The 60,948-nt window shown below is 46.3% G+C and overlaps 3 protein-coding genes and 2 long non-coding RNA genes across 7 annotated transcripts; 2 read left to right on the forward strand and 3 right to left on the reverse strand.

Annotated features, from left to right (window-relative positions):
• The first annotated feature begins 4,518 nt into the window (after positions 1-4,518).
• On the forward strand, positions 4,519-15,310 carry LOC309543033 (aquaporin-7-like). The gene is made up of 6 exons (XM_082242226.1): positions 4,519-4,632; positions 8,853-8,979; positions 11,312-11,449; positions 11,705-11,823; positions 12,429-12,646; positions 14,805-15,310. The coding sequence occupies exons 1-6, from the start codon at positions 4,543-4,545 to the stop codon at positions 14,968-14,970; spliced, it is 858 nt and encodes a 285-aa protein (XP_082098352.1). The 5' UTR covers positions 4,519-4,542; the 3' UTR covers positions 14,971-15,310.
• Positions 15,311-16,084: 774 nt separating this feature from the next.
• On the reverse strand, positions 16,085-24,978 carry LOC309543022 (tubulin polyglutamylase complex subunit 2-like). Of its 2 annotated transcripts, none has more exons than XM_082242206.1 (7): positions 24,876-24,978; positions 23,970-24,049; positions 21,661-21,748; positions 20,698-20,829; positions 20,377-20,490; positions 19,727-19,887; positions 16,085-16,700 (listed from the first exon to the last, which is right to left on the reverse strand). In XM_082242206.1, exons 1-7 carry the CDS (start codon positions 24,961-24,963, stop codon positions 16,461-16,463), a joined length of 903 nt encoding a protein of 300 aa, XP_082098332.1. In that variant the 5' UTR covers positions 24,964-24,978; the 3' UTR covers positions 16,085-16,460. The 2 variants fall into 2 exon arrangements, with proteins under 2 accessions (XP_082098332.1, XP_082098331.1); XM_082242205.1 differs by lacking the exon at positions 24,876-24,978 and adding an exon at positions 24,701-24,869.
• Positions 24,979-27,634: 2,656 nt separating this feature from the next.
• Positions 27,635-43,243, forward strand: LOC309514252. 2 transcript variants are annotated; one of them, XR_014211832.1, is made up of 4 exons: positions 27,636-29,570; positions 29,725-32,430; positions 32,841-33,163; positions 41,170-43,243. It is a non-coding gene; the product is annotated as an uncharacterized lncRNA (long non-coding RNA). The 2 variants fall into 2 exon arrangements; XR_014211831.1 differs by lacking the exon at positions 41,170-43,243 and having other exon boundaries at positions 27,635-29,570; positions 32,841-33,430.
• LOC309514232 (protein hinderin-like) lies at positions 39,463-50,570 on the reverse strand. The gene is made up of 4 exons (XM_082191306.1): positions 50,520-50,570; positions 47,429-47,568; positions 44,961-45,055; positions 39,463-39,638 (listed from the first exon to the last, which is right to left on the reverse strand). Exons 1-4 carry the CDS (start codon positions 50,566-50,568, stop codon positions 39,620-39,622), a joined length of 303 nt encoding a protein of 100 aa, XP_082047432.1. The 5' UTR covers positions 50,569-50,570; the 3' UTR covers positions 39,463-39,619.
• Positions 50,571-51,183: 613 nt separating this feature from the next.
• Positions 51,184-51,723, reverse strand: LOC309514327. Its single transcript, XR_014211927.1, has 2 exons — positions 51,274-51,723; positions 51,184-51,228 (listed from the first exon to the last, which is right to left on the reverse strand). It is a non-coding gene; the product is annotated as an uncharacterized lncRNA (long non-coding RNA).
• Positions 51,724-60,948: the final 9,225 nt, after the last annotated feature.

Here is a 60,948-nt window from a genome sequence, read left to right on the forward strand (position 1 = left end):
CAGGAGGGACTCGAGGTCGCGGGGTGGCGAGAGGAGAAGGGATAGCAGGGGGCGGAAATGATCTCTTTCAGCTTCTGCCTTCTGGAAGAAGGTCCAGGGTTATAAAGACCAGGACTAGCCGCCTGAGAAACAGTTTCTAGCCAAATGCGATTTTGGTTTTAAATGCAGTGTAAGGAGTTTCTGTGGGAGTATACTGTATTTAATTATGGGGTATCAGAGTTTTTAGGGGGCTAACCAGGCTGCGATAGCTGGGATAACAGGCTTGTTGGTTTCTGAATGTCTGGTGTAGATTTCTTCAATTTCGTTGTTCTGTATGGGACAATGACAATAAAGATTATCGTATCATATTGTATCGTAATTTGACGGCGGGCCGGTGATAAAACGATGGCAAAGGCTGCCGTGTTTCCTGAGCATGTGCAGAGAGCTGCCTCCGTTGCCTCAGGAAAGACGCCCCGCCAAGTGCGGAGCCAGGCCCGGGGGTTACGGAGAAGCCCCCACTCCCAGGGCGGGGGGACCTGGGCCTGCCAGCCTCTCTCTCTCTCGCCCCTCGCCCTGGATCGTAAACGTATACATGAATCACGAGGAAGGGAGTAGTGTACTGTGTAAGGAACAGTATATGAAAGCAATTGCATAAACATGTGCTGTTTTGTTTCCCATGTAATCATTATCTGCATATGCTGTTCCTTACTGTCATCCTCATATACCATACTTTCTTCTTTCCCAAGATTCATGTATATATAATCTGCTGTTGATTTCTGTTTGGTACTAATAGGCTCACATCTTTTTTGAACTAATTTGCATACATAGGTCTTCGGCTGATGTATTTAAACTAAATCTTTCCAACTAGATTTTAGTCTCTGTTTGGTTGGCCCCCTCTGGCCATGGGAGCAGAGCAAGAGCCTTCCTTTCAGCATCTAAAAGAGATGGGGTGCAGAGAACAACTTCTTGGAACGACTTTGGAGCAACGGGTTAAAATGAGATTGAGTGTCTGTTTGTAACTTTGGGAAGAGGGCTAGAAGTAAAAGAATTCAAATGAGAACTTAGGGATACAACTGTTTCAGGTCCTTTAGGGGGGCTGGAAAAATCATGGCATGCTTTTAGGCACTACCATCTCATTTTCACAGGTTCACAGCCAGCCTTTAGGTGCTCCTCCTAGAGCTAGAGAAATGGCTTAAAGCTGCCATTTAGCGACATTTGATCTCTAGCTGCTCATATTTACATGTTTATTTGCTTACATTTAGCCTTCTCTTCCATCATGGAGCCCAAAGTAGCGTACATGCACATGCGGTTCTCAGGCAGTCTCTAACCAGCACTAGCCAGACCTAGACCTGCTCAGCTTCCAATAGGTCATGGCATCATGTTCTTTCTGGCCCTACCCTGGGAGTAGATCAAACAGTGAATAATTTCATTGTATGCACTGACTTCCTGACAAATTAGATGCGGGCTTTTGAGTTTCATTTGCCTGTCTGGCCAACTCCCAATTGACCCTTCCTTACTCAGAGGTATCAGAGAATAGAAGGCAGAGTATGTTGGCCTACTTTGACCTGATTTTATATTCTGTTTTTACTTAAAAAAAATATTGTCATGGATAATTTTAACAAGATAACACAGCTGACAGCAAGTCCAACGTGCTCTCTGCTCCCATTATATATATACTTTATTTACATTATATTTGCTGATTTATGATCCGGCAAACCTTCACTGAAGATGAACCAAGAAACTGTTAATGGATTGAATTTACTATTGGATTACAATTGTAAATGGAATGTAACAGGGACTTTACAAGAACTTTAGAATCTACCTATGGAGTTCTTCAAACGAAAGACTGTGTAAAATACTGTGAGGTTTTGTGGCGCTGTCTCCTATGGAGAGCATTAATTTGGATTTATAATTCCTTTGGTGAGACATCAGCTTGTTAAAAATGATGGGAAGATTAAAGAACAAAGAGCTGAATGTCAGCCCTACGCCATGGCCTGATGCCAGTATACTTTTGGCTCAGATAAACAAGATGGCGATGGTTCTGACGCAGTTTGGAAAAACAGCTCTTCAAGGGAGACAACCAGCAAGAAGGACCAGCAAGGAAAGGGAGTACAAAGGAAAAATAATTTACACAGAAAACTACAGGTGTTATCCCTCTTGCAAGTTAACAGAGAAGGATTTTTTGAAATCATTACACCAGTGGCTGCAAAAACAGAAGAAGAAGAAGAGTTTGGATTTGATATCCCGCCTTTCAATCCCTTTAGGAGTCTCAAAGCGGCTAACATTCTCCTTTCCCTTCCTCCCCCACAACAAACACTCTGTGAGGTGTGTGGGGCTGAGAGACTTCAAAGAAGTGTGACTGGCCCAAGGTCACCCAGCAGCTGCATGTGGAGGAGCGGAGACGCGAACCCGGTTCCCCAGATTACGAGACTACCGCTCTTAACCACTACACCACACTGGCTGAGAAGAAAGGATCAAGATCGGAATAGGTGTATTTGGATTATATATGAGATTCTGTGCAGGATTTAGGAATAATGATCTCTGGATGATCAGAACATGGGAAGTCACCCAATTTGTTTAATTCGGAATGTATAATTGGCTTTATAAATTGTATTATGATTTGGCATGATTTGATATTGTAATAATGTGGCTCATAGGTAAAAGGTAAAGGTACCCCTGCCCGTACGGGCCAGTCGTGTCCGACTCTAGGGTTGTGCGCCCATCTCACTTAAGAGGCCGGGGGCCAGCGCTGTCCGGAGACACTTCCGGGTCATGTGGCCAGCGAAGCTGCTCTGGCGAGCCAGCACCAGCGCAGCACACGGAAACGCCGTTTACCTTCCCGCTGTAAAGTGGTACCTATTTATCTACTTGCACTTAGGGGTGCTTTCGAACTGCTAGGTGGGCAGGAGCTGGACCGAAAGACGGGAGCTCACCCCGCCGCGGGGATTCGAACCGCCGACCATACGATCGGCAAGTCCTAGGCACTGAGGTTTTACCCACAGCTCCACCCGCATCCCCTGTGGCTCATATTGGTTATTAATGAAAAATTAATTAAAATATATATTTAAAATAAAATAAAATGTTCTATTTGGAGCTGTATAGCTGAGTCCAGGGTGTCGTACATTGTTCTGGGAAAGGTGCTTGGGATTCCAGGGTAAATATTAGGCTCAACATCATTTTCTGGCACCTCAAGTTTTTGCACGCAGTGATCTCTAGGATAAGCCAGTCATGTGTTGCACTGGTACCTATAGCACTGTGTTTAGGGGTAACCTACAGTTCCCATGATTTGGGGGGGAGAGTCATGTGCTGTAATGTTACAGCATGTCCACAGCCATTGACAACAACCAAAATGAATAGTTTCTGGTGAATTTTCCTTAAATCGTCTTGTCTCAATTTTATTTTTAGGGTTTATCATTGCAATGGTGAGCTAGATACTGCAGTTTTTGGTTGTGGTGACCTGCTATTAATTATAATTAGTTAAAGTTGTTTCTATATGTAACAACAGCAGCTAAGATTCTGTATGCGCAGAAATGGAAGGAAAAAGAAGTTCCAAAGAATGGATAAGTAAGATAATGGACTATGCAGAACTGGCAAAATTATCAGAAAAATTAAGAGAATCTAATGATGAGTGTTTTGTGGCCTTTTTCACATTATAGTACGCTGAACTCGTGAGCAGGATTTTAGCTATGAGCAGCAGAAGTAATTAGATTATAATATTGTGATTATGATTTGACAGATAGAAGAAGGGGCCGAGCAGGAGAGAAACAACTCCATGGAAAACAGGGTAGGAAGTTGACAAAAAATAAGAGAAAAGACAACATTGTCTTTTGGCTATACAGTGGACGCTCGGGTTGCGAACGTGATCTGTGCGAGATGCACGTTCGCAACCTGCAGCGTTCGCAACCCACGGCTGCGTGGCTTGCAATTCGCCACTTCTGTGCATACGCAAAGTGTGATTTAGCGCTTCCGATTTTCGGCGGTCCGTAACCTGCGAAAACGCAACCTGAAGCATCTGTAACCCGAGGTATGACTGTATATGTTTAAAATATTGAAACAATAAAATATAATTTTAAAAATAGTTATAACGGCTCGAGCTACTGGGCAGGTAACCTCAATGGCTTGTAAAAAGAACCCAGCTTTGGCAGAGGCCACTGTGACTTCAGAGCCAGCCCATAATAGACCTTCCAGCAGATGGAACCTGGGCTCTGTTCCGGCACCTCAGACGTCGAAGAGGTCAGCTCAAGCCCTGCTGTTTCAGAGGACTGGCAACTAATCTCAGGGCTGTGGGTTTTTGCCCCACATCCAGCAAAAGTTTTCTGCACTGAATGAGCCTCGTGGTTCCTTCCAACTCTACAATTTTATGCAAGAAGGAAGGAAGGAAGGAAGGAAGGGTGGAGAGAACAGATTGCAGATCTGGCTGCTGCTTAATTGCCTTGTTACCCTTTAACCAGGCATCAGTCAGGGCTGTCAGGTGGAGACAGGCTGCGAAGGGGAGGACAGTGACTCGCTTCAGAGTGTGCCACCAGGAGTTATGACTGAATCGCTTGCCTGTCGGCGACCAAGATGCTGAAGAAAGTCATCAGCTGGCTGACAATCCGAAATGAAACCATCTGGCAGGGACTGGCAGAGGCTCTGTCCACCTTCATCCTGATGGTGAGCAGGTCAGGGGCGGAGGGTGCAGGGGTCATTCGAGGAGGGGGAGAGGGTGGCAAAGGCTGGGGCATGCACCCCCCTTCTTGTTCCTGAAAAGGTGATGTGTGTGGGTGAGGAAAGAGACAGGAAGAGGACCCAGTCTGCATCAGAAGCAGAATTCACCAAGTTTGCAAAACATTAGCGGAACCAAAACAGGCACCCCTCAAAATGTGCACATATCTAAATTTTGAGATACTATTCTCCAATCTGTCAGTGTGTGTGCAAAAATGCATCTGTTAGGTCTGATCCTGCCTCAGGGCTCTTCTGAACAATGCAGTGTTGTGTGTGCCAACTATATCTTTAAAGCACATTCAAAGAACATTCCCCTCCGCTCAAAGAATTCTGGATACAGTGGTACCTTGGGTTAAAAACTTAATTTGTTCTGGAGGTCCGTCCTTAACCTGAAACTGTTCTTAACCTGAAGCACCACTTTAGTTAATAGGGCCTCCTGCTGCCGCTGCCACGCGATTTCTGTTCTCATCCTGAAGCAAAGTTCTTAACCCAAGGTACTATTTCTGGGTTAGCGGAGTCTATAACCTGAAGCATCTGTAACCCGAGGTACCGCTGTACTGTAGTTTGTTAAAGGTTGCTGAGAACTGTCACTTTGTGAGGGGCAAACTACAGGGCCCAGAATTCTTTGAGGGAAAGGATAGGCTTCAAAGGTGCTTTAAAGGCATACAGAGTCGGCGACGGTCATCTCCACCCCTTGTTCTGGACACGAAGGATCAATGTCTCCCACACACAGGCTGTGACCCGCCAACCTGAGCACTGCTCATTAACCATGTTTAGTGATCCACCTGAAGATCAGCAAACCTTTCATATGCTAAACAGTATATTTGGAATAGCAAACAACAACCCGACTCAAAGATGATATTATGGGAGAAAACGGGGGAGGACATTTTGTACTGAACTTCAATTTGCATTAGGTATCTGGTTGTATTAACTGGTTATGGATTGGAACCCATTGTTTCATGATTTGGAGGAAGCATCTGACAAAAGCACCATTACGCCCAACTTAATGAGGAACATTTCTTCAAGAACAGCTCATGCAATGCTATTTTTATTTTTTTAAGCATCTAACTGGCTAAAAATATCGTATTATTATTCCAAGGGCTGTTTAATCCATTACCATCACTATTAAATTCAGTATTAGACACTTGGGGATTAGGCAGGGTTAGTGGCATTAGAATCTGGAAGGAAAATAATATGCTTTTGACCTGGGAGCCCAGTCTTCACATCCCCTCTCAGCCCCGAAGCTCATTGGGTGACGTCAGGCCAGTCTCTCAGCCTTACGGGAGTGCTGTGGGGATGAGGAGGAGGAGAACCATGGAGACGGCCGTGAGCTCCTTGGAAGAAAGGGTGGTCTGTAAATGTCATACATTGATGTCAGCCTGGAGAGCTCAGGGGGTTAGAGCTCTTCTTTGGCAATCCCTCATAGCCAAGTAAGATTGTTTCCCATGTTAATGGAGTGTGCAGACCTGGACAAAATGGCAGGAAGGATTCGAAACCTGTGGGACCAGAGATTTACAGAAGATTGGAAGAGGTATATGAATTATTTGTTGTTGTTTTTTATAATAATTTTTATTGCATTTTTTCCAAATTACAGAAAGAACAAAAGAATAGACAGAATAGAAGAAAAAAAGAAAAAAGAACAGAAAATCACAACCATTTCAACAACTTATTTCAAATTTCCATTGGACTTCCCCACATCTCCCACATAATGCATTCTTGATAATAAAGTTATCAGCAAATTATACCCTTATTTCGTGTGTTTCTTTATATTTTCAGTTGCAATTTAAGTTTAAATCTCTTATTCTCCATTTACTCTAAAGATATAACATAATGTCATTTTTACCCATTTAAACTTTGATTCTTTCATGAATGTTATCAATTTCATAGATAATTAAATTTCATTGCTGGGGCTAACGTTCCAAATCATACGGCGTCTTATGTTTCATACAACTTATAATACTTTTGCAAATAGTCTTTAAATTTTTTCCAGTCCTCCTCCATTGCCTCTTCTCCCAAATCTCGGATCCTTGCAGTCATCTCGGCCAGTTCCATGTAGTTCATCAATTGCGTCTGCCAATCCTCCAGTGTGGGCAAATCTTGGGTCTTCCAATGCTTAGCGATAAGGATTCTTGCTGCTGTTGTAGCATACATAAAAAAAGTTCTATCCTTTTTTAACACCTTCTGGCCGACAATGCCCAGAAGGAAGGCCTCTGGTTTCTTGGGGAAGGTGTACTTGAACACCTTTTTTAACTCGTTATAGATCATTTCCCAAAAGGCCTTCAATCTTGGACAAGTCCACCAGAGGTGAAAGAATGTCCCTTCAGCCTCCTTGCATTTCCAACATTTATTATCAGACAAATGGTATATCTTAGCGAGCTTGACTGGGGTCATGTACCACCTGTATACCATTTTCATAATGTTTTCTTTCAAGGCATTACATGCCGTAAACTTCATACCGGTGGTCCATAACCTTTCCCAGTCCTCAGACATAATATTGTAACCAATGTCTTGAGCCCATTTTATCATGGCTGATTTAACTGTCTCATCCTGAGTATTCCATTTAAGCAGCAAGTTGTACATTCTCGATAATACCTTGGTCTTTGGTTCTAACAATTCTGAAGAGCAACTGCAATCAACAAATTACACTAGTAGGTCTAAAAGAAGTTTTGTAAGGAGAAATATACGAAGTGTTACAAAGTAGAAAAAGATAGAGAAATTGGTTATGAGTTTGAAATGTAATAGGGAAAATAAGAAATGCATACTAAGTGATTAGACTGGAGAATTTTCAGACAGGACTGATGGAAGTCAAAAAAATTGAATAAGATGTAAAAGTATGTTTAATTATTGTTTAAAATGATATGTTAAAACACACACACACACACACACACACACACACACACATATATATATATATATATATATATATATATATATATGCAGGTTTTGGTGTCTTCGGGTGTCTTCCCGTGTAAGAGTCGGGGTGTCTGTGCGACGTTTCGACGAGGTCTCACTCGTCATCTTCAGGCTGGTGCTTTCGGCTTCTTGTTACTGGAACAGAGCAGAGTCTGGTGTTTGAGTTCCTATAAATACTGTTGAGGGGTGTGGTGTATAGCCTCCAACGTTCTGGGCAGAGAGGAAGTTCCTAGATTAGTGTGCCTTTTCTTCTTTTGTTCCTTAATTACTTGAGGGATATCTTGGGTGATTTCATGAGTGATATTCTGAATATCACTGGGTGGGTCATTAAGTGTAGATTAGTTGCTAAAGCTTTCGTGTCTTGACCTCTTGAGCTTGTGAAGAGTTTTTCTGAGAAGATGGCTGTGCTGCATTTAGTTGTGCTCTGGCTTGGCTTCGTGTATAGGGGCGAGCTGTGGTTTTGTGCCTTGTGCCAGCCAATCAACCACACCAGACCCAAACCCAGACCCTCTCCACAGACATATTACAGACTCCATCCAGTAGCCAAACTATAGTGGCACCTCCGGATGCTGCACCCCCCTGCAATCCCTACACAGATCTGGCTGGCACAAGGCACAAAACCACAGCTTCGGGAAGACACCCGAAGACACCAAAACCTGCATTCCTGTACCCGTGAAAATCTACGAAAGCATATATATATATATATAAATATATATAAAATATGTCTTCCATGAACACGGTTTTAACAGTGAGTCTGTAAGTGACTGTGGAGGCCAATTCTGGATCCACACATCCTTCCATAGTGTGGACATTGGTTTCTGGGCAGGAGTTGATCACAGTGAGAGTTTGCCTAGCATGTCTTCCTCTTAGCACGTTTCTCCCTTTCATCCTGAGTTTGAGTGTCTTCAAAGCCTCATGACACCTTTGGTAAAGGCTGTTCTCCAACTGGAGCACAGGCCAGTGTTTCCCAGTTATAAGTGCCTGTACTACATTTTTAAAGATTTGCTTTGAGAGTGTCTTTCAACCTCTTTTTTTGACGACCATTATTTCACTTTCCATTCTTAAATTGTGAATAGAGTAGTTGCTTTGGAAGACGATAATCAGGCATCAGTACAACTTGACCAGTCCAATGAAGTTGAAGCTGAAAAATCATCGCTTCAACACTGGTGATCTTTGCACCGGTGATGTTGTCCTGCTACCATGACGATGGATACCTTGACACATATGGGTCTCTCTTCTTCCCCCTTCCCCCACAGGTTATTGGACAGGGCTCTGTTGCCCAGGTGGTAATAGGAAAGAATAGCTTTGGGGACTTTCTGAGCATCAATCTGGGATTTGGATTCGGTGTCATGTTGGGAATTCACGTAGCTGGTGGAATCTCAGGTGAGTCTGGTAGATAATGTGCCTGGAAGATCTCCCTTTTAATATCAACTGTGCAGTTTCAATCCGTTTAGATCTGGACATGAATTGCTTTAATCCACCCCTTGCTAGTTTCTAAAAGGTTGATTTCTATATTATCTTAGTGCTTCTCCTTCCTTCCTTTTCTGTTCCAGAGAGGTTCTGTGTTTCATAACATTTTCTGCCGGGATGGTTTTACTGCAGGCTTCCCTAACCTGGTACCCTTCAGAGGTTTTAGACTACAAAACCTAGCCCAGGAGAGAGCAGATAGAGAAAAGTTTTTGGGGTTTTTTGTTTTTTATTCAAAATTATAACAAGACATATTTTCCAAAAACATATTATCCTTGTTTCCCCCCCCATTTTTCCTCCCTCCCCCCTCCCACACAAATTCCCATTCCTCCTTAAAGTCACAGTTATCCTTGTCCCATAGCTTATATGTCAGTTTTGCCAGTTCTGCATAGTCCATCAATTTTTCTTGCCATGATTCTTTACTTGGGGTTTCTTCAGTCTTCCATCCTTGTGCTACCAGAACTCTCGCAGCCATTGTCGCATACATGAAGATGTTTTTCAACTTTTTTGGCAGGTCTTTCCCTACAATCCCCAACAAAAATGCCTCGGGTTTTTTAACAAATGTTAAATGGAAAATTTTCTTCAATTCGTTGTATATCATTTCCCAAATTTTTTAATTACCTTACAATCCCACCACATATGATAAAATGTCCCCTCCTTTTCCTTACACTTCCAACATATATTTGAACTAGTTCTGTACATTTTCCCTAACTGCACTGGTGTTGTGTACCATCTGTACATCATCTTCATGTAATTCTCCTTTAATAGGGAACAATCTGTAAATTTTAAGTCAGTTTTCCATAATTTAACCCAATCTTCCATCATAACGTTGTGACCTACATCTTGTGCCCATTTAATCATAACTGATTTTACCTCTTCGAGAAAAGTTTTTACCCCTCTTTCATGGCCCTAGAACTCATGGACATTCAAGGAAGCTTGTTTGGGACAGATAAAGGAAAGTGTGGAACTCTCTCCTGCAGGAGGCAGTGACGGCCACTAACATAGATGGCTCCAATAGAGCATTAGGCAAGTTCATGGAGGACAAGAGGGCAATCGATGGCTATGTTGCAGGAATGTATGTATAGGTTGGGGGGGTTGCCCCTCCAGCAGATATCATGCGTGTGCAGCCCACTACCAAAACCAGCACAATCACTTTTGTGACTTTTGTGATTTGTCCCCACAAAACACTTCTTCCCATCTATTCAAAGGGCCTCTGCTGCACAATACCAAAGGTAAAAATTCCCTGATAAATGTGTCTCTGAACTGGCTCGCAGGGAAAACTTCAGAAATTCATATAGACATGTGAGCTCAGCTACTCAGCCTGAGTGATAATTCCTGGCCTCCTAATACCTGAGTGCCAGACAGGTAGCCATTCCAGAAATAACAAACCCAGATGAAGACAAAAGGGCGTGACTAACTTGGCTGGGAAACGGGGAAATGTAAATATCTCTTTTGTTACACTTGATGGGTGTTTGGTGGAGGGCAAGGAGAACCATGGGGCAGGGTCCAGGATGCTCAGATTACTGCCACCAGACCTCCCCTTTCATGATGTAACCATGATGTAGTTTGGGGGGGTGTAACAAGGGGATTAGTAGCTAATAAAAGTTTGGGGGCTCTTTTGTTTGGGGCTTTCATCTTGTTCCACCTGGTGGCAGGTGGGAGTCCTGTCGCGACAGTCTTCAATAAAGACCAAGCCTACCGGCTGCTGTTTTGCTCTGGTATTCCTGGCTGGTGTCCTTGTTTTTTGTCCAAGGGAGCCCTCAGATTTCTCCGTTAACAGCTACTAGTCATGATGGTTATGTGCTGCCTCTACAGCTGGAGGAAGCAATGCTTTTGAACTGCAGTTTCTGGAAACCGCAAGGAAAGTGTGCCCTTGCACTCAGGGCCTGATTTGGGGCTTCCCACAGGAGCACCTGATTGGTCACTGTGAAAGAGGGTGCTGGACTAGACGGGCAAGTGATCCAGCAGGGTTCTTCTTACATTCTTAGTCGTTTATACAGCTGTAGACCCAAAGCACTGGAGGGCATGAGCACTGGTACCAACTCTAGGGGGCGTTCAGTATCAGGGCACTCACAGTTTTTGTGTGTGGGTGCTCAGCACCCACACTGTGAGGCTCCGATGCAACCTCAAGGGCCCTACGAAGAATTGGCAAGGTGGAGGGGTGGCTTGCAAATGCTGTAATTGCTACTATTACTACTATTATCATCATTTATTCCCGCATTCCTGCCATTTCTTTTGCCCCTGGAAGGTGCTCACATGAACGCAGCAATTACATTTGCAAACTGTGTCGTGGGGAATCTGCCATGGCACAAGCTTCCGGTGTATGTGATTGGCCAGTTCGTGGGATCCTTCTTGGCTTCTGCTACGACGTTTTCACTGTATTATGGTATGCTACTTCCCTTGACCCCCAACCCCTCACAAAGCCACTAGAATAGCTGGGGAGGAAGAAGAACGACCTGATGTTTTGGTTGTTTCAGTGACACACGAACCCCCTTCTCTCTCATAAACACACACACACACACACACACACACATTGTGGGTCCGTGCAAGGGCAGAGTGGTTTGATCAAAGAGTCCACTTGCAGCCTCTCCAACTTGTTCTTTTGCTGTTGAACTGTGTAATCTGGTTGCTTCCCTTTCAGAGGCCCTGGTGGATTATAGCGGGGGGACCCTGAGCGTTGGAGGACCCACTGGCACGGCAAACATCTTTGCCACCTATCCGTCTCCATACATGTCGACTTTGGGCGGATTTATAAATGAGGTTGGTGCACCAGGATTGCCTTTATTTATTTAGTTCATTAAAGTTATATACTTCTTGTTGTATACTTAAAAAAACAACCCCAAAGTGGTTTGCTAAAAGAATTAAACAGTAGGATTAATAGGGAAAGCAGTTAAAGCACAACTATTTCATAGGGAGTCATTCTATGGCTTCTAGATAATAGACACGGAGAGCTTTGACCACACTGAAATGCTAAGATAATAATTGTCCTCATACGGGTATGTCTGTACCCAATCAGTCTTCAGAATGCAGGGGGTTAAGACAGGGTCGGCCCAGCCATGAGGCAAGGTGAGGTGACTGCCTCAGGCGGCAGGATCCACTGGGGCAGCGGATCCTGATGTCAATCTTTCTTCCTGCCTTCTTCCTTCACCACTTCTTCCCTGGCAGGGAAGGGGGACGCCATTTTGGTGTCTGCCTCAGGTGGGTTAAGAGGTAAGCAAGCAAGGGAAAGGGATTGTAATGACTGTTCCCCATTGGTCCCCACACCGGACTTTCTGCCACCTTGTTTTGGAGTGGCCTCTTCTGCCTCTGGGCTGCCATCTTTTATTTCATCCTTCCATCCTTCATTCCTGGCCTCATCCCCGCAGTTCATCACTGCAGCTGTGCTATTGATTGGAATCCTCGCCATCAACGACCTGAAGAATGCAGGAGCTCTTCCAGGCACCCATGCCTTGAGTGTTGGGCTGCTGGTTGCGGTCATCGGCATATCCTTGGGAATGAACACAGGCTACGCCATTAACCCTTCCAGAGACTTGCCACCAAGGATCTTCACAGCCGTTGCTGGATGGGGGCTGGAGGTCTTCAAGTGAGTTCCTTTTCTCTACCACAGAATCATAGGAGTGTCATCTAACCCACCCCCCTGCAATGTAGGAATCTCAACTAAAGCCTCCAGGACAGGTGGCCAGCCAACCTCTGCTTGAAAACCTCCAAGGAAGGAGAGTTCACCACCTTACGAGGGAGTTTGTTCTACTACTGAACAGCTCTTACTGTCAGAAAGTTCTTCCTAAGTTTTCATTGGAATCTCCTTCCTTGTAACTTAAAGTCACTGGTTCATGTCTTACGCTCCAGAGCAGGAGAAACCAAGATAGGTCCATCTTCCCTGTGACAGCCCTTTTGAAGATGGCTATCATATCTCCTCCCAGTCTCCTTTCCCAGGTTAAACGTACCCAGTACCCAGTTCCTTCAACTATTCCTCACAAGGCTTGGTTTCCAGACCCTTGATGATCTTCCGCACACATTCCAGCTTGTCAATATCCACCTTAAATTGTGGTGCCCAGAACTGGACAAAGTACTCCAGGTGTGGTCTGACGAAGGCAGAATAGAGTGGTCCTCTTCCTGTGATCGGGACACTATACTTCTGTTGATGCAGCCTAGAATAGCATTAGCCTTCTTTGCTGCTGCATCACCATTGACTCATGTTAAGCTTGTGATCTACTAAGACCCCTAGATCTTGTTCACATGTGCTACTCACACGGCAGGTGTCTCCTAGGTGAATATTGCAGATCCCCACAGTTTCTGCCCCCCTTATTTGCATGGATTGATTAAATTTGATTACTGAACATTTTTTAATTATTATTCCTGGTTTGCTCTGCCCATCAGGTGCAGGGTGGGCAACAACCACTTACAGTGGTACCTCAGGTTAAGTACTTAATTCGTTCCGGAGGTCCGTACTTAACCTGAAACTGTTCTTAACCTGAAGACCACTTTAGCTAATGGGGCCTCCTCCTCCCGCCGCGCTGCCATAGCACGATTTCTGTTCTCATCCTGAAGCAAAGTTCTTAACCTGAAGCACTATTTCTGGGTCAGGGGAGTCTGTAACCTGAAGCGTATGTAACCTCAAGAGTATGTAACCCAAGGTACCACTGTATTTAAATATAGATTAATTGAAACAAATTGGTTGATAGCTCTTGTGGATACGAATAAAGGTCTGAACCTCCTCGCCCAACTTTAGGTGAAATTTGAGAAGTTGGGTCGTGCATTGAGCTATCACATTTGTTAAGGACTGGAGTAAGAGTACAAAAGGTGCTTTTGATGTGCACCCTACCTCCTCTCCGAGGAATTCAAGGTGGTGTACCTAGGATTTCCCCCTTTTAAAAGTACAAAATGAGGGTATAAAAAAGCTATGGGTGGAAACAGGTCTCCTGAACTTGATGCAATGCTTGGAAGCAGGATGGGCCAATAAACTGAACCTGAATCCTGTTTTGTGTAATTGGGGGTGCAGACTGGGAGGCTGCCAGTTCTGGATGAGGTTGCACTCCCCCCCCCCGAAGGAGCAACATGGGCGTACAACTGGATTCAACACTGTCAGCAGAGGCTCAGGTGGTCTTGATGGCAAGGAGCACTCTCCCGTCCCCCTAGCTCAGCTGGAACCCCTTTGGGACAGCTATGCCTTGGCCACTGCGCTCCATGCTCTGGTAACTTCCAGACTGGATTGCTGCAACGCTTTAGTTGGGGCTGCCCTTGAAGACAGCTCAGCCCCGTATGATGGGAGTTGCACTCCAACAACCTCTAGAGGGGCAACCCTTGCGTTAAAGGAAGGCTGATTTGTGATGGACGTAATTGAGGGGCGGTACAGGCAAGTGATGGTCCAGTTCAAGGATGGGGATGAAACGGGCAGAAACCATTTTGTGTGGGTCCGATAGATGCATGATTACACCCCCACACACACTGCTCCTGACTTGGAAGAGGCCCCAATATGGGGCAGAACGGGCTTATGAGTGCTCCACTGACACCCATGGGGGCCAGGAAGGGAACCTCTGCTCAAAATGGTTATCACCTGTAGCCACCATCCAGCAACAAGAGGGAGACAGCGTGCCCATCCCTGGACCAGATTCTTTTGAATACTGACACCAGGTCTACAAAGAACCAGTGGTGCTGTCAAAGAAGCAGCTGAGCTCAATTTCTGCTCTTGGCTTCTCCTAGAACCGAATAAAACCAGCTTTTCTCTCTTCCCCACCCCCCAGCGCATCAAATAATTGGTGGTGGGTCCCAGTGGTCGCACCAATGTTGGGAAGCCTCCTTGGAATTTTCATCTACAACATCTTCGTTGACTTTCACAATCGCCCTCGGCTGGATGGGAGCAGGAAGCCAGACTGCGAGGGTGACGAGAGCGTCGAGCAGCGACTGTGAAATCTGGACTCCCGTCAACCGGAAGCTGAATTTGGGACTTGGGACAGATCCATAGCAGAAAGCTGTCTGCTGTGGCCACAGTGCCCAAGAGCGTGCAAGCAGATATCAATCTATGTTCTTAGCTAATAAACAGAGGACACTTTTTTAGGGGATAAATAAGGGGAGGCAGGAAGGTGTAAGTTCCTGCCTGCCCTGTGCTCTTCTCACTCAGCTGCTGCCAGTGAGCGGCATGTCAGTGCTCATGTAAGAGCCTTGCAAAAATCCCTTTAGGCAGGGATGCTCAAGGGGTGTGCTGTGAGATGCTGCCCTTGAAAAATACACCATCATTTCAGTACTTTCAGTTATTATAGACTGGTTGACCCAACTTTTTCCTTGTAGACAGAAGTAGCCCCAACCACCCTCCGCCGGTGCACTCAATTAGACAGGTGCAATTTGTGAACTATGTGCAACAATTGTGGAAAGATGCAGGAGAATTTCTAGGCTTGGCTATGACATACAATCAGGTGTAAGACTCCTGGCTGCATCTGCCTGCAATGGCTGCCCCCTTCCCTAGATGGTCCCAGTGGCAAACATCAAACTGCCAAACTCTCTTATCCGCAATCGCTCAAATTGCAGATTGTGTTTCTTTCATCTGATGCTGTGCCAAGGATGATTGGGACACAATTCACGTGCGGTTTGGTTTAAGACTTGAAAAGTGATCGGCTCTCAGCCTGGTGCACTTCTAGCTGTTTTGGACTACAACTCCCATCAGTGCCATAGAAAGGTTGCTCAAAGGATGCTTCCCAGGGGAGGGTTGCTTCCTCCCACCCTTTGTGCACTTTATCTGCTCAATCTAGACAGGAAAGGCGATTCCCAGGAGGAACCCCCCTTAGCCAGCCATTGCATTATGAACCCTAGACAGGCTTGGTATACCTGAAAGAGCGTCTCCACCCCCATCACTCAGTCCGGACACTGGGGTTCTCCTCTTGAAGGTCTCTGGCGGTTCCCTCACTGCAAGAAGTGAGGCTACAGGGAAGCAGGCAGAGGGCCTTCTCGGTGGTGGGGCCAACCCTGTGGAACACCCTCCCAGCAGATGTCAAGGAGATAAAGAACTATACAACTTTTAGAAGACATGTGAAGGCAGCCCTGTATCAGGAAGTTTTTAATGTTTGATGTTTCATTATATTTTTATATGTGATGTAAGCCTTCCAGAGTGGCTGGGGAAACCCAACCGGATGGGCAGAGTATAAATAATAGTTATTATTATTAGCATTATTATTAGCAACGCTCACTCCAGGGAAGGACTATGTCGAACCTGCGCCCACTGGTCGCGTTTGGCACAAAGGACATTCAGCCAGAGCCTAAAGCCTTTTCAATAAATACTTTTAGATAAATACATCTTGGTCCCATTCGATGCTCCACCAGCCACAAACTAGGAGGCCTTTTCTCGGGGGAGGGGCAGTGGACCGAAGCCACGCTGGGGCGGTGCAGGGTCAAAGGGCAAAGGTCAGTCAGGGCTGGGGTTCCCGTCTCCTTGAGGAGCTTCCGGCCTGCTGCGGATTCTTGGGGGCTGTCCCCGCCTGGCCCTTCTGGGAGGGGGGCGTCTGGGACGGCAGCTTCTTCTTCAACACCGGAGTTTTGCTTTTGCTGCGGAAGACCTTGTTTGGGTCCAGCTTGTTCACAAAGGAATCGGCCTCCTCAGAGAGCTGCTCCGTGTTGACGGTGATGGGCTTGTACATGTTGAACCATTGCTGGAAGAGGAGAAGGGAAAGTGAGGAGCAGGAAACAGCAATCACTGCAGGGCAGGCGTGTGGTTCTGGTTGCCTCGTCTCGAGAAGGATGCTGGAAAAAGTTAAAGGGCAACCAAGAGAGAGCCAGTGTGGTGTAGTGGTTAAGAGCGGTAGACTCGTAAGCTGGTGAACCGGGTTTGCTTCCCCGCTCCTCCACATGCAGCTGCTGGGTGACCCTGGGCTGGTCACACTTCTCTGAAGTCTCTCAGCCTCACTCACCTCACAGAGTGTTTGTTGTGGGGGAGGACTCTAGCCTCCGAGCCCTGCCTGTCAAGGCAAATTGCCCATCTGATAACGCTGCTATCAAAATTGGCAATAAAAATAATGCTGCACACAGCAGAGAAGGATATATTGAGAGAAATATTGAACTGTGACTTTAGGAGTAAAAACTTTGTTTTGAGAATGCCTGAAAAAGCTAAGCAACCTGGGTGGTGGGTGGGAAGCAGATAGAAGAGGCTCAAGAGACCTCTGGAAAAAACAGACCCTAAACCAGATTTGGCAGACTTTGTAATGGAGCAATTTGCTCAACAGAGGAAGGATTTTGGATTACAGATGCAGGAGCTATTTCAGAAAATGAGTACTAAGATAGAGGATAGAACAGCTCAGCTGTCACAGCAGACAGAAAGAATGGATGTAAAGGTTAAAGAACTTGAGGAGAAATCGGCTGAATTTGAGAAAACCTCTGAACAAATGGAGCAAGTGAAACAAGAAGTGTCTAAAGAGGCTGTGGGTGGGGTTGTGGGTAGACTGGATCTATTAGAAGATGCTGTTCTTATGACACAAATGAGACAAAATGAGAATACAGTGAAATGTGCAATTTACCAGAGCGAGAGGATAACCAGAGACTAGAGAAATATTTAGCAAAAATCTTAGCCAAATGGTTAGGAGAAAGAGAGCCTGGAGACTGTTTGGCTACTTTCATAACTAGAAGAATAAACGAAACAGTTCTCCAGAAGGGATTTGAAAACGGTCTAAGGGTTGATGAAAATAGGGTTGAGATATTTAAAGAAATTCCTTTTAAATTGAGACTCAGAAGACAGAAATATGAGTTCCTGACAACCGCCCTAAAAAAAGGAGACATACAATACAAATGGGAGTTTCCAGAGGGACTCTCATTTATATACAAAGGCAAAAGGTAGAGACTTACAACAGAAATGCAGGAACACAATTTTTTTGAAAAACAAGGCAGGGACTTAGAAAGACAAGAAACAGATAGCTATGGGAATACCCCTCTGGAAAAGCAAAGGCAGGCAATGGAACGGCTTGCACAAGAAGAAGAAAAAGTTGCAGCAGGAGGTAGACCTATCTTGAGAGAAGTTGATAATGGCAAACCTTAAAATACTGAATTGGAATGTGAATGGATTGAGCAATAAAACAAAGGGAAACAGGGAGGAATATATAATTCTCAAACAAAATCTAGATATAATTTGCCTGCAAGAGACACGTAAAGCAAAAAAAAGAAAGGTAAACCAGGTAAAAGAAAGGTAATCCAGGGAACTCAGGATCCCAAAGAGGTGTGGCTCTTTGGTCCAAAGGCCATACTGACGCAGAGGACTCTAGCCTCTGAGCCCTGCCTGTCAAGGCAAATTGCCCATCTAATAACCATCAAAATTGGCGATAAAAATAATGCTGCACATGGCAGAGAAGGAAGGTGAGCAATGGAAGGGTGGGGGTGTCTCCAGGCCTGTCTCCTGGCTTGTTATCTGCTGGCTGTGGGACCGGAAGCCTCAGACAGGAATCCCGCTAGATGGGCTCAGGGACAGAAGGGGGTCTGCTTGGGATGGAGCAGATCCCCAATTTAATCCCTGGATGATCTGCTAAAATATTATTATTACCCTTTGCAAGGCTTTCTTAGCACAGAGCTGCAGGAGAGAGATCACACCACAGCATGGTAATCCTAAAATAATGTTGCATGGTGTATTTGAGGGAGTCATGCTTTGGTGTCAGAGTGTGTGTGCTGGATGCAGAGTTCAATCCCTGGGGTCTTCAAGAGGGGCTGAGAGAGTCAGCGTTCAGAGGCATATACACCTGTACCTGTGCCCAGCCAAGCTTGCTATAAGATTTCCACCAGGGCTCCACAGGGTCAGGGAAGCCACCTGGGAACAGTCCTATTGATGTCCCAGCTCACTTGACCATTGCACAAGAAGACCAGGGTCTCAAGAACAACAGACATGCCAGCCAGAAAATCCCTTCTGATTCTACAAGTCTCTGGGGCCTGGACCATCTCAAGAGAGAGAAGTCTCTGCGGAGAGGAACAGCCACTTCCTGTCCAGCTCTCCCCAGGGAATGAAATGTCCATCCAGGACAAAGGGCTTATTTTAATCCACAAGCAGACCCAGCCCAAGACATTCTGGCACCTGAGGCGGACCACAAGTTGGCGTCTCCCCACCAGGGAAGAAGGCGGGAATGAAGATTTCCATTGGGAAGAAGTGGGGGAATCAAATCAACCTCATCTTTGGCTTGAAGTGGGACTCAAAGGCCAATGTTGTAGGGTCTGCCCCCCAAATCCTGTAGAGTCAGTGTCTAAATGCCTCTCTGGGAAAGTGGGAGTGATGCAGAACAGAGCAAGGGAATGGAAGGATTTGTTCAGAGGGGAGAGCATTTATGTTGCATGCAAATCCCCACTGGTATCTCCAAGGAGGGCTGGGAGAGACCCCCCACCATGGCCACCTGAAGCCCAGGAGAGCAGCAGCCAGTCAGTGTAGAGCTTGTGTGGCATAGTGATAAGAGCAGTGTTTCTCAAACTTCGGTCCAGACAACAGCTGGGGACCGAAGTTTGAGACACACTGGATTAGAATTTCGGTCTGGGGCCTGGGACACCTGGGTTCAAATTCCCGTTTGGCCATAAAGCTCCTTGGGCCAATCACTCACTCTTGGGCCATTCACTCACTCTCAGCCTGAACTTCTTTGCAGGGCTTTTGTGAAGGCAGAATGGGGAGGAGCAGCAGACCCCAGGAAAAGGGACGGGCCGTTTGTCGTTCTCTCACCTTAGCCTGGGGGCTGATGCCGTAGCTAGTGAAGGCATACTGCCAATGGGGCAGCCCCAGGTGGGTGATCAGGAGCCGGTAGTAAGCGGTGAAGGTTTTGGTGAGGAAATGCCAGTAGAGAGCTCGGTCCAGAAACCAGATCTCGGAATCCGGGGTGACAACTGGAAGTGAGAAGAGAGACTATTAGGCCGCAGGATGAGAAGAACGGACCGCCCCACCTCTCAGGGGGTTTTAATAAGGAGCTCTGAGGCCTAGGAATGACGATCTGGGCCTCAGTGCTTTCTAGAAAGGATAAAGGCATTTCCAAGGGAAATTCATCCTCTGAGGCGATATACAAATTTTATTATTATTATTTAATAATATTAATAATAATAATAATAATAATAATGGCAAATTATGAAAGCCAGGCATAGCTTGCTCTTCAGGAAAACCTCATCACAGGCCATCATAGACAACAGACTTTGTCAACCTGGTAACCTCCAGATGTTCTGGACTACAAAGCCCATCAGTCTCAGCCAGCACAGCTGTATGGTGCTAGGAACAGTAGTCCAAAACGGAGATATGGGAGATAAGGCAAAAGCTAACTGGGGTTTGCAGATGGGGCTGATTTGTGCAGGCAGCTCCTGGGCTTCTGGTATCACACAACATACCCTGCTTGGTGTTCTTGTACACAAGGCAGACCTTCCCATTCCCTCCGCATGGGTCCAGCTCAAACACCAGGCTCCGCGAGTCCAAGTGAGGTTTCTCCAGCTGAGCCCCCTTACCTTTGGGGAGAAAGAAAAGGCTGAGCGAGGCAGGCAGGAATTCTCATCGGGTGCAGGGCAAGGAATACTCAAACCAGGCAGAGCTTGAGAAGCTGGGCGTCGGTGGGGCTTGTGTATAAGGTCACGGATACTTTTGGTGGGGTAGCAGGGGAGGTGGAGAGGAGAACCGAGGTCTCCCATGGACAAAGGGGTGAGGTGGGGCAGTACCTTCTTCATCGTCGGTGTCCTCCAAGTCAGCCAGCGTGGGGGCATTGGGCAAGGCATAGACGGGCAATGCTCTGACTCGGTTTAGCTTGGAGATGCTGTTGATGGTCATCGAGCCAAGCGGCATCGGGTTGTCTGGAAAAAAGGCAGCCATTACTAGGTTGCTGGCATGGATGGCGCTATTCTGTAGGAGCACAGAAGGCTCACATAAAGCAAGCACCTAACCATCACGGCAGCAAAGATGGGATTGGCAGCACGCAGAGTGCTGCTGCTGAAATAGGAATCTTCCGGCTGATGAACAGTTCCCGTTTCATTCTCCCCTTCCCAAATTAAAGACAGAACACAACTTAAGCAGGGGAAATGGGTTTGTGAATGAAATTGTTGATCAGATAAGAAAGTGTTTATTTTGTGTGTGCTTCATAGCATTTATATACTGTTCAACTGTGAGTAAAACCCTCAGAGCGCTTATCAATAAAAGGGTCAACAAAAAGTTAAAAACGGCTATTGAAAAGCATTCAAAAGTTATTTATTTGCATACTGCCCATCATCTGAAGATCCTAGTGCGGTTCACAGCATAAAAACACAAGGTACAAACACAACATACCCCCTAAAAACAGGAACAAAAACAAAACAAAACAATAACGCTCTCTCCATTAATTAAAATCAATGATTAGCTAAAAAATGGATTAAAACACATGCCATACTTCTTTATGACTGGATAGGCTTGCCTGAACAATAATATTTTTAGCAACTGCCAAAAAGAGTACAGCGAAGGCACCTGCCTGTTGTCAAAAGCAGGCAGTTCTAAAGTGTGGGGGCTGCTGCACTAAAATACTGATTTATTACATATGCCGAATGAGTATTATGGGGTTTGTAATGCTGTCAGTTCCGCAGATCAAAGTGGCTGAGTGAAGAAGGCGACCTTGTGAGTAAACTGGTCCCAAGCTGTGAAAGGCTTATTCTTACCGTCAAACTTTACACTCCAAGTCATGTGGAAGCCGTCCGTCATCAGGTAGAAATTCTTTAAATCCTCGGGCAAGACGCAGGCATTCTTCTGCAAGGAGAGGCAAGGGCAGGAGAAAAAGAATCAAGCAGCAGCCACTGCCTCTGTGGCAGGAATTGCTAGTGTGGCCCCGTCTAGATATGGTTGGACTCCAACTCCCATGGGGCCAGGCAGCATGGGCAAGGATCAGGGGTGATGGGAGTTGGAGCACTGCAACCCTGGGACATAGGAAGCTGCCTTATCCTCAGCCAGACAGTTGGGCCACCTAGTTCACCATTGTCTCCAGGGTTCAGATGCTCTCCAGGGTTTCAGGTAGGGAAGCTCTCTACCTGCAAATGATGGAGATTGAACCTGGGACTTTCTGCGTGTAATGCAGATGTTCTACCATTAAACTACAATCATTTCCCAACATCTGGAGGGCATCCTTCCTTTGTGGAGTGTGCTAGCCTGCAAACAAGGGGGGGGGGTATTATTAGTTTGTTCTTGTTCTTGTTTTTATTTTTAACTTGCATTTTGTGATTTTCATACTGTGGTTTTATGTGATCCACTCTGAGACCTATGGGTGTAGGGCAGTGTACAAATTTAATAAACAAACAAGCCTTGATGTGCAGCTGGCCCTCTTGTCCGTTATATCACTTCCAACATTTGTCTTTCTCCTATACTTTGCTTGGCCCCGATGGACAGAAACAGGCCTGCAGTATCCAGCTGTTGTCCGAGAGCCCTATCATCTCTCCCCCTCAGCATTCTTGTCGGCCTATGTCAAGACTGACCCCTTGCCCTGCTGCATCTATAACTTTGCATCCGCGGAGCCAGCTCTTTCCAGGTTTTCATCGCTTTTCTTCTTGAGCTGCCTGCCTGCTGCCTGATGTCATCGCTATGTCCGGTTCTCTGCTGCCCTGGATTACATGCCCTGAAAACTCGTGCCTCCTAAACTAACAGCTATCAGAGCGGCAGCATCGAGAGGAAGGGTGCGTCGCACACACGGAGGGTGCTCTTCAGAGCAGGACCCAACAGCAGGTGAGTTTCCCCTGATTCTTCAGTTCATCATTACAGGCCCAATTTAACAGAGGGAGAATAATTGGTGGGGACATGCCCAACACCCCCGAGAGTAGTGTTTCTCAAAGGGGGCGGCAGGGGAGAATGGCAAGTGTGGCAGGGAAAATAAAAAAAAGCACATTTGAACATTTCAGTATAGTATAGTATAAAAATAATTTTTGGGAATATTGCCAGAAACTGCATCCATGCTTCTTTTCAGGAGCATTGGCTATTATTCTACAGTTCTCCATGACCTGTTGTTGCGAAGAGGGATTTTGAACTCTAACAAATATGTAACATCAGAAAAGAGAAAGCTTTCTTTCTGTTGATAGGCATATGTTTGTCTCAAATTACACCTAATATCAGTAACATTATATCCGGCAAAAGCAAGCTCACACCTCTAACTGAGTTTGTAAACATACTTAAGATACATAAGAGGCTCGCTTATAATTACATTTTGGGAATGATTTGTGCTCTTATGTAGTTGCATTGTTTTAAGCATTTTGGATGCCCCATGATGATACTATATAGTTGTTCTGCGTTGTAAATCAAACACTGCTAGGAGTTGTTTCTTTTTGTTTTCCAATATGTTTCTTATCACTAAAAGAATTCTTGTTTTTATTCTGAAAGTGTGGCCCAGGCAAAAGTTTGAGAAGCATTGCCTAGAATGAGCAACTTGAAATCAGTGCCAGAAGAGTAGCCAAGTTGGTCTCGCTGCCTGGCCTTTAAGACTCTTCCAAACCCATATTTGCTCAGCCATCTAGCTTCACACCCTCCTTGGGTGTTTTTGCCTGGCTTGAATATGTCCCGGAGCTTATTAGACTTCTCGCTTGCCAGGATGAAGGACAGAGAAGGGTGTGTGAAAGTGTGTAGAAAGTAGACTACTTCACAAAGGTAAATATTGTGTTCATTGCTCTGCCCACTTTTCCCACAAGAGCTGGAGGGCATCAGGTTGGTGAGGGTGAGACGGGAAATCCAGGAAGGACGGCGCTGCCTAGTGCCGAAGGGGCAAACTGAAAACTCATTTACTACCAATAGTTTCACATCCAGAGAGATGAGCCTGCTCTGCTACCAGAAGGCAGCTTTGCATGCAGTCCCATTTTAAAAAAACGTCCTCACCTCCAGCTGCTCTGTTCTGATCACCTCTATGGAAAATCCAAACTAATAATACTGCAAAAGCCGACTCAAGCACCGTGGGGAAAGAGAAGCAATATGCATAAATAATAGCCAGTCTCACCTGTTCCCATGAAACAATGGCATGGCGCTCGGCTGGCACCTTCTCCACAAATGTCACCTCAGTAACTCCTGGAGAAGCTTCTGCAAAAAGAGTAATCAGTGTAAACAATACTTGCCCTGCTCTTCAACCAGAAAGATTCCCCCAAAGCAGTTTGGGGGATTTCCCCCCAAAATAAAGCAGTTTCTCTATTTCCCCCCCAAAAAAACTAGGTGCGTCCTATGGGCCGGAGCGTCCTATGGGGCGCAAAATACGGTAGTTCATCCACCCCCACCCCCACCCCCGCTCCCAGTCTTGAGGGGAAAGGAGGTTGGGGAGGTTTGGGGATAAATGTGTGTGCCTGAGATAAACTGTGCCTCATTTGCATCACACTAAACTAAACATTCATCCAATGTTAGCAAGAGCTAATGGAAAGTGTCCCTGAGCTAGCAGTGCCTTTTACCAGCTTCGTCTGGTTTGCTAGCTGCAGTAGGGCCATTCCTGGAGGATGGTTTGTCCCATTCCCCACTCCCTATAGGTCTTCCGCCGCTCTTATTTCCCCGGCAAACATATAAAAACCCTCTTCGCCTAGATGAGACCTTTGGCGAGGCGGTCAGTCAGCCTGGCCTCCCTCACAGGGCTGTTGTGAGGGGGGAGGAAGCGCCATGCAATGAGCAAGAGAGGGAAGAAAGGCTCTTTGCGGCTCCATCCCTCGGCCGTTTCCATGGCAACCAGGCATGCCACCTCCACCTTACCTAGGATGCGGGTCACCCCCAGGGTGAGCTTCTCCAGGTTGGGCTTGGTGCTGCTGGAGCTGCTCCCGCTGCGCAGGGCCTTCTCCTCCATCCTCTTCCTCCTCCCTCCCGCATCAGCCCCTGACCACCTGCACCTGCACACCTGTACGGGCAGCCAAACGGGGGTGCACAGCACCTGGTGAGCGCGTTTTGCCCCTTCTCGCGACCCGTAGCTCAGAAGCCCCGCCGCGGTGGCTTTCGGGAATCGCAGTCCTCCGTTTCATTCAGTTCCTTTCGATGGCCGTTCTATAGGCGGGGGGAGGAATGGAGAGCAGGCACTACGACTCCCAGAAGGCAACGGGAGAACCGGCTCTTCCTCCTCCCTTTCCCCCCCCACCCCGTTCCGAGCCCCTCCCATTGGTCGGCTCCTCCGACTCCGTATCTGGGCAAACCCCGGTCACCGTCAGCCAATGGGAGCCAGGAGTCGGGCGCGGGGGCGTGGCTGGGCGGAGAGACGTTGGGGTTGGCGGTTGCTTCAAGGCGGCGGACGTGGCTGCTCGTTGGAGTAACGACCGTCTTTTTACCTCAGGAGGGGCTCGCGGGGGGGGGGGGGCAATTTGACGGCCGGCCGATGATGAACGGTGGCCAAGGCTGCCGTGGTTCCTGAGCCTGTGCAGAGAGCCGCCTCCGTTGCCTCAGGAAACGAGCCCCGCCGAGTGCGGAGCCAGGCCCGGGGGTTACGGGGAAGCCCCCACTCCCAGGGCGGGGGGACCTTGGCCTGCCAGCCTCGCTCTCTCTCTCGCCCCTCGCCCTACTCTGCAGGGCTGTTGTGAGGGGCCGGGGAGCGTCGCTGGAGGGAGAGAGAGAGGGCTGAACAGGGCGGCTTCGTGTTCCAGTACAAATGCTAGTATGTTAAATTCCCCCATGGCTCCCTCGAAGTCTCACAGCGTAGCAACCCGAATAGTCCCGCTGAAGGGAGACTTGAACTCGGGGCTTCCCGGCTTCCCCGTCAACTCTGAGCTGCTGCAGCTGATTTCAGCTTTTCTTTGTGGTTCCCTTTGGTGGAAGTTTTGGAAACTTTGGTGGCTGCCGGCATGGGGAAGACGGGGCTGGTGGTGGGTGGGAGACGTATATTGCATGGCCCTTGAGGTGTCCTGTTTATGCATGGGGAAGACAGGGCCCTTGAGGTGCCTGTATGTCTTGGGGGACGTGTCCTGTTTATGAAGGGAACCCTGGTGACCCTGCAAAACAGACCCATAGCCTGTTCGTCACTCCCTCCCAGCGTCCTTTCCATCCTTGGCACCAGCATTAGACGTCCTACTCGCAGCAGGAAATTGTCCTACTTCTGTATCAAGCTAGAAATGGAGGCTCAGACCTCCAGGCTCCCAGAGGCAAAGTGAGTTGGATCTTGGAGACCTCGTATCGCAGTTCTACAAAAGGCTGCCATCCTGCACTAGTTACCATGGTTGGTTAGAGCCTGGTGTTGATAATGCCAGGGTTGCAGGTTTGATCCTCATAAGGGCCACCTTCATTTTCCTGCATTTCAGGGGGCTGGGCTAGATGACCCTTAGGATTCCTTCCAACTCTGCAGTTCTATGATTCTAACATCTTTAAGGGTCTGGGGGCGGGGCACACATCTTGCATCTCCAGTTTAAAAGAGTAGCACCTTAAAGACCAACTAAGTACAGTATAAGCTTTCTAGGGATGAGCTTTGTCTTCAGATTCTCTGAAGCAGAGGTTGCTACAACTTTATAACTGTTGATGACTGTTGGTTCTACAGGGAAGGGCAAGAGATTTTTAAAGGGATAAAAAAGGTAAAGGACCCCTGACAGTCGCAGATGACTCTGGGGTTGCAGCACTCCTCTTGCTTTACAGGCCGAGGCAGCCGGCTTTTGTCCGTAGACAGTTTTCTGGGTCATGTGGCCAGCATAACTAATCCGCTTCTGGCACAACGGAACACCAAAACCAGAGCAATGCACAGAAACACCGTTTACCTTCCTGCCGGAGCGGTACCTATTCATCTACTTGCACTTTTTTTGCGCGCTTTCGAACTGCTAGGTTGGCAAGGACTGGGACCGAAGAATGGGCGTTCACCCAGTTGTGGGGATTCAAACCGCCGACCTTCTGATCGGCAAGCCCAAGAGGCTCAGTGGTTTAGACCACAGCGCCATCCACGTCCTTTAAAGGGATAGATCACCAAAATTAGCTTTAGCATGTATATAGTGGTACCTCTGGTTATGAACTTAATTCGTTCCGGAGGTCCATTCTTAACCTGAAACTATTCTTAACTAGAGGCGTGCTTTTGCTAATGGGGTCTCTTGCTGCCGCTGCGCCACCGGCACATGATTTCCATTCTCATCCTGTGGCAAAGTTCTCAACTTGAGGTAACTCTTCCAGGTTAGCGGAGTTTGTAACCTGAAGCATTTGTAACCTGAGGCCTTTGTAACTCAAGGTTCCACTGTAATGGTACTTGAATCCAATATCTCTATTCAGACCAGGTCTCTTCATAGTTTTTAGTTTGGTAATTCAGAATATCTGAAGAAATGTGTATACACACCAAAGCTCATACCTAGAATGCTTATACCTAGTTGGTTTTTAAGGTGCTACTGGATTTTTTAAAAATTGGGGAAAAGATTCTTTTAAAGACTCTCTTAAGACAAAAAGACTTGATTCTCTTAAGGGAGTTCTTTTTGGATACCTTTAAATATATATCTTTTAAATCTTTCATCTTGTTATTTATTATGACTACGACAGACCAACACACCTGCCTGCCTACCTACCTGAATCTTTAATTGAAACTACCATGAGTTAATAAATGACTGCTAAAGATTTGCAGTCTGATGGCAGTCTGGATGGTCCAACATGGAAGGGTCCCATCGTATGGTCTTGTGGGTGCAGTTTACCCAGATTTCTCTCCTGATCCTCAAAAACCAGAACCGGCTTGTAAGAGCCCCCGATAGCTTTTTTTAAAAATGTGTGAGTGTAAAGCTTAGTCTCCCGGTGTCCATAATAAGAGTCTGAGGAGCATGCATGGAGTGTATAGCCTCCAGGAGTTGCTTTTATAATCAAGGCTAATACAAATAAATGTGGCTCATTATCTCTGTGATTGAGCTAGTTACAGGGTCTTTAATAAAAGACAGCCTTTTAAATGAGGTCCGTTTAAGAGTAATAACAAAGTGGATTTACAGAAATGCTGGCTTTGGTAGTCTCCCGGTCAGTGTTTCCCACTGCTTCTGAACTTTCAGTTTTTATGCAGAAGAATATTCAGACTGTAAAATGTAGAATGCAACAAACCTTTTGCCCTTGCTTTCCTTGAATGAAATTGCACTCAGTTTCTGATGAAAAGGAGCTCTAGCTATGATCTTTGAACGATTGCCAAATTTAACTTGACTTGTTGTTTAGTGAATTGGGCCAGGACCTGATTCAGATTCACTCTGTGCATACGGCACATGCAGTCTTATCTCAGCGACTTTGGAGCAATGGGTTAAAATGAGATTGGGGGTCTGTTTGTAACTTTGGGGAGAGGGCTAGAAGTAAAAGAATTCAAATGATAACTTAGGGATACAAGCTTTTCAAGTCCTTTAGGGAGGCTGGAAAAATCATGGCGTGCTTTTAGGCACCACCACCTCATTTTCACAGGCTGGCAGCCAGCCTTTAGTTACTCCTCATAGAGCTAGAGCAGGCATGTCCAACCAGTGGATCGCCATCTACCGGTACATCCCCAGCTGATCCTGGTAGATCACGGAACCCTTATTGATTGTGGGATTAAATAAAGTTTACTGAAAGTTAACAAATAAAAGCTCAAAAACTATAAGCAATCCATCCACCCCATACACTCTTCTCATCTCTCCAATGACTAGGTAGATCACTGCCAGTTTTTTTATACTGGGAGTAGATCACAGTCTCTTAGGAGTTGGACGTGCCTGAGCTAGAGAAATGGCTTAAAGCTGCCATTTAGCAACATTTGATCTCTAGCTGCTCATATTTACATGTTTATTTGCTTACATTTAGCCTTCTCTTCCATCATGGAGCCCAAAGTAGCGTACATGCACATGCGGTTCTCAGGCAGTCTCCCACCCAGCACTAGCCAGACCTAGACCTGCTCAGCTTCCCATAGGTCGTGGCATCATGTTCCTTCTGGCCCTACCCTGGGAGTAGATCAAACAGTGAATAATTTCATTGTATGCCCTGACTTCCTGACAAATTAGATGCGGGCTTTTGAGTTTCATTCGCCTGCATAGCCAACTCCCAATTGGCCCTTCCTTACTCAGAGGTATCAGAGAAGGTGAGGCAGAGTTTTGTTGGCCTGCTTTGACTTGCTTTTATATTCTGTTTTTACTGAAAAAAATATATGTTTTCATGGATAATTTTAACAAGATAACACAGCTGACAGCAAGTCCAATGTGTTCTCTGCTCCCATGATAAATATTTTTGTCAGCACCAGAGACTAATTATGCTAATTGCTGCCACCCACCCACTTCTTGGGTGCTGGATGGGCCCTTCAAAGCCAGAAAGAAGTCCAAGGTGCAAGGTGCTTGGTGTTGGGCAGGGTTATAATTGGGCCTTTTCAAGTGTGGGCTGGTTTGTTTTTGTTCATGAAGAGTTTTTCTTGGGCTGGGCAGCTGCCTAAGCTTTTTTTTTTGGGGGGGGGGTGCTGTTTTCATATCCTCTTTTTGTGGGAAGCTTCAGTGTGGGAGGTGCTTTGTAAGAACAACTCAAAGTTTTTCTGATCTTGTCTGTTCAATCTCTAGGTATTTCCACAGAGAGGAATTTTAGAGCAAGACTCCTGCTGAAAGGTCAGAAAGCGGAAGTGAAGGCAAAGGTGCCTGCAGCTGCTGCTCCAGCTCCAATGGATGCCTGGAAAAGCGCAGGCCAAGCGCCTGGGCAGCAGGTCAGTACGGAGAAGGGCAAATGAAACCAGAACTCTTGAGAGATTTGTCAAAAAGAGGCACGTCCTTCTGCTCCCCCTATTTGGGGCTGGAAGGGAGTGGGAGGGGGCAGATTGGCTGTAACAGCAGTAAGCATTACAGTCCCATTTCATCCAGCTCCAAGGAGAAGGAGGTGCATCTGGGGTCACCAGTTGTGGTTCTTGTGGCATCCACGGAATCCCCTCCCCATTAGCCTGGTGCTGAAAGGTTATAAATGTTGTCACCAGGCAGACCTTCCTGGAGAGTAAGTGCAGGAACTGCGGTGAATTGTTTTTTGCCTGTATCTTCTCCGTTCTCGTGCACGATTCTTTCTGAGTTGATTGCATACCCTCAGAAGCGAAAGAAGGGGCATTTCTGCCTGAATCCTGTGGATCTTGGTGGCTTGGTAAATCCTTCTTGTTTTGCGATGCTGCTTCAGCTGCCAGATTCCACTTCAAATGTCAAGGTGAAGAGGAAACCATGCTGTTTACTGTGCTGTTCTCTGCACAAAGTACCAGCAAACACCAGAAAGTAGAGAAGAAGACTGTGCTAACCTAGCTTTGGCCAAAGCAGAATGACCTCCTGGCATGGTTGAGATTGCATAAACAAGCAGTTGGTAGCCTCAGCCTTCCGCCCTCCTCCCCTCCTCTCACTCATGGCAATGCCATGCCTCTCATTCTGCTCTGTATGTCCTTTAGCAAAGTTCTCTCCATGGCTTAAAGAGCTGTCAGCCATTTCTGGCTTGGCTTAGCCACCCTTCTGGTCTGTGTGCTGCTCCTATATTGGAGTAATGCATCACTTACACTTACATCATTTACACAACAACATACAGTGCAGAGCTAATAATTTTATTAGCTTTTGAAGACTTCTTTGAAAGGAGTAGCTGAACCCAGAAGAGCATGGTTTCTTGGTAATGTCTAGCCACAACTCCCAGTCATGCTCTTGAAGAGGCATCACATAGAAGAGATACATACCCTTTGTTCATTCTTTGTGATCTGTGCCACAGGCCTCTGCTGGCAAGAAATGGCAAGCTCTTCAGAGGGGAAAAAAGCATTGTGTTGTTAGCCTTTGGCCAATGTAAAGTGGCACCTAAGGGGATGAAGACATCCATGTGTTTGAAGACTCAAAAGATGAAAGGGATCAGTTCTAAAATCACTGAAGACTGCCTTGTATTTGATGACTTGCCTAGTAGCCACAGGCAACCAGGATTTTCATGCAGGTGACTGAGCAGCCAGCTCACTTGATTTCTTGGCTAGCTATAAAGGAAGAGTAACCTTTTCTCATCCAGAGTCAGCACAAAAACACAGTGGACTATCAGAGTGTCTCTCCTCCACCATCCATCATGGAAGAAGGCACTTTTTATTGTGTTTCCATGCTGACTTTGGAGAAGGGGGCAAAACAAATATTGCAGGCTAGTAACTTTTTGACTTACAGTGGTACCCCGGGTTACAGATGCTTCCGGTTACAGACTCTGCTAATCCAGAAATGGTACCTCGGGTTAAGAACTTGGCTTCAGGATGAGAGCAGAAATCGCGCGGCGGCAGTGGGAGGCCCCATTAGCTAAAGTGGTACCTCAGGTTAAGAACAGTTTCACATTAAGAATGGACTTCCAAAATGAATTAAGTTCTTAACCCAAGGTACCACAGTATTTGTAAGGCTAGCTGAAGAAGTACCCTTCTCATCTTTGTGTACAAAATGGAAGCAGCAGGATGAAGAACTACTGCTGCTGCATCCTTGTTGAGCTCTTCTTGTCCTGGCAAGAGTACAGCTATGGGGCTGGGGCCCTGTGCTATAGGATCACGCTATACTAGTTATTAGAGGGTTGAGTTGTTGTCACGTCACCAGAGAAATGGATGGTTGTCTTGCACAAAGCAGAGACACAAATACCTAGACAGGGGCTGGGATCTAAGGAATACCCATGTTTATATGCATGTCTGTATTGTGTATATATGTGTTTGTGTCAAAAAAAGGTTCTAAAATTTAAGCTCCATTGAAAAACGTTCTAAATTTAAATATATTTGTATTAAATTTTTATTAAATTTTCAACAAAAGTAACAAAAAACAACAACAAAAAACCAACAATCACAAACAAATACACACACACACAAGCAGCATCCAATCTATGCTTCCTTGCAGGAATCCCTTGCAGTCAACTGCCGTGTGTGGAGATAGACAGTGAGCAGCCAGCTTCTGTTTGAGGAATGAGCAAGGGAAGCAGCACCCTGCCAGGAATAGGTGGGGCAGTGACAAGCTGTAGGGGGACTGAGATGTACCTCCCTGTACTTAGGTCATGCGTGTGATGGTCTCCAAGGCTTGGCAAAGGATTTCGCTGGAGAAAGACCCCAGTGGCTCCTCTTCAATAACTTCCTGTTGTGATGGATTAAGTTGCAGGCTTCCTCAAACTTGGCCCTCCAGATGTTTTGAGACTACAATTCCCATCATCCCTGACCACTGGTCCTGCTAGCTAGGGATCATGGGAGTTGTAGGCCAAAAACATCTGGAGGGCCGAGTTTGAGGAAGCCTGGTCAAGTGTCTCTGGAAGCATTATTTCATGGCTCAGACTCTTTGCCCTCAAATCCTTTAATCTGGCAGTCCCATTTTCCTCCATTCAGGTCCAGTCACCTGGCTCTCTGGTGCTCGCATGGTGGTCCCAGCTTTGAGCGTCGGCTTCAGGGATGGCAGTGAGAAGATCTTCTTTATGCTTTTCCTCACCAGCTCTGACCTGAGCTGTAAGTCTATGGGTGGTCGCAAAGCATTGAAGAGGAAAGAGAAAGAAGGGGAGAGGAAATGATCCAAAACTCACAGGAAAAGTGCTAATTCAGCAGCTGTGGAGCATAATTATGGGTAAGTCCTGGTACAACATGCACCCAGCAGCAAGGGAGGTGCCAGAAATAGGTAGGGCAGTGACAAGCTGTAGGGAGACTATAAGTACCTCCCCGTACTTACGTCTTGTGGGTGATTGTGTCCATGGCTTGGCGGGGGACGGAAACAGAGAAAGACCCCAGTGGCTTCTCTTTTATAACTTCCTGTTGTGGGGGAAGCACACAGCATGTCAGAGAACTGGAGACACCATCTCTGCCACCACCACACCAAGTGCGCTCGGGGTTCCAGCACCAGCGGTTGCTTGGTATATGATAAAAAAGAAAAACACTACCGGTATTTTATTCCCTGAATCTAATTGACTTTTTTCTTTTTCTCTCCAATTTTAAGGGAGCGGCTTATATATGTCTTTCCTCCCCCCCTGAATTTTAAAGGTGCAGCTTATCTGCGGATGTGGCATATATCTGGGCCAATATGGTATAATCGAGAGAACAAACAACAGGAGTCCATGGGGAAATGAGAGCCATACCTTCCTGACGCTACAGAACTGGAAGAGGACTTCTGTCACAATGACCACAGGTCTTCTGGCTGTGCCCCAAACGCCATTTTCCCATAGGCAAGGATCATACAGGTATTCCTCTCGACCATATTCTGGACGGAAAGATTGAGAAAAGTGTGTTTGGAAACCTTAAGTGCAGTAGGAAGAAGTCACTATTCAGTTGGGACCTTTTAGTAGTTGGGAAAATATTAGTAGTCAGTAAGTGGTGGAGTCGTTGTGCAGACTTACAAGATTCATTTTTTCCCTCCAGGAAACTCATACTACTGGCAAGTCACGTGTCTCCCAATCCCATTTTTGTGCATCTGGTTCTTCCTGCCTAAATGTAGAACCTGACATTTATCCCTACTGTATTTCGTTTTGTAAGTTTGGGCCTTGTTCTCCAATTGTTGAGGTCATCTTGAATCCCGATTCTGTCTTTTGCGGCATTGACTACCCTTCCCAGTTTGGTGTCATCTGCAAATTTGTTGATCAACAACAGGCCCAAGACAGAGCCCTGGGGCAGGATTCATTCTCTTAGATAGATAGATAGATAGATAGATTCTTTATTGTCATTACACTAGTGCAACATTGCACAAGTGCAACGAAATTGGATGCCAACCCTTAAAAACAACAAAAGCAAAACAACAGCAACAACCAAACAAACCACCTTCCAACCACACCCACACCCACACCCATCAAACTCCCAGGTCTCACTATCGAGTTACAGCATTCAAAAAGGCCACAGCTCTTGGATAGAAACTGTTTTTCAGTCTATTTGTCCTAGACTTGATGTTTCTATACCTCCTGCCAGAAGGCAGTAGTGCAAACAGACTGTATCCCGGGTGAGATGGATCCTGCAGGATGTTGTTTGCTTTCCTAAGGCAACGGGAACCGTACAGTTCTTCCAAAGGTGGGAGAGGGTGACCAATAATCCTTTGGGCTGTGGTTATGACCTTCTGGAGCACCTTCCTCTCCCTAGCTGTACAACTGGAGAACCAAGCACAAATACAGTATGTAAGTATGCTCTCTATGGAGCCTCGGTAGAAGGACACCAGCAGTCTCTCACTCAGATTGTTCTTTTTTAAAAGTCTGAGGAAATAAATTCTCTGCTGGGCCTTCTTCACCAGAGCAGTGGTATTTGCGCTCCAAGTCATGCCCTGATCCATAGTCACTCCCAAAAACCTGAATTCCGCCACCCTCTCCACCCGTTCCCCGTTGATATACAAGGGCTGAATGTCCGCCTTTTTCCCCCTGTAATCCACCACCAATTCCTTGGTCTTAGCCGTATTGAGAGCCAGATTGTTCTCTCCACACCAAACACAGAGCCGCTCCACCTCGTCCCGATAGGCGGACTCATCCCCTCCTGAAATGAGCCCCACCACCGTAGTATCATCAGCAAACTTGATGATTTTGTTGCTGGAGTAGATGGCTGTACAGTCATACGTATAGAGAGCATAGAGCAGGGGACTCAACACGCAACCCTGTGGTGAGCCGGTGTTAAGGCTAAGGGCTGTGGACACATGTGACCCTACTCTAACCCTCTGAGAACGTTCTGACAAAAAATCCAAAACCCAGAGACAGGTGGAGTTAGGGAGTCCAATCGTCTCTAGCTTGGACACCAGTCTATGGGGGAGGGTAGTGTTAAAAGCAGAGCTAAAATCCACAAACAGCAGCCTCACATAATTCCCCGGCCGCTCCAGATGGGACAGAGCAGCATGGAGAGTGGTGGTGATAGCGTCTTCCGTGGATCTATTTGCCCTGTATGCAAACTGGTAGTTGTCAAAAGTTGATGGAAGACAGGAAATAATATGACGGCGCACCAGTTTCTCAAAACACTTCATGATGATTGGAGTCAGTGCAACTGGTCTGTAGTCATTCAAACTACTGATTGTGGATTTTTTAGGCAGAGGGACAATAGTTGACGACTTCAGGCAGGGTGGGACAATAGACTGGTGTAAGGACTTATTGAAGATCTTAGTAAAGACCCTCGCCAGCTGATCCGCACAACCCTTCAACACCTTTCCAGTGATGCCATCAGGTCCAGCCGCCTTCCTCGGATTCACCATCCTCAATACTTGTCTCACCTCGTGCTCCTCTACAGTGAATGAGGGGCCCCTATGGGCTGGTGGCTGTAATACCGGCGTCTCAGGTGGCTCCTTCTCGAAGCGAGCAAAGAAGAGGTTAAGCTCCTCCGCCAGCAAAGGGTCACCGTCGACAGCGCCAAGGTTAGGTTTGTAGTTGGTAATATGCTGAATCCCCTGCCACATCTGTCTTATGTTGTTGCTTCTTAAATTATCCTCAATCCTCTGCCTATAATCCAGTTTTGCCCGTCGAATACCCCTCTTCAAGTTTGCTCTTGCCACACTGTAAAGCTGCACCTCGCCCGACCTGAAAGCCCTGTTCCTTTCCCGCAGCTGGCACTGGACCTCTCCATTCATCCAGGGTTTTTGATTGGGATAAAACCGGATGGATTTATTTACTGTGACAGTGTCTGTGCAGTGATTGATATAGCACAGTACTGCCGCCGTGTACTCCTCCAGGTCCGAACGATCGAAAATATCCCAATTGGTTCTCTCAAAACAGTCCTGCAGCTGGTAAATAGCACCTTCAGGCCAGATTTTAACAGATTTTAATATTGTAGGAGCCCGTTTCCTGAGTGGGATATATGCTGGCACCAGGAACAGAGACATATGGTCGGACTGGCCCAAGTGTGACAGCTGAAAAGCCCTATAGCCGTGATTTACATTCGAATAAACTTTATCCAGTGTCTTATCCCCTCTTGTGGGGCATTTCACATGCTGATAGAGCGTTGGAAGCACTGTTTTGAGTTCGCCCGCGGAGGCTGATGGACCCTGATAGATTCCGCCAAGCCTTGCGGGACCTTTCTCCCCCTGGCGACTCATTGACTGAGCTTGTTGAGGGCTGGAATACCCAGCTCCTGGCAGCCATCAATGAGATCGCACCTAAGCGCCCTCTGCGACCCCGCAGAAACCGGCACAATTATTTAGTATAATTCGGTCTTTAACGTCCCTCGAAGGACAGCCAAATTTAAATAACAATTCGACACACAGCTGTGAGGCATTTGCGAGCTTTTTTGCGGAGAAGGTCCTGTCGCTCCGCCATGACCTCCCTGCCAATTTGGATACAATAAAGGAACTGGAGGCCCCTCGACTGTCCTCGGGTCCAGTACTGGACCACTTTGACCGGATATCCCCAGCCGATGTGGACAGACTCCTCCGAGCTGGAAAGCCCACCACTTGTCCTCTCGACCCGTGCCCGTCTTGGCTGATTAGAGCATGTCCAGACGAGGTGCGGGCCCCCCTGGGGGATATCATCAATTTGTCCCTTGGCACCGGGACATTCCCAGGGGAACTGAAGGAGGCAGTGGTGCGTCCGCTCTTAAAGAAAACATCATTAGATCCCTTAGATCTATCCAATTACCGCCCAGTTTCGAATCTTCCATTCCTGGGTAAGGTGATTGAGAGAGCGGTTGCTGAACAGCTTGGTAGGTTTCTGGATGAAACATCGGCTCTGGATCCATTCCAGTCCGGCTTCCGCGCTGGTCATGGGACCGAGACGGCTCTGGTCGCCCTAACAGATGATCTTCGTAGACAGCTGGATCGAGGCGGGTCGGGGCTGCTGATTCTTCTAGATCTGTCAGCAGCTTTCGACATGGTCGATCATGAACTTCTGGACCACCGCCTCGCCGACGTGGGGATCCAGGGCACAGTCCTTCAATGGCTGCGCTCGTTTCTCTCTGGTCGGGGACAGAGGGTGGTGCTTGGGGGGGAACTGTCATCCCGCCACTCCTTGGTGTGTGGAGTGCCTCAGGGTGCGATTCTCTCCCCGATGCTTTTTAACATCTTTATGCGCCCCCTCGCCCAGCTTGTCCGGAGTTTTGGGCTGGGCTGCCATCAGTATGCTGATGACACCCAACTCTATCTGTTGATGGATGGCCATCCTGACTCGGCCCCAGACACACTGATCAGATGCTTGGAAGCTGTGGCTGGATGGTTACGTGGGAGCCGGTTGAAGTTAAATCCTTCGAAGACAGAGGTCCTCTGGCTGGGACGGGACGATATGGGATTGAGGGGGCAACTCCCATCTCTTGCGGGGGTGCAATTAGTGCCAGCACCGTCTGTCAAGAGTTTGGGTGTAATCTTCGATACCTCCCTCTCTATGGAGGCGCAGATTACAGCTATAACAAAGGCGGCATTTTTTCATCTCCGCCAAGCTAAGCAGTTGGCCCCTTACCTCTCTCGCCCTGACCTAGCCACTGTGATCCATGCGACGGTCACCTCCAGACTGGATTATTGTAACTCGCTCTACGTGGGGCTGCCCTTGAGACTGACCCAGAAACTCCAGCGGGTGCAGAATGCCGCAGCGAGACTCCTTACGGGGTCCTCGCTGCGAGATCACATTCATTCGGTGCTATACCAGCTGCACTGGCTCCCGGTGGAGTACAGGATCAGGTTTAAGGTGCTGGTTTTAACCTTCAAAGCCCTATACGGCCTAGGACCCTCGTATCTACGGGACCGCCTCTCCTGGTATGCCCCACAGAGGAACTTATGGTCCTCAAATAAAAACATCTTGAAGGTCCCAGGCCTCAGAGAGGTTAGGCTGGCCTCAACTAGAGCCAGGGCTTTTTCGGCTGCGGCTCCAACCTGGTGGAACGCTCTGTCACAAGAGACAAGGGCCCTGCAGGACTTGACATCTTTCCGCAGGGCCTGCAAGACAGAGCTGTTCCACCAGGCCTTTGGTTGGGGCACAGCCTGACTCCCTCCTTTGGCAATCCTTACAATACTTTAGTTTATGGTTGCCATCAATTCTGATTTTAATTAATTCTTATGATGTTTTTATAATGTTGCACTATTTTAGTGTTGTTAGCCGCCCTGAGCCCGGCTTCGGCTGGGGAGGGCGGGATATAAATAAAATTTATTATTATTATTCAACATGGTTGAAATCTCCCGCAATGATGTGCACAGCTTCAGGGTACTTGTCTTGCTGACTGCTGATAAGGCTCTGCAGGCATCCCAAAGCCAAGTTGGCATTGGCATCTGGTGGCACGTACACGCCAGTTAGCATAACAGCTGTGAACTCCCTAGGGAGATAGGCTGGTCTGCATTTAACAGCCACATATTCCAAATCCAGTGAACAGTGACTGCCCACAATCTTAGAATTATTGGACCAGCATTTGTTCACATATACACACAGCCCCCCTCCTTTGGTTTTTCCGAAGTCCATTCCTCGATCCTGACGATGTACCGCACAGCCTTCCAACTGAATTACTGTGTCTGGTATGGACGGTTGAAGCCATGTCTCAATGACAAATAAAACGCAGCAGTCTTTTACAAGGCTATTCTTTGCTGCCTGCAGCCTCAATTCATCCATCTTGTTGGCAAGAGATCTCACATTAGCAAGAAATATGCTAGGGAGTGGTGGCTTAGATGGACTCCTCTGTAATCTTACCAGGACACCAGCCCGACAACCCCGCCTTTGCCTCCTGTCTCTACGCCGCCTTCGCCTCCTCCCTGGAGGCATAGTAATCCATGGAGAGCCCGGCGGCCTGGCTACTCCCACAGGAACGTTATCTGGGCGAAAATAATCAGCTCTTACAGCTTGTTCACACTGCAACCCGACCTTCAAAAGCTCTTGCCTGCTGTAAATCTGCCTGCTGTTAATCTTTCTTGCCCGGCCAGACATACTCAGACCAAATAAAATAATAAATAATAAAAACAAAGCAAAACTCTTCCAATTCAGCTCTGTTTTTGTAGATAATAGGAACCCAGAGGCTGTTTCATATGCTTTGGTGTGAATGTAAACAGCAGCTAAGGACCCAATCTGCCAGGATCGTCTCAACCTGGTGCCCTTCAGATATTGTTGTGCTACAGCTCCCATCGTGTCTAACCATAGAATCATAGAATTGACTACCCTTCCCAGTTTGGTGTCATCTGCAAATTTGTTGATCAACAACAGGCCCAAGACAGAGCCCTGGGGCAGGATTCATTCTCTTCCAATTCAGCTCTGTTTTTGTAGATAATAGGAACCCAGAGGCTGTTTCATATGCTTTGGTGTGAATGTAAACAGCAGCTAAGGACCCAATCTGCCAGGATCGTCTCAACCTGGTGCCCTTCAGATATTGTTGTGCTACAGCTCCCATCGTGTCTAACCATTGGCCATGCTGTCTGGGGCTGATGGGAGTTTCAGTTCAAAACATGGATGGGGAAGGGGCACCAGGTTGGGGATGGCTGACCTACACTCTTGCAATGCTCCTTTTTCATTTGGCACCCTTACCTCAAGCATCTCATTCTTCCTAGCTATGACTGTGCGGCCGAATTCCTTCAGTGCCATCAATATTTGAGATATGTGGTGATATGAAGCCTAAGGAAAATGATGTGTGTCAATCATGTCATTTTCTTTATTGCAATCAGTGATCATGAGGGATGGACGATAAATCTGATTGCGTAAGCACTGAAAGACAAACCTATCAAGGGGGCCAGCTTGTACGAGGTAATTAGAGGCTGATTATGGGGAGTAAAATCAGTCTCCCTGGTAAGGGGAAGATGCTGTACTCACCCGCAGATGCCATAAATCACCCCCAAGTTTGATTGAAGGAGGGGGTGAGGCACAGGGTGGAAAGCCCTCAAACAGGCTTGGAACTCCCAGAAGCTACTTTCAGGAGCGAATCTGGTTGCTTAAAAAGAAGAAACAATTGGAGAAAGTAAATGCACATGCTTCAAGAGAGGTCAGGAGTGTTTTTATCTGCTAATTATTTTACGACTGAGATGAAGAAGATTGGGACGGAAGGACGCAGACATGTTGGTAGGTGGGACGGAAAGGGGGGGGGGAGACTTTTTACTTTCTTATGTGATTAAGTTAACAATCCTCCCCCTTAAAGAACTGTCTCTGTTTTGACCTGCTAATAATTTTACCACTGAGAACGGGACGGAAGGAACAGAGATAACATCAGAGAATGGTAGACATTTTGGTACGAGGAACGGAACGGAAAGGGGGGGAACACTTTCTACTTTTTCATGTGATTAATTTAACAACCCTCCCCCTTAAAGAACCGTCTCAACGACTAATTTGCAAGAGGGTTTAAAAATGAACTGTAGGGAAAAAATATGAATTGAAGGTTTTATTCTGTGAAAGATTTGGAAAAGAAAAGAGTCTCTCTCTGTGACGCAGTAAGAAATTGGACTCTATATGGACAGGCAGACCTTCGCTGCAGGATATAGGGTCTAGGGAGGAAAAGCCGTGGACCGGTTATCAGCTTGGGATCGTAAAACTTAAAAGGCTACCCTCCTGGAGGACTAATTTGTGATGCACTGGGTCTGGAAAGTTAATGAGCGGACATTTAGACTGCATTTCATCGGAGTGGGGTCTGTAGGGTAATGTCAGGGACTGGCTGGATGAGTAAGAGTGGTGGGCACCGCCTAGCCAGGGGTACCTCAGACGACCCCTAAACCCTGGATCGTGGTGGGGAGCAGCCTGGGGAAGGGAGGAGCTGGGAGGCGCTTGAAGCAGGAGGTTTGAGCCATCAAGGAGGGTTCAGAAGAAGGAGGCTCTTTCAGGACAAGGCCTGAGGTTGAGAGTCTCAGTGTGAGCGCAGACATGGACAGAGATTGCATCTGCTACTCAGTGGCTGGGCAGTCCCAGTCATGCTGGCTCTCCTCCCCACTGACATCCCTCTTGAGGAGAGACCTGCACGCTGCTGAGTGACAGGCCAGGTAGGCTCAGAGGAGCCCACCCCTTGCCTCAGTCTACACCTGCTGTTTTTGTTTTGGAACAGAATTTGTTCCCCATCCCTCCCAACTGTCCAGGTGTGTGTGTGGGAAACCTGGCATGGATTCCACCTGAATCTTGAACAGAGGTTTGATCCACAGTGGGTACTCTTTTTCACAGCGTGGAAGAAAGCCTCATTCCTGCAGAGCAAGCAGTTTCCAGGGGACAAAAAGTTGGCAGCTCTACTTGAAAAACCTGGGAGATGCCCCAGAGTTGGGAAATCTCCATCCGTGGCTGAAGGGCTGTGGCCTGGCATGGTGGATCGCAGGTTATGCAGGGCATCGGAGACGCCCTGAGATTTGCAAGCAAGATGGATATATCCATCAGCATATATCCATCAGTAACTCACCTGGTTGGCATGTCACCAGGTGGGCTTGGTGTACACTAGGATTAGAGCAATTTTAAAAATAATGACTCATCTCTTACTCTTCACATTCCAGAAAGCATTCCAGAAGGATGTCTACCACTGAGTTCTTCCGTTTTGAGACAAGGTTGCACACTGCAGTCTTGATGTGAGGTGGCCACTCGTCTGCGATCTGGTGGAGATGTTTGTAAATCTCCTTGACAATCATGGGCAGCTGGAAGAAGATAAAAGACGACCAGGATGAGAAAGTGTGGTGGACCTGAATGAAAACGAGGAATTTTGGGGAACGATATATGACTTTTTTCTGTTCAGAGTGATTATACCCCTCAAATGAAAAAAACAAAACAAAACTGAAGCTTTTGGGGTTATAGGGCTAGAAGTTCAAAAAAAGATGGTTATTTGTGTATGTAACTACAGCAGCTAGGATTCTCTATGCACAGAAATGGAACAATGAAGAAGTTCCCAGCAGAAAAGAATGGATAAGCAAAGAATAGATCAACAAAATAAGAGAACCATGACTGATTTATGTTTAATGGAAGTCTTTTTGGGACTATTTGAAGAAATATTATAATATCACAAATTCACGAGCAGGATTTGAACTATGAGCAATGGAAATAATTAGAGATGATTATATTTTTGCTATGATACAAAAGAGTGAGGTTAGGGTGCAGCAATGTGATAGAATAAAGAAACACCATGGAAAATGGGATGAAAAGTAAGAAAAAGAAAGGAAAATTTATTATCTATTGGAATTTTATGTATTGGAGGCTGCATCTGCTGCTCAGCGGCTGGGCAGTCCCAGTCTTGCTGGCTCTCCTCCCTCCTGACATCCCTTTTGAGGACAGACCTGCAGTTGCTGAGCGACAGGCCAGGCAGGCTCAGAGGACAAGCCCACCCCCTTGCCTCAGTCTCCGTCTGCTTGGGAGGCATCCGGAGTGAGTTTCTGAGGTCTGTTTCAGTCTCCAGCTGGAGCAAATCAAGCCAGAGGAACTGTGCTGTGTTGTTGCTTGCTGCGCATAAAAACTAATTCCATTTTATGCCTCATGTTCTTTCCTGCCCCATGAATGGCCTGTGCTCGTCCCCCACAGCTCCTTGACAGGTGTCCTGGCCTGGTCCAGAGGAGGAGCCCCCAGGGAACAGCAGGCCAGAGACTGCAGCGCCACAGATTGCTCCAAGGACGCACTGAGGCCCTTTCATACTCTCCTTCTGGTCTACCTCACCTGGGCTCCGCCCTTCTTCATGCTCTGGAACTTCTTGAGGAAGGAGGTCATCGTGCAAGAGAGGAAATGGCCCACTGATTGGTTTGCTCATTTGGAATCCCTCTGGACATAAGGACATCAGAAGAGTTCTGCCGGATCCAGCCAACAGCCCATCTAGTGCGGTATCCTGCTCTCACAGGGGCTGGCCTGATGCCTGTGGGAAACTCGCAAGCAGGATCCAAGCAAAGGGCAATTCTCCCTTCGGGAGAGTCTGGGACAGTTTAAATGGGGAAAGACACAGTTCCTCTGGCTATCCCTGACCTTCTTGCCAGCTAGGTCAGGAAGATACATAACAATTCACTCCTCCTCAGTAAGCTAGGTTGCAACAATGGCTATGGGATAATTAGTAAGCAAAAGGTCCTGACGCCTCCGCTTTAAGATTCTGGTGCCAGGTTCCTTCAACCAACTGGGAATGCCATAGAACTGAAAATACAAACTAGACAGAATAATGGCACTTCCAGGATGAGTCAGGCAACCTCAGGTCAGATCACCTGCACACTCACAGGTGTGCACACTCACAGTTTCAGGTGCACTCCAGCAGGTGCCAAGAGAACTAACTTGTGACTATCTTTCTAATTAACCTCCCCTGTTTAATTTGGACCCTAATTTAGAATGCTTATTTTAGAAAGTTAGAATATTGCTTTTATATGTGCCTAGAATTGTGTGTATGCTGCTGCACTTTGTTGATAAAACTTTGTTGTTTAGTCGTGTCCGACTCTTCGTGACTCCCTGAACCAGAGCACGCCAGGCACTTCTGTCTTCCACTGCCTCCCGCAATTTGGTCAGACTCATGTTTGTAGCTTCGAGAACACTGTCCAACCATCTCGTCCTTTGTCTCCCCTTCTCCTTGATAAAACTACCTTTATAATAAATTTCTTATTTTTTATATTATTTTCATGTGGACTCACCTTTGTCGTTTGGGAGGGTTCAAATACACACATTAAGGACAGCACTCTGTGTGACTCCCACTAAAGATCCTTTGGGAGGGAGTGTGGTCTCAGGACCACATGAGTGCAGGTTTCCCAGAGGCCCCATGTTAGTATGTCACAGTCCAAAGCAAGAACTTGTAGGTGCTTGGGGGGAAGCAGCAAAGTGAGATAGGGCACAACTTTTCAGGCCATCCATGACACAATGGGGACAAATTTTGTAGGAAACCCTTTGAACGCCTTCCTTAAACAGCAGCAGTCTCTTGAAACAGAGAGAGGCAGACAAACGCTCCATGCTCTACTTGATCATACCTGTGCCAGCAAGGAGTGGTCATATGCTTTTAATAAACATGAATGCTTAAATTTCATAACAGCAATTGGAAAGAGAGTCTCGTCTTAGTCATGATTAAATGGGCACAAGATGTGGGACACAATATTCAGATGGAGGAATGGGAAAAACTATGGAAGAGTGGGATTAAATCTACAGCATGTGTAGCGATTAAAAAAAATTATATGAAAATGATGTATGGATGGTATCTAACTGTAGTCACATTAGCAAAAATGTACAAATCTAAAGAAAATAAGTGTTGGAAATGTAAAACAACGGAAGGGATGTTTTTTCATATGTAGGGGGAATGTAAAATAGTAAGAAAAAACTATTGGGAAATGATTTATAATGAAATGAAAAAAATGTATAAAATAACTTTTGCCAAAATACCAGAAGCATTCTGTCAGGGAACTGACATCAGAGCCAGAGGCGGAGGCAAGGCTCCCAAGTGATGCTGGAGAAGGGCCCAGCAGGAGAGAGGCAGCTCATCAGCTGGGGAAGGAAATCAGCGTAACACCAGGGATAAAGGGGGGCAGATGGGGGAATCGGCGAGAGGGCTCCAGGACTCCTCGCCGGAGACCAGCGGGGAGAGCACGGGTCCTCCGCTACCCACACCCTCCCTGCGCAGAAGACTTCCGCGCAGGGAGAGTAGGAGGAGACCTGGCGTCAAACAGCTTTTATGCTGGAAAAGGTTTAAGAAACGCCCACTGACGGATTCTGCTAGCGACTGAAACAGCCACGAAGTGAAGGGCTGTCCAGACAGAAAAGGTTTAACCAGGCAACCTAGCCAAGAGTGGCTGCAACTTACGCACGAGCAAGCCCTATTATCATTACACATTCCTACTAGGAATTACAGGAGTAGATATACCTAGATGACAAAAGAACTTATGTATGAGACTGCAGCCACACAAGTATTGCTTGCACAAGATTGGAAAGAAGGTGTCCCAACCAAAGTAGATTGGCAAGTTAAATTAATGGAATATGCTGAAATGGTGAAAATGACAATGAAACTAAGAGAAAGAGATGGCAACGAATTTAAGGAAGAATGGAAGGACTTTATTGCATATATACAGAAGAAATGTACACAGGTTAATACATTGGCAGGGTTCTAGGACTACTTGTAATTACATTATGAATGAACAATAATTTTAAGTTTTTATTTTACACTGGACATGTGGTATGTTGATAAACATTGGAACCAAGGAAGGGACTAGGGGGAAGTCAACTTTTTTGTTTGATGCTGAATTTGTATTGATGTTTTATTTTTGTTATATTTGGAAATTAATAAAATATTTATAAAAAAGGAAAGAGTCTCATCCTAAACCTGATGCATTATCAGACAGTTTATCCTCACCTTGCAAGCTCCTTCATTAAGTTTGCCAAGTGCCTCTTGTCTTCAGGACATAAATCCTTTAGAGAAGCACTCTTCATTCCTACTTTGTCAGGGACCTGAAAATTAAAACCAGCATTTTAAAAAGCAATCATTAACATGGAAGAAGTGTTTCTGAATCTACAATAAAGCCACAGGCTGTATATTCGGCCCCAGGTGAATTAAGAACTAAAGAGAACACAAGTTTTTAAACAATAAAAAACCAACCAATTTGCCCCCTTTTTAATCCTTATTAATGATGTTATTTATTAATTGGTTGACAACGCAGTTTTTCCAGGAGCAAGACTGCTGTGCCCAAGGTGCTATTGACAAAAGTGTACAAAAGTCAACCCATGAATATATCATATAACTATCAATACAATATGTGTGAATGTTAAAGGCTACCTTGCTAAATGCAGTAGTATGGGGGAAATGCTTACAATAAAAAACAGTTTATCATTTCAATAAATGCTATTCAAGATTTAAAATGCTTGATTTCCCCCCCCCCCTCTGTGGTTATTTCAGAATTCAGCATTTAGTTCACTATCAATCCGGTGCAGTTCACAATTCAACATGCATTCCACGGCTCGGCCAAAACTGATGCTGCTCAAAGAGTTAAAAAGAGCTCCAAAACCCTCACAGTCGATAGAACTAATGTGCCTGCCATATCAACCCCACTTTGCTACTGTGCAGGGACTAAAGGAAACTGAAAACCTCAGGTTACTGCAGCAATGAAAATGTCACTGCCAGTGCTTTGGTCATCCTCCCTTACTGTAAGAACTGGCTAACTTTGCACTCCTTGTCCGCCAGAGGGCATTTCATTCTACATGCACAGTTCCCTTCAGCTCTCTGCATGAATGTAACCGCTAAGTCTTGAATTTTCACAGCTAATACAATGTGCACCTTCAGAGAGCTGAGCTGGGAGTCTTCCATTATATTCTCAATTTCAGTCGTGTAATAGCACCTTTCTCCACAGTGACTAACACAGCAGCAGAACAAAAATACTGAGAATGAGCTAGAAGTTACTGGACTACGCAGAGATGAAATCCAAGAGTAATTAATGACTAATGCTTGAACAAAACAGTGGTTTAGAGGTTCGGGAAGGATCTTTGCAGAGAAGGTCCCAATGTACAACCTGCCTCACCTTGCACAAGCCGCTACTGCTAACCTTTTGGAGCTTAAATTTTAAAAACTGTTTCAACACAAACACATACATACGGTACACAATACAGACATGCATACAGTGGTACCTCGGGTTAAGTACTTAATTCGTTCCGGAGGTCCGTTCTTAACCTGAAACTGTTCTTAACCTGAAGCACCACTTAAGCAAATGGGTTGCCGCCGCGCCCTGTTGCCGCCGCGCCGCCGGAGCACGATTTCTGTTCTCATCCTGAAGCAAAGTTCTTAACCTGAAGCACTATTTTTGGGTTTGTTGTTGTTTAGTCGTTTAGTCGTGTCCGACTCTTCGTGACCCCATGGACCAGAGCACGCCAGGCACTTCTGTCTTCCACTGCCTCCCACAGTTTGGTCAGACTCATGTTTGTAGCTTCGAGAACACTGTCCAACCATCTCGTCCTCTGTCGTCCCCTTCTCCTTGTCCTTTTTTGGTTAGCAGAGTCTGTAACCTGAAGCGTATGTAACCTGAGGTACCACTGTATAAGCATGGGCATTCCTTAGATCCCTGCCCTTGTCTAGGCATTTGTGTCTCTGCTTTGTGCAAGAGTCAAAAACAACCATCCATCTCTCTGGTGACGTGACAACAACTCAACCCTCTAATAACTAGTATAGCACGATCCTACAGCCCCATAACTCTACTCTTGACAGGACAAGAGCTCAACAAGGATGCATTTGTACGCAAAGGGGAGAAGGGTACTTCTTCAGCTAGCCTTACAAATAAGTCAAAAAGTTACTAGCCTGCAATATTTGTTTTGCCCCCTCATCCAAAGTCAGCATGGAAACACAATAAAAAAAAGACAGAAAAATGCCTAGATGCCTTAGACTTGCTTCTTGGTTGTTTTATCTCTTCCATTTCGAGCATGAGCGCTTTAGAGAGACATGTTTCATTTGTAATACCTGCTGCTCACCCTCAACCCTTGGGTGGGATAGGGTGGGAAACAAAACAATAAAAACAAATTGAGATATCAGTTCTTTTCTGAAATAATGCTGTACTTTTCATTTGCACCACCCAATCAAATCACATCTTGATTTATGACGCAGCTATTGGGCAACAGTTCCTCTTTGGAAACAAGGGCTTTCACACTTTCCAATTTGCCCTGTAAGACAAATCGGCTTCAGGGAAAAGAAGAAGTAGAGGACTAATTGGTTTATCATTAGCATTATACAGAGGGTGAGCTAACATGAGGGGGTGAACTAACAGTCCTGCTGAGTTGAATGGACTTGCAGGTTAAATCTGCCACAGAGTTCTGGTTTCATTTGCCCTTCTCCATACTGACCTGCTGCCCAGGCGCTTGGCCGGCGCTTTTCCAGGCATCCATTGGAGCAGGAGCAGCAGCTACAGGCACCTTTGCTTTCACCTCCACTTTTTGACCTTTCAGCAGGTGTCTTGCTCTAAAATTCCTCTCTGTGGAAATACCTAGAGATTGAACAGACAAGATCAGGAAAACTTTGAGTTGTTCTTACAAAGCACCTCCTACACTGAAGCTTCCCACAAAAAAAGAGAAAATGAAAGCAGCACCCAAAAAAGAAAAAAAGGTGCTTAAGGAGCCGAGGAAAAACTCTTGATGAACAAAAACAAACCAACCCAGACTAGAGAAGGCCCAAGGATAACCTTGCCCAACACCAAGAACCCTGCACCTTGGACTTCCTATTCCCGTCGAGAGACAGGGACCGAATGCTTGGTTTGAAGAGTCCTGCATGGTTACACCATAGACCAGGGGTAGGCAATCTAAGGCCCGGGGGCCAGTTGCGGCCCAATTGCCTTCTCAATCTGGCCCGCGGACAGTCCGGGAATCAGCGTGTTTTTACATGAGTAGAATGTGTCCTTTTATATAAAATGCATCTCTGGGTTATTTGTGGGACCTGCCTGGTGTTTTTACATGAGTAGAATGTGGCCTTTTATTTAAAATGCATCTCTAGGTTATTTGTGGGGCATAGGAATCTGTTCATTATTTTTTTTCAAAATATAGTCCCGCCCCCCACAAGGTCTGAGGGACAGTGGATCAGTCCACGGCTAAAAAAGTTTGCTGACCCCTGCCATAGACCAAAGATTAATAGTCTTTTTATGGACCCCAGGTATCACATCAGTTTCCTGACTATTCTCAACAGTTTCATAAGAATAAGTTCAATTATTTTGTATACCAAACAGATTTTTAAAGGCTTTTTAGGTACTTGATAAAGTTTTATAATTTCATGTGCAATTAGCTTATGCTCCTCCCTACCATTTCTTTGACATTCATGAAGTTGACAAGTTCCATGCCATGTTTCAATGGCTAGAACAGGGAACAATCACAACACAGAACCAAAGACCAGGGAGAGGACCAGAGAGGAGCATAATTTTTGCTGCCTTGTTCCTAAACTCTTCACAAGGCAACTAGAGCAAGTTCCCTTCTGTCATTCGGGGCTGGAACATCCTATAGTATGTACCGGTAATTCACTACATATCAATGTGAGGTGGCTGCTTTGGCATAGCCCCAGCTTCTCTCTGGATTTGAAGGACCCAGCCAGCACCCAAGGAGTGAGTGGGGGGCAACAATTCTATTGAACCATCTGCCTGAAAAAAAGAACTGCTTGTAGATGAAACATGAAGGAAATTAGTCATAGAAAATTCATCTACCTTCAAGAAATGTATTTCTTGACATGGCACTAACTTCTACTTCTAAGGGCCAATACAGAGAACACCTTTTCACACAAACGAGAATCATTCCTGGATCTGACAAAAAAAAATTCATGGGAGCAGAGAGCACAGGTTGGACTTGCTGTCAGTTGGGTTAAGCTGTTAAAATTCTCCATGAAAGTATTTCTTTATCAGTAAAAACAGTCAGAAGACAAAAGTAAGTTTAAGCAGGTCAACAAAACTCTGTCTTATCTTCTCTGATACCTCTGAGTAAGGAAGGACCAACTGGGAGTTGGCTAGGCAGGCAAATGAAACTCAAAAGCCCGGATCTAATTCGTCAGTGTGTACAATGAAATTATTCACTGTTTGATCTACTCCCAGGGTAGGGCCAGACGGAACATGATCCCACCACCTTTGGGAAGCTGAGCAGGTCTAGGTCTGGTTATTGCTGGGTCGGAGACTGCCTGAGAACCGCATGTGCATGCACGCTACTTTGGGCTCCATGATGGAAGAGAAGGCTAAATGTAAGCAAATAAACACGTACTGTAAATATGAGCAGCTAGAGATCAAATGTTGCTAAATGGCAGCTTTAAGCCATTTCTCTAGCTCAGGCACATCCAACTCCCAAGAGACTGTGATCTACTCCCAGTATAAAAAAAGTACCTATTGTCATTGGAGAGATGAGGAGCGTGTGGGGGGTGGATTGCCCAGAGTTGTTGAGCTTTTATTTGTTAATTTTCAGTAAACTTTATTTAATCCCACAATCGATAAGGGTCACGTGATCTACCAGGATCAGCTGGGGATGTACCGGTAGATTGCAATCCACTGGTTGGACATGCCTGCTCTAGCGCTATGAGGAGTACCCAAAGGCTGGCTGCCAACTGAATGGATACTTTGAAGGAGCTATGGGGAATTTAACAGACTAATAATAATAATTTATTATTATAATAATATACCCTGCACATCTGGCTGGGTTTCCCCAACCACTCTGGGCGGCTTCCAACAAAATGCTAAAATACAATAACCTATTAAACATTAAAAGCTTCCCTGAACAGGGCTGCCTTCAGATGTCTTCTAAATGCTTGGTAGTTGTTCTTCTCTTTGACATCTGGTGGGAAGGCGTTCCACAGGGCGAGTGCCACTACCGAGAAGGCCCTCTGCCTGGTTCCCTGTAGCTTTGCTTCTTGCAGCGAGGGAACCGCCAGAAGACTCTTGGCGCTGGACCTCAGTGCCAGGGCAGAACGATGGGGGTGGAGACGCTCCTTCAGGTATACTGGACCGAGGCTGTTTAGGGCTTTCAAGGTCAGCACCAACACTTTGAATTGTGCTCGGAAACGTACTGGGAGCCAATGTAGGTCTTTCAAGACCGGTGTTATGTGGTCTTGCACCAGCACTTGTACTGGAACACGAAGCCGCCCTGTTCAGCCCTCTCTCTCTCCCTCCAGCGACGCTCCCCGGCCCCTCACAACAGCCCTGCAGAGTAGGGCGAGGGGCGAGAGAGAGCGAGGCTGGCAGGCCAAGGCCCCCCCGCCCTGGGAGTGGGGGCTTCCCCGTAACCCCCGGGCCTGGCTCCGCACTCGGCGGGGCTCGTTTCCTGAGGCAACGGAGGCGGCTCTCTGCACATGCTCAGGAACCACGGCAGCCTTGGCCACCGTTTATTATCGGCCCGCCGTCAAATTAGCCCCCCCCCCCCGCTTTCCCTTCCCCTCCCCCCCCGCGAGCCCCTCCTGAGGTAAAGAGACGGTCGTTACTCCAACGAGCAGCTGCTTCCGGCCCCGGCCCCGCGGCCACATCCGCCATCTTGAAACAACCGCCACTCCCAGCGTCCCCCCGCCCTGCCACGCCCCCCACGCGCGACTCTGACCTCCCATTGGCTTACGGAACCCGGGCTTCGCCCCGATACGGCGCAAGTGACGCGCTGTCGTAGGAGCCGGCCAATGGGGAGGACTCGGAACGGACGGGAGGGGGGGAGAAAGGGAGGAGGTGGAGGTGGAGCCGGCTCTCCCGTTGCCTTCTGGGAGTCGTAGTGCCGGCTCTCCATTCCTTTCCCCCTACAGAACGGCCGCCGAATGGAACGGAATGAAAGGGAGGGCCGCGTTTCCCGAAAAGCACCGCGGCGTGGCGTCTGAGCTACGGGTCGCGAGAAGGGGCAAAACGCGCTCACCAGGTGCTGTCCGTGCCCCTTTGGGATAGGGACTGATGCGGGAGGGAGGAGGAAGAGGATGGAGGAGAAGGCCCTGCGCAGCGGGAGCAGCTCCAGCAGCACCAAGCCGCGCCTGGAGAAGCTCACCCTGGGGGTGACCCGCATCCTAGGTAAGGTGGAGGTGGCATCCCTGGTTGCTGTGGAAACGGCCGAGCGATGGAGCCGCAAAGAGCCTTTCTTCCCTCTTGTTCATTGCATGGCGCTTCCTCCCCCCTCACAACAGCCCTGTGAGGGAGGCCAGGCTGACCTATATTTTCCTATATTTTTCCTCACAACAGCCCTGTGAGGGAGGCCAGGCTGACCTATATTTTTCCTCACAACAACCCTGTGAGGTAAATTCCTCTCCCCTCCCCCACCTTCCCCCACCTCCTTTCCCTCAAGACTTTCCCTTCTGGTTTTCCCTTGGCAACCCTTTCCTGTTTCGTGGGGCCCATTGCAGTAGGACCCCCTCCTAAAGTGGCTCTCTGCTATCAACCTAGCTTCCTTCCGGGCTTGAGAATCTCCCCAGCCAGTTCTTTCCTCTCAGCCTAGTCTGCCTCGCAGGGTCATTGTGATGACAAAATGTGGGAGAAGATAATGACATGCCCCATCTTGGGCTCCTCAGAGCAAAGGTGGGATATCAATGTAATGAACAAAAATGCTCCAGGGCTACTTTTTTATTGCATTTTTATTACAAGTTTACCTCCAAGGAGCCCAATGCGGCATAGATGGTTCTCTCCCTCCTCATTTACCGTAATCACTGCAACCACTGTGAGGTAAGTTAGACAGGCACTGACTGACACCCATTCACCCCCAGTCACCTAGCGAACTTCATGGCCAAGTGGGGATTCAAACTCTGGTCTCCCAAGTCTCAGCCAACATTCCAGCCACTGCACCACACTGCCTCTCCTTTGACCTTAAAGGTAAAGGTACCCCTGCCCGTATGGGCCAGTCGTGTCCGACTCTAGGGTTGTGCGCTCATCTCACTTAAGAGGCTGGGAACCAGCGCTGTCCGGAGACACTTCCGGGTCACGTGGCCAGCGTGACAAAGCTCCTCTGGCGAGCCAGCACCAGCGCAGCACACGGAAACGCCGTTTACCTTCCCGCTGTAAAGTGGTACCTATTTATCTCCTTGCACTTAAGGGTGCTTTCGAACTGCTGGGTGGGCAGGAGCTGGGACCGAAAGACGGGAGCTCACCCCACCGCGGGGATTCGAACCGCCGACCATACGATCGGCAAGTCCTAGGCACTGAGGTTTTACCCACAGCGCCACCCGCGTCCCCCCTTTGACCTTGCTATGGCATAAAATCCTGCCTGGACCGTCTCATGTTTTGGACCTGACCTTCAGAACACTTGCCTCCCAAAATAAGTTACCTTTGCTTGGAGGAAAAATACCTGCTACTTTTTCTTCTTTTTAAAGGACTGCCTTCTCCAAAGCGTACATGGCTCCTTTAATAGCGTAATCTTCTGTTTTGCCCTTGGGATATTTCTAATCTAACATCCAGGCTTTTAAGACAGAATTTCCCGTTTGATCTAGGATTTGGTTCAGGCCCCTTCAGAAACTGCCGCTCACTCATCCCTCGAAACCTTTGTGCAACCTCCGTCCCCCGTCCTGCCTGTGTTCCCTTTGATCTCAGGAGAACCAAATTTATTCTGTTTATAATTTGCCGGCTTGTTAAATGCTCCCGTGGCAGTGGTGCGGAGGAGGAAGGCCCCACTGGATGACTGGCCCTTTCCATAAAGGAGATCTGTATTTTCGTATTAAGGCTGGAACTAAATGATTTTAGGCGTGAACCCCAGAATAGAGCACCGGAGACTGTTTTGCAGGGAGCCCAGGGGGATGAACTAAATGACCTAATAGGATTTCCCCCATCTTTTACCTTTGATGCTTCAAAGGGCTCCTTAAGGGTGGGGCCCCCTATCTGTCCTCTTCTATTTTCCATGCAGAAACCTAAGATCTGCCTGCTTGATAGCTTCCAAACACCATGTGCTGTGCAGCGACTTTCTTCCTCTAATTACAGCTTCCCCCAAACCAGTGACCTCTGGGAGATTTGGAGCTGATGGAAGCTGTAATGCAGTGGTGTCATGGACTGGCTGGATGCAGAGAAGTGGTGGGAGGCACAAGCTGGGGAACCCCCAAGGGAACCCCCAGGGGAAGAAGGCTTTTGGAATCCGAATCAAAGAAAAGCCTTCAACGACTAGGACCCAAATTATCTCAGGGCCTTCCTGATTCCTAGTTCTTCAAGCACTGAGAATCTCTGGTGGTTCCCAGCACCCCCAGTTTCATCTAGTCTTCACTCGGGGTGTACCCTTTAGTGTGACAAGCCAAGTCCTGTGGAACTCCCTGCTACTAGAGGTTTGTCCTTCAAGAGATCTTTGGAAAGCTTTGTTTGGTTGTAAGTTTACAAACTCAGTTAGAGGTGTGAGCTTGCTTTTGCCGGATATAATGTTACTGATATTAGGTGTAATTTGAGACAAACATATGCCTATCAACAGAAAGAAAGCTTTCTCTTTTCTGATGTTACATATTTGTTAGAGTTCAAAATCCCTCTTCGCAACAACAGGTCATGGAGAACTGTAGAATAATAGCCAATGGTCCTGAAAAGAAGCATGCATGCAGTTTCTGGCAATATTCCCAAAAATTATTTTTATACTATACTATACTGAAATGTTCAAATGTGTTTTTTTTTATTTTCCCTGCCACACTTGCCATTCTCCCCTGCCACCCCTTTTGAGAAACACTACTCTCGGGGGTGTTGGGCATGTCCCCACCAATTATTCTCCCTCTGTTAAATTGGGCCTGTAATGATGAACTGAAGAATCAGGGGAAACTCACCTGCTGTTGGGTCCTGCTTTGAAGAGCACCCTCCGTGTGTGCGACGCACCCTTCCTCTCGATGCTGCCGCTCCGATAGCTGTTAGTTTAGGAGGCACGAGTTTTCAGGGCATGTAATCCAGGGCAGCAGAGAACCGGACATAGCGATGACATCAGGCAGCAGGCAGGCAGCTCAAGAAGAAAAGCGATGCAAACCTGGAAAGAGCTGGCTCCGCGGATGCAAAGTTATAGATGCAGCAAGGCAAGGGGTCAGTCTTGACATAGGCCGACAAGAATGCTGAGGGGGAGAGATGATAGGGCTCTCAGACAACAGCTGGATACTGCAGGCCTGTTTCTGTCCATCGGGGCCAAGCAAAGTATAGGAGAAAGACAAATGTTGGAAGTGATATAACAGACAAGAGGGCCAGCTGCAAATCAAGGCTTGTTTGTTAAATTTGTACACTGCCCTACACCCATAGGTCTCAGAGTGGATCACATAAAAGCACAGTATGAAAATCACAAAATGCAAGTTAAAAATAAAAACAAGAACAAGAACAAACTAATAATAACCCCCCCTTGTTTGCAGGCTAGCACACTCCACAAAGGAAGGATGCCCTCCAGATGTTGGGAAATGATTGTAGTTTAATGGTAGAACATCTGCATTACACGCAGAAAGTCCCAGGTTCAATCTACATCATTTGCAGGTAGAGAGCTTCCCTACCTGAAACCCTGGAGAGCATCTGAACCCTGGAGACAATGGTGAACTAGGTGGCCCAACAGTCTGGTTAAGCATAAGGCAGTTTCCTATGTCCCAGGGTTGCAGTACTCCAACTCCCATTTCTGCACATATAGAATCCAGCTGCTATTGTTACATACAGAAACAACTTTAACTAATTATAACTGACCACAGGTCACCACAGCCAAAAATTTGGCAGGGGGTTGGACTCGATGGCCCTTGTGGTTTCTTCCAACTCTATGATTCTATGAAAAACTGCAGTATCTAGCTCACCTTGCAATGATAAACACTAAATTGAGACAAGACAATTTAAGGAAAATTCACCAGAAACTATTCACTTTGGTGGTTGTTAGTGGCTGTGGACATGCCATAACATTACAGCACATGACCCCCCCCCCAAGAATCATGGGAACTGCGGTTTACCTCTAAACACAGTGCTATAGGTCCCAGTGCAACACATGACTGGGTTATCCTAGAGATCACTGCGTGCAAAAACTTGCGGTGCCAGAAGATGTTGAGCCTAATATTTACCCTGGAATCCCAACCACCTTTGCCCAGGACAATGTACGACACCCTGGACTCAGTCATTCAAACAGTTATGTTGAGACTCAGTTAAATTGTCCTATGCCCTAGGGCCCTTCTTTTCAAGTTTGTCTAAATCGTGGAGCACCAATTAGTGGAACAGTGTGATAGATGGGTTGGAATTAGGTGGAACGAAGGAAGATTCGGGTTTAAATTGCTATAAAGGCTGATCATTAGATCCATACATATCACGTAGCTTGATATTGTGCATGAGCTTTTACACACTTTATGCTGTGGTGCGAAAGGCATTATAACGAGGCTTGGGCACAAAACCCAACCCTAGCTGTAAGACCTGTTCTTCCTCCGATGTTGAGGTGCGGGATGAGTTGTAGACTATTAATATCTCTTCCTTTGCAGGGTACATCTGCCCCCTTGAAAATCCTGTTTATCGTTTCCGAATCTGTTTCTGGAGTAAAGGACGTAAAGTGGAATATCGTTCATCTATGGCCGACTGCGATGTGTTGCTAAGAGTCACTAGCAGACCTGGTTACGTTAAAAGACCTGGGTCTAGAGTCAGGCTAGTTACTTATCCAGACCTCATGGCGAGTTCTTTTTGCTGAGTTGCTCTTCAGATGCCCTTCTGTCCAAAGGGGCTCCAAGTGAGCTAACCAACCAGCGGGCCATTCCCCCTCTTGCAGGATGGCTTTCTTCTTAAAGAAGAAGAAAAGTTCATCAAAAGTTTATCCAGTTAATTTACAAGAGAGTGTCGCCCAGGACCCTGCTGCCCAAAGAACATACCAACTCTTGCCAGTGCTGGTGAAGCCTCCTCAAGCACGTGCAGAGGCCTGGAGGAAGAACAAAGTCCAGCCAGTTGTTTTCCCTGAGTTACTACAGCACCAGGCCAGTACAGTTCAGCGGGTCAGCAGCAGACCAGACGAAAAGCATTCTGGGCCAGTGTTCCCAGGTGAGTAGGCAGACCCAGATCCCTTTCGGGCTCCTCTTTTTAAGGCCTGCATCATACGAGGCTGGTGTCTCTCTTGGTTTCCTTTTATCTCTGGGCACAAGCCCCACCCACCCAGGCCCTAAGGAAGTCAGATTATCCTCCACCAGGGCCAGGGCCTTCTCAGTGATTGCTCCAACCTGGTGGAATGCTCTGTCGCATGAGGCCAGGGCCCTGCAGGATTTAACCTCCTTCCGCAGGGCCTGTAAGACAGAGCTATTCTGCCTTGCTTTCAATTTGAACTGATCTTTTATTCCCTTTCCTTCCCTCCCTCTCCCCTTTTTATGAAGATTACCTGCTCTGGGATCCCACACCTAATTCTCCCCTGGTCTCCTCACTGGCCTAAGTAGGACTAATTTAGCCAGCTAGCCCTGGTGATCATCTAATCTTTATTAGATGGATTTCCCCCCAAATTAATTTTTGAATTCTGAATTTATTGTTATTCATGTTTCATACTGTATTTTATGCTTTTTTTGTTGTTGCATCAATTAAGTGTTTTAATTTTGTTGTTAGCCGCCTAAGGCCGGTTTTCTGAACCAGGAAGGGCGGGGTATAAATAAAAATTTATTATTATTATTATAGCATGTCCATGGCTACAGCCTGCACCAAAAAAATCACGCATCCACTGTTGCGTGGGGCCACAATGGCGCAAAAATGTGGTTACAAAGCACAGATTGACATGGATCCTCAGGATTTTTGCATTGGGCTACTCCAATCTCACCGTCAAATCACATGTCTGTGGCCACAGCATGAACCACAAAAATCATATATCCACTGTTTCGTTCAGAACATTTTTTTTTCTTGTTTTCCTCTAAAAACTAGGCACGTCTTATGGAGCGAAAGATACAGTTTTAGTTTGGCGTTTGTGTTCCCTTTTAATAAGAATAAGAAGTGCTGGGGAGGCCAGAGATTCACACTGTGGCCCGAAATAACAAGGTGGAGCCAGTAGTCTTCCCAGAGCTGGTACAGCACCAGACCAGCACCCTTCAGCCGGTCAACAGAAAGCCAGACTCCAGGCAGCAGCGGCACTTGCCCCTGCTGAAAAAGAAGAGCCCCAAGGATTCTGGGCCAGCGTTCCCAGGTGAGTAGGCAGAACCAGATCCCTTTCGGGTTCCCCTTGGCAAGGCCTGCGTCATACAAGGCTGGGGTCTCTCTTGGTTTCCTTGATCTCTGGGCACAAGTCCCACCCACCGCAACCCTCCTTTTTAAAGAGACTTGTAACATGGAGCAGGGACTTCTGGGTGGCTGCCCCTCTTTTGCATTGCTGAGGATTGGACTAGGTGGCCCCGCAGGTCCCTTCAGATGCTACAGTTCTATGATCCCTGTTCAGATACGGCATGCATCTGCTCATCGCAACAGTCAAGAAGCCCCCTGACAAAGAACTTGCCCTGTTTTTTCGTGTATAAGATGAGGTATTTGTGGAGTATGGTGGTTAAAGGGTTAACCCCTAGTGGTGTCCTGTATCTGGGGCTGGAGCTTCGTTCAGGAAGCTGCGTCAGTTCTTTGTCTGTGAGTTACTTTCAGTTTTTACGCTGAGAGATGCTGAGACACAGAGCGTGTTTTGTTCTCCGGCACAGAGAATGCCTCCAAAAGAATTAACTGGAGATCCAACATTGGAGCGAGAGGAAACAACGCAGACACCACAAGAAGCATAGAGAGACAAGCGTGTACTAGGGGGGGGGGGAGTGACTGGAAGAAGCAGATTATCAAAATCCTAAAATTTCTGAGTTTTCTTTTTTTTCCTTTTATTTAATCAATGAAACTATTGTAGATAATAAATAAAAATTAATGAATCTAAAAATTATATCTTGGAATGTTAACGGTTTAAATGATAAGAGGAAGAGAAATAAAATAGAAGGAACAATGGGATATTATATGCTTGCAGGAGACCCATGTGACTAGAAATCACAGAAGGGTTTTAGAAAACAAGAGATTGGGCCAAGAATTTATATCCTCAGATGTAAAAAAGAAAAGGGGAATTGTGATCTATGTGAACCCTAAACTAGATGCAAAAGAAATCTTTAAAGATGATGAGGGTAGATTACTAGGGGTAAAAATAACAAAAGGTAAAGAACATTTAATTATAGTAGGAGTTTACGCACCGAATGGTAACAAAACATAATTTTTCAGAAAAGTAGAAGCTAATTTACTGGAATTTATAGAAGAGGAAATTATTTTGATGGGAGACCTAAATGGTGTCACATCAATAGAATTAGATGGGACAGAGAGAGAAAGAAAATAAAAAAAAGGCAGACTCCCAGACACCTTTTTTCAGATGGTAGAAAACTTAAATTTGATTGATACATGGAGATATAAAAACCCAGGAGAAAGACAGTATACACATTTCTCGGAAGTTAAAAAATCAGCCGGCAGAATTGACAGCATATGGGTATCAAATAACTTAATAACTAAAATTAAAAAAGCAGAAATACAGACCAAAATTATTACAGATCACAACCCAGTCACATTAGAATTAAAGGAACACAAGAAAACTAATAAAAGATGGAGACTTAATGAAACACTATTAAATGACAAAAAGATTGTGAAAAAAGCACAAGAACTACTGAGAGAATTTTTTGAATTAAATAAAGAACAGGATACAGACTTCAGGACAATATGGGATGCAAGTAAAGCTTTTATAAGAGGCTTTTACATACAACAAAGTGCAATAAGGAAAAGAAACAGAGAGCAAAAACTAGAACAAATAAGGAAAGAAATAGGAATAAATGAAAAATTATTAGCAAAACAACCAAAAAATGAATTAATAAACCAAAAATTAAAAATATTACTGTGATGGGATGATGAGCTGCTTGTGCGTAAAATCCAAGTCCCTCAGAGTTTGGTCAAGTCCGCAAACCTCTGTCTGTAACAGAGCCCCTTAAGCATGGCTCCGTCAGTCGCTGGCAGATTCCGACAGTGGTTGCTTTCGGAATCGCTTCCAACATAAAGGCTCCTTAACGGAAACACGTCTTCTGGACTCTCTGCGTGACAGTTTCCGGCGAGGAGTGGGTGTCCCTACAGGAGGTCCTGAAACCTCCCCACTGTTTTCACTGGAAGTGTCTCTGAGCCATCCCTCTTGCTCACTTTCCCTCGGATCACCTCCTCTCCCCCTGCTGGTTCCCTCTTCAGCTGCTGAGTCTCTCCCAACCTGTGTGAGCCCTTCCACCTCCCGTCCTTCTGATGGCAGTTCCCTGACAATTACAAACCCAGGCTTCAGCAATATTAAATAGCGAAATTGAGGACAATATCAAATGGATGAAACAAAGGTCGTTCGAATTTGCAAATAAACCCGGAAAGATGCTAGCCTGGCAACTGAAAAAGAGACAAAAGGAAAAACTGATTGATAAAATAGTGGAAGAGGGGAGAACTTTAGATAACCCTGAGGAAATTAAAAAGTGTTTTACAAAATATTATAATAAGCTATATAAAGCAGGAAATGAGACAGAGGTTGAAATAAAAGAGTATTTATGTGGAAAGGATATACCTAAAATTAAGAAAGAAAAGATTCAAGAGCTAAACTCCCCAATAACCACGACAGAGCTTCATCAAGTGATAACTAAGATGAAACTGGGAAAATCCCCAGGCCCAGATGGTCTTACCGCAGTACATTACAAAAAATTAGAGGAACCACTATTATCACCTATGGAGACACTCTTAAATAGAATATTAGAAGACGGGAGGATTCCCAACGCCTGGAAACAGGCGCACATAGTAGTAATCCCAAAACAAGGACGAAATAAAGAGTTTATAACCAACTATAGACCAATATCATTACTAAATAATGATTACAAGATTTATGCACAAATATTGGCAACAAGGTTAAAGACAGTTTTGCAGGATTGTATAAATAAAGAGCAGGTAGGGTTCTTGCCGGGCAGGAAAATGAGTGATAATATAAGAACAGTGATTGATATGATCGAGTATTTAGACATGAAACCAAGTAAGAAGGCAGCCTTTGTTTTTGTGGACGTGGAAAAGGCGTTTGACAAAGTATCATGGAAATTTCTAAAAATATTATTAGACCAGATGGACATGGGAGACCAAATCACAAGAGGCCTAAAAGCAATTTATGAACAACAAGAAGCAAATATAATAATAAATAATGACGCGACTGATTATTTTAAAATACAGAAGGGCACCAGACAAGGGTGCCCACTTTCACCTTTATTATTCATTTTGGTTTTTTTTTAAAAGATATTTTTATTGCTTTTTTCCAGATACAGATATGAAGTCAGATATACGACAAGATAAGAAAAGAAGAAAAAGGAAAAGAAATATAAAAGAAATCCAACTTTCCAATACATTTTTTCATAACCAACTGGACTTTCCCACGTCTCCCTCACCCTGCTTTCTTTACAATAAAAATGTCAGCAAATTAATACCTTGTTTCATGTGTTATTAATGCTTTCAGATAGCTCAGTTTTAGGTTCAAAATACTTGTTATTAATTTACTTTTGCCCTAAAATAAAAACAATGTTATTTTAAACATTGATCCTTTCTTAGTTATGACTTAATTTCCAATATACCAAATCTTATTGCTGGAGCTATATTTTCTAAATCATGCAAATGCTTAACATTCATATAACTTATGTTTTTGTAAATAATTCTTGAATTTTTTCCAGTCCTCCTCCATCGTCTCTTCTCCCCAATCTCGGATTCTGCCAGTCATTTCGGCCAGTTCCATATAGTCCATCAATTGCGTATGCCATTCTTCCAGTGTGGGTAAATCTTGTGTCTTCCAATGCTTTGCGATAAGTATTCTTGCTGCTGTTGTTGCATACATAAAAAACGTTCTATCTTTCTTTAACACTTTCTGGCCGACAATGCCCAAAAGGAAGGCCTCTGGTTTCTTGGGAAAGGTATACTTAAATACCTTTTTTAATTCGTTATAGATCATTTCCCAGAAGGCCCTCACCTTTGGACAGG

This window comes from Podarcis vaucheri (genome assembly GCF_965113315.1).
Source record: "Podarcis vaucheri genome assembly, chromosome: 11".
Classification (NCBI taxonomy): Eukaryota; Metazoa; Chordata; class Lepidosauria; order Squamata; family Lacertidae; genus Podarcis; species Podarcis vaucheri.

What these genes read in the sequence shown, in the direction of transcription:
- LOC309543022 (XM_082242205.1), bottom strand. Translation starts at nt 24,791, where the DNA reads ATGGAGGAGAAGGCCCTGCGCAGCGGGAGCAGCTCCAGCAGCACCAAG. An exon ending in CCATTGTTTCATGGGAACAG is followed by an intron (nt 21,749 to 23,969) that starts GTGAGACTGGCT and finishes CTCTCCTTGCAG; the next exon opens with AAGAATGCCTGCGTCTTGCC. An exon ending in GCATCAGCCCCCAGGCTAAG is followed by an intron (nt 16,701 to 19,726) that starts GTGAGAGAACGA and finishes CTCCTCTTCCAG; the next exon opens with CAATGGTTCAACATGTACAA.
- LOC309514232 (XM_082191306.1), bottom strand. Translation starts at nt 50,568, where the DNA reads ATGGCGGATGTGGCCGCGGGGCCGGGGCCGGAAGCAGCTGCTCGTTGG. An exon ending in GGAAGCAGCTGCTCGTTGGA is followed by an intron (nt 47,569 to 50,519) that starts GTAACGACCGTC and finishes TTCAATCTCTAG; the next exon opens with GTATTTCCACAGAGAGGAAT. An exon ending in GCCAAGCGCCTGGGCAGCAG is followed by an intron (nt 45,056 to 47,428) that starts GTCAGTATGGAG and finishes TTTAATTTTCAG; the next exon opens with GTCCCTGACAAAGTAGGAAT.
- LOC309543033 (XM_082242226.1), top strand. Translation starts at nt 4,543, where the DNA reads ATGCTGAAGAAAGTCATCAGCTGGCTGACAATCCGAAATGAAACCATC. An exon ending in TGGGCGGATTTATAAATGAG is followed by an intron (nt 11,824 to 12,428) that starts GTTGGTGCACCA and finishes TCATCCCCGCAG; the next exon opens with TTCATCACTGCAGCTGTGCT. An exon ending in TGGGGGCTGGAGGTCTTCAA is followed by an intron (nt 12,647 to 14,804) that starts GTGAGTTCCTTT and finishes CCCACCCCCCAG; the next exon opens with CGCATCAAATAATTGGTGGT.